Genomic DNA, 72089 nt, shown 5'->3' on the forward strand with positions numbered 1-72089 from the left:
CCAGGTAAGCTAAATACAGCGGCAGACACCAGGTCACGTAAATTTAATGACAACATCGAATGGATGTTAAACCCCAAAAAATTTGCAAAAGTTATCAAGCAATATGGCATGCCAGATATCGATTTATTTGCATCAAGGCTAAATCACCAGGTACCTATGTATGTCGCTTGGGAACCAGACCCTGAGGCAGCAGCGGTAGATGCGTTTGCGCTGGATTGGGGAAATTCTTCTTCTATGCATTTCCTCCCTTCTGCCTCATCAGTTGGGGACTACGCACAATACAAATGGACTCTGCTTCAGGTATTTTGATAGTACCCGACTGGCCTACGCAGCCATGGTTCCCAATACTCCATGACATGGTTGTTGAAACTCCAATGGTATTCCCCCGTGACCCAGAGTTATTAACACCCAGTGTCGGGCACAAGCTACCCGTGCCATGAAAAAATCAAACTCCTGGGTTGCAGATTCTGCACAAACCACTTTGGGACTGGGATTATCAGAACAAATCGTCGACACCATGTCAGCATCCCTCCGAACATCCACTAAAAAACAGCACTTGTCCAGCATCAAAAAATGGGAGAAGTACTGCTTGGATACAGGGACCACCTACTCAACCGCTACAGTTACCAACGTACTGGAATTCCTGGCGAACCTTCACCACGATGAAGGACTCAGCTACAGAGCCATCAACACAGCTAGAAGTGCCCTGCCTGTCTATTTAAAACCAGCTCCAGGACAACAGGCCATGGGGTCCCACCCGCTGGTGGTCAAACTAATGAAGGGTATTTACAACTCTAACCCCCTAGACCAAGGTACACCCATATATGGGATGTCAGTGTGGTCCTGACATACCTCAGGGGATGGCCACCAGCCAGATCCCTCAACCTGGAACAATCTATGCTCAAAACACTCATGTTGATGGCACTTGTATCTGCACAGAGGGTCCAGTCACTACACCTATTGCGACTGGACAGCATGCTCACAGCTCCAGACCAGGTCTCGGTCGTTATCCAGGGACTGATCAAACAGAGCAGACCAGGAACACCTAATCCAGTCGTGGAATTCCGGGCTTACCCGCCAGAACCACGGTTATGTGCCATGACCCACCTACTATCCTACATAGACACAACCAGAAATATTCGAGGGAGATGAAAAGCCTTGTGGGTCAGTCATAAAAAACCTTATGGTCGGGTGACGAGCCATTTCGAGATGGCTCAAGCAGGTGCTAAAAGCTGCTGGGATAAACACCAACATGTACAAATCTCATTCCACCAGGGCAGCATCCACGTCGACGGCTAAAAGAATGGACGTGCCTATAGACCACATCCTGACTACAGCAGGATGGTGGGGGGAAAGACCGTTCAGAAATTTTATAATAAGCCGTTGGCAAAACCTGTTTTATTTGCAGAATAGATTTTACAGACTGCAAATATTTAATTTAAGCCCAGGGGAGCAATTTAATTTCTTTGTTGTTATTGTTAAAAAATACCATTGTGTTTTTTCTACAAACAGATTCATTGGTTGATTACGATAACACACTTCCTCCCTCAAGGACTTCGGCAGTGCGTGAAGTAATACCTGTTACACGGTTTGAAATCACAGAGCTTTGAATCTTCACGTAGTCACTCACGTGACTCCGAAGTAAAATAGTAAGATTAAACGAGAACTTACCAGTTTGAAGTTTGATCTGTATTTTATGAGGAGTTACGATGAGGGATTACGTGCCCTCCGCTCCCACCCTCAATAATATGGGTCAAACTGATAAACTGATGTCTCCTTTTCTTTACTATGTTTACTTCAATAACTGTGTCTATCTGTGATTCCACACCGCTGCTTTGAAGTATGCCGCGCATGCGTGCTGAGCGGGCTCTTCACGTAATCCCTCATCGTAACTCCTCATAAAATACAGATCAAACTTCAAACTGGTAAGTTCTCGTTTAATCTTACTATTATACCATGCATAAGCACCTCAGGTTTGAATTCAGACCCATTGCATTTTCAAGAGAATGTTGGCATGGTTGTCCTTGTACTTTTTCTCAGCAGGTTCACCATGTCTAATATCTGAGGACATATCCAGATCATCTTGATACTAACTTGTACTCTTGCAAAATTGAGCTAAGGAAAAAAGACTCTTGAAAGAATCAACTGCCATTCCTCACTTGCCTTCTGCAATGTTTTGTACGGAGACTACGGTTAATGGCAGGATTTCCCGACTGTGATCATTGTCGCTAATTTTGTTGAATGGAAAATGTTAGTCAAGGATTTGTCTACACTAATTTTGTCTACACTATTTCAGGAGTTTCAATACAGGTTTAATGCACTAATAAATCACTGATTGATTAAGTAAAATAGTAAGATTAAACGAGAACTTACCAGTTTGAAGTTTGATCTGTATTTTATGAGGAGTTACGATGAGGGATTACGTGAAGAACCCGCTCAGTGCGCAGGCGCGGCATACTTCCAAGCAGCGGTGTGGAATCACAGATAGACACAGTTATTTGAAGTAAACATAGTAAAGATAAGGAGACATCAATTTATTAGTTTGATCCATATAATGAGGGTGGGAGCGGAGGGCATGTAATCCCTCATCGTAACTCCTCATAAAATACAGATCAAACTTCAAACTGGTAAGTTCTCGTTTAATCTTACTATTTTACTTCGGAGTCACGTGAGTGACTACGTGAAGATTTCAAAGCTCTGTGATTTCAAACCGTGTAACAGTTCATACTTCACTCACTGCCGAAGTCATTCGAGGGAGGAAGTATGTTATCGTAATCAACCATGAATCTGTTTGTAAAAACAATAATGGTGTTATTAACAACAACAAGACCAATTGCTCCCCCGGGCTTAATTATATATTTCTTGCAGATTCTTTTTCTGCAAACGATACAGGTTCTGTCAGTGGTTTGTTATAAAAGTTTGGAACGTATACTCCCTAGACCACCCTGCAGTAGCCAGGATGTGGTCCATAGGCTCGTCCATCCTCTTAGTTACTGACGTGGAAGCTGTTCTGGTGGAATAAGATTTTATACACGTTAGTATTTACTCCAGCAACTCCCAGTACCTGCTTGAGCCACTAGAGATAGTTCACCCGACCATGAGGTTTCCTGTGGCTGACCCATAAGGCTTTTTCCTCTCCCTCGGTATTCCTTATTGTGTCGATCTCTAAGTAGGTCATGACACATAAAACGTGGTTCAGGTGGGTATGTCCGGAATTTCATGACTGGACCTGATGTTACTGGTCTGTTCTGTTTGGCCAACCCTTGAATGGGCATGTGACACTGTCTGGTGTTATAACCATGTTGTCCCATCGCAGTAGATGGGAGAGCTGGCTCTTTGTGTTGATGTAAGGCCACCAGCATGTCCATCTTCAGGGTAGGCTGTTCCAGGGTGAGTGACCTGGCTGGTGATCATCCCCTAAGGTATGTCAGGATTTCACTGACATCCCAATTTGGGTGTACCTATTTCTGGGGAATGGATTGATATACCTCTCCTGTATCTGATCACCAGTGAGCGGTACCCAAGTTGAGTAGGCTAACAGAACATGTCCTTCATTGTGGTGAAGACCTGCCAGGAGCTCCAGTACAGTTTTTTGTTATAGTTGAATGTGTAATTCCTGTTTTGGAAACAGTGTACCATTTCTTGATGCTCCTCAGGTATGTTCCCTAGGATATGCGACGGAATGCTGTCATCAGGTTGATAGTGCTCCTGATCCAAGCACAGCAATGGTCTTCCCAATTCTGCAATTCTTTTAATGACCATGTCGAGGATCACTGGGAACCATGCTTGTGGACTTGGTCCACTGTAATTTGCGTAGTACCCGACTGATGAAGCCGTAGTACCTATTGAAGAGGTAGAAGGAAAGGAAAACATAGAGATTATGTTCCCCCCACCCCTCAATACGCGGGAATGTCTCCATTGCCGCTGCCTTGAGATTGGTTTCATGTGACGTAAGTTAGTACGTGGTGATTTAATTGGATATAAGGAATCGATATCTGGTGTCCATATTGCTTAGTGATTTCAGCAAATATTTTTGGTTTAAATGTATGTTTACAGTATTTAGCTCACCTGATAGGTGAGTTACTGATGGTCAAACATGTTTGACGACATACGGTTTCCAATTGTTAATAAATTGTCCCCTAATATCGATGTTCTCCGCCCAAGTGGTTTGGTATATGCCATCACTGATGTTGTTATCTTATAAACGAACATGCAAATTTGGTGGATTACTGAGCAAATGCTTCACTAGAATTAAGTAAGTTAATATATAACATGTTTAAGTCAATTCATATTGGCATTAAGTATTACAAGCTCAGTAACACATCAGGACACATAAGATGTTACTCAAAACAGGTGGAAGTGTACAACCATAATCCTTCCTGCCGATAAATTCCATGATAACACTACAGATTAATCCATTTGCCCCCATATTACAGGTATGGAGATAGTTTTGAACACTAGTATCTCAGCTCATAGGAAAGGTACAAAGTTCAGTAGCTGGCAATGCTGCTATATCCCAATTACTTTGCCACGTAGTTGATTGGTGGTTAATGCACCATGACTGATAGTCTTAATGAATACCAGATAACAACGTTGTGGATGGTCAACGTAATTATCTGGATATATATTTTGTGCACCGTTCCCAGAGGCACTGCAATACTGGGTCGATGCGTGGAGTGGACGGAGCAAGCCCCTATTCCATCTCCCTGTTCCAAAATTCAATTTAATATATGGTCCCTAGATAAGGGACGTATCAGATTATTAAACTGATAAGAACAGATACTACACTTGATCTTAGCCAAAAGGCCGAGAAGCGATGCAGCTAAAGCTGTATCCAAGGATAGTTTGTCGTTAATATATAGACATGCCATGACGGAATGTTTCTAAGTGTCAGGGCTAGTTGATTCTGGATAACTTTGACTTAAATGCCACAACGCTCATCATGGTTACTCCATCCAGGTAATTGCGGTATATCCGAAACTTATATGAGAAGGTACTGAATAGTGTGCATCTTCAAGGTCGATGTCTACCATAAAGTATCCTTGGATCCATGGCAGTAGTTACAAATCCCATGAATGGGTATACCTGGTGAAATACTCAAGTGGTTTATCAACGATGGTGCGACATTCACCATCGTGGGAGGGTAGACCACTTGGGGTGCTTGCTGAATTGGTGGCAAGATATTAATTCTATTCCCCTTGTATTTATTTTTTGGTATATAACTACCAAGAGTGATAGCTTCCTAACCAGGCGTGATTCATCCACCCCTTGTTAGTACAACCCTTAACCTTTATGTGATGGTAGGAACCATACTTATCTGTCTTCATTGTTGTTTTCTTCGGTTTCTGGTTCCTTGTTCTTGTAGGGACGATGTTTGTTGGGGGGTGGCACATTTTCCCCTGGGGCCTGCTCTGGGCCGTGGCCTAAAATGCTACAGGTTTGGCATGCAGGCCCCGAGCTTTCACCAGTACCATGGGGTAGACGCCCCTGGTGGACACGTCGAGGTACTGCTGTCTGGTTTAGTGTGGTGCTCATTCCAGACTCTGCCCTCTTGTGCCGAATAGTTTGAACACTTCGTCCAGTTTTTTAGGACTGGTTTGGTAAGTGCCAGGTAGCAGGATCTGTGCTTATGAGGTCGGCGTTCTCATAGTCCTGTTAATTTCATAGATTGAGGGCAGGTTTGTGAGTTCATTTCAGAAGTTATGAGGTATACTGTTGAACAGTAGGGTCAGGTGTTTTGCCATACTACCCTGCCCTTCTGGAATGAGCAGGTGGACATGATAGCCGACGTCAGGGTACCAAATGCATTTTTAAAATATTTAGGTTAAATGCGCTGCTCAATGTATCCCCCAATAATGGCGGGCACTTTGAGTAAATGCAATTTAGGGGAGGCGTGATAAAACCAACGCCTCATGGCTACCTGTCTTGGAGAGGTTTTTTGGAAAAGACAGGTAGTAAGCTGGCCATCAGTTGAGACTGAAAAGCCATCTCGCTAGTGGTGGAGCCACATAGCGGCCACACCCAGCAGCTCTTCCTGATCCTGTACCTCAAGCATACTCCCGATATTGTTCAGCCAGTGACCCCTCTTCATGACCAGCCCAGCCACTGGTCACCCCAAAGCTAACCACACTAAGGAGGAAGCGATGGGCAGTGCCTAGGCACTGTGGAGGGTATGCCTGAACCCTCCAGCGAGACTGCCCCTCACGTAGCGTGTCTCGCAGGAGCTCCTGCTCCAGGAGCCGCTCCAGCGGCTAAGGCGGCTGTCTCTCTCCCTGCTGGTGGAGAGACGTCCCCTCCGACAAGTCGGAAGCCACCGGCCGGATGCCTCTTCGGATGGCTGAACATCCAGCCCGCAGCTCAGGCACTAGCGGGACTGGCTTCGGCGCGGTGTGGGGATAGCGGAACGCCCGGTCAATGTTCCTACCGCCTTCTTCTGGAGCTTTTGTGCCTTGTAGTAGCGAGAGTGCCCCTCTAGCAGCGCGTCTCGCAGGCACCTGCCCCGAGAGCCGCTCCAGCGGCTCAGGCGGCTCTCTCTCCCCCCGTGCGGGTGGAGAGACGTCCCGTCCCAAATCGGGAACACCTGCCGGATGCCTCTTCGGGTGGCTATACATCCAGCCCGCTAGCGGGCTGGGCTCGGCACGGTGTCGGGGAATAGAGGAACACCGGGTCGTTCCTACCGCCTGTTGCTGCCCCCCTTCCCCCCGACGGGAAACGTTCCTCCTCGAACGGGGGACAGTTTTGTTCCAGAGCCTTTTTCTCTGCCTGTAAAACACAAGCAGAAAAAGGGGCTCCCCTGTAAAAGAAAACCGACCTCAGGATACTCACCTGACGGTCCGTTTCTCTGTTGCGGGAGTGCCTAGCTCCCGCTGCCGCTGTTGCACTGCTGGCGTAATGCCGCGCCTGCGCACTGAGCGGGTTCTTCACGTAGTCACTCACGTGACTCCGAAGTAAAATTATGAGTTTACCAACTTTTAATCAATTTCACTGGGCCCCAAGTAAAATCCAGGGTGCAGGTTAAACATAAAATTCTGTCCAACAAATTGGAACTGTGTCCAGCTACACAGTTGTGGGTATTGAATGAGGAGAGCAAGGAGGCGAGTACACAGCCTTGAAATGCCCCAGTGCTGATGGTTATTGTGGCAGAGGTTGTGTGACCAACTTGTCCCGATTGTGTTCTGTTCTTGAGGAAGTTGAGGATCCAGTTGCAAAGGAATGCATGGAGATCCAGTTCCCTGAGCATGATAGCAGGTTTGGAAGAGATAATTATGTTGAACACCGAGCTGTTGTCTTTGAACATGATGCATGTATTTTAATTTTCCAAATGGTCCAGTTTAGGTTGGAGAACCAGAAGATGATCTATTGTGGCAGTAGGCAAATTGTAGTAGGTGCAGGCTCTTACTGAGGTAAGAGTCAATAATGTCACCACGGACATTATTGCCCTCGGTGATGGGAAGAACGTCACATCACTATTGTTACAGTTTCAACACTTCAACGCGGTAGTGCAGCGGTAGAGTTGCTGTCTCACAGTGCCAGGGACCCGGCTTCGATCCAGACAATGGGTGCACTCTGTACAGTGTTTGTACAGTTGTGCGTTCTCCCGGTGACCTGCAGTGGTTTTCTCTGAGATCTTCCTCCCACACTTCTAAGACGTACAAATTTGTAGGTTAATTGGCTTGGCATAAATGTAAATTGTCACCATCGTTAGTATGATGGGATCGCTGGTCTGTGCGGATGGGCCAAAAGGCCTGTTTCAGAACTGTGTCTCTAAAGTAAACTAAACAAAATTTGCCAAAATGATTGGATATGTAAAATCGGCAAAGGTTGAATGTGAAAAATGTTTCGTCTTTATTCATGTACCTTTGAAATCGTGAAATGCATTATTTTGCAAGTGACAAACCCACAATTCATCGTCAAATATCTTGAAATAAAACCAAAAGACATGTTATGAGGAGTACATATTTCAATGAGTTGCCACTTGCTCTTTCAAAATGAGATTAAAAGTTTCGGTATCATGTATGGTGGATGTTAATTCAGCCTGAGGAGGTACTGTACCAGCACACCATGATGTACAGCATGGAACTCTTGCAGATGCTTCAAAGAACACTCAGACTTGCATCTCTGATGTTGGCTTTTAAGACGATCACACAAGAACATTTCAGTCCAGTGGGTCAGTGCTAGGTGAAAAAAAATTGAAATTAATGCTACAGTTTGAATTCCTAACGTTCAGGAAGGATCAGCATCCATCCTCCACGCTCCTTTAAAATAGTTCATACAGTATGCTTCATGTTTATTCGATTTCCTCAACATAATATCTTTTTAAGTACATTTTTTAAATATTCGTTTTGAGGGAGACGTATGAATGAATGAATGAATGAATGAATGAATGAATGAATGAATGAATGAATGAATGAATGAATGAGTTTATTGGCCAAATATTCACATACAAGGAATTTGCCTTGGTGCTCTGCCCGCAAGTGACAATATGACATACAGTGACAGTTCAGAATGATACATAAACAATTAAGCATTAATAATAAAACATTATTGATTAAACATGTGAATTATATAAAATACCAGAGCGAAAGGAGACTACAGACTGTATCTGTTTGAATGTCTTCTTTTTTTTGCAAATTCAACAACAAAAAGTTCCAAATTGGAAAACTTGCAGAATTGTCCAGCATACTAGTTAGAAAGTGCCGCAACTAATCCTATATTAACGCTAGGATCTTCAAGGGAGATTATTGCTGCTGAATTTGTTTGAAAACAATTTTATTAGATCGGTATTTTTGCTCTCTGTTTTAACCTTTTCATCCCCCTCTGCTTCTCAGAGAGACCCTGAGGTTTGACAGTGGGCTGTTTCCACTGGGCGGCACATTGGCACAGCTAATGGATCTGCTGCTGCGTAAAGGGGCTGTCCCACTTGGGCAACCTAATTGGCGAGTTTAGAAGAGTTTGAAAAAATGACATGTTGAAGACCTCCTTCGACTATGTAGAAGACCACCTTCAACTATGTTGAAGACTAGCTTCGACTAGCTACGACTAACTTCGGGAAAATTGGACACCGAATAGTGGAGAGTGAAGACGACCTCCTTCGATCTCCTCAACCTCCCTTCGATCTCCCTTTAACTATGATGAAGACTATCTCCGATTACCTTTGACTACCTTCGACTACCTTCGACTACCCTCGATTACCTACGACTAACATGCCGACCTACTACGACCTACTACGACCTACTATGACTAATACCTGTCCCACTTTCACAACCTTGTTCATGATCTTTTTTACTCTTGGACATTTTTCATCATGCTAGAAAAAACGCCCCGACCTACTTGATGCCACGAGTACCTACGGCCTACGTACGACCTAACTACGACCTCCTACGACCTCCTATGACCTTGTGACGGCCTTGTGATGGCCATGCTGCAAGTATGAGTCAAGGGCAAACTCAGCAGAGGTCATGTATTAGACCGTGAAAGTATCGATTTTTTCCATGGCGACCTTTTTTTACTCGCGGGCATTTTTTAACATATTGAAAAATACGCCGTGACCTAGCTGAGGCCTCGAGTTCGCGGAGACCACTCTCGAGCATGAAGGAGAGTTACAAAGACCTCCTACAACCTCGAGTCGACCATGCTGCGAGTATGAGTCGAGGGCAAACTCGCCAGAACTCACGGATTAGGTCGCCCAAGTGGGACAGGCCCTTAACTTTAGAGAAACGGTTTCAATCCAATCCTTGACTGCTGTCTATGTGGCGTTTGCATGTTCTCCCTGTGACTGCAGGGGGTTCTCGGGTGATCCCCATATCCCAATGATGTATAGGTTAGCAGGTTAATTAGCCACAGTAAATTGCTGCTAGTGTGAAGGTGAATGGTAGAATCTGGGGGGAATTGATAAGAATGAGAGGAAACTGAAATAGTATTAATATAGAATTAGTATGAATGGGTGACAGACAGTCGGCATGGACAAGCGACCATAAGACCTGTTTTTGTGCTGTCTCCGTAACATTGCATTTCTGTGGATCAAACGTGGGTGATCGGGCCAACACAGGATCTGCAGGTTTTGCCACACTTGGTGCTGGAGATTTTTAGGGTGGGCGGATGGCTTGTTCGGGAGGTACTGGTCTCCTGCCCTCATTTATTTGGTCTTAGTGTGATGCGTTAGAGTTGAAGTGCTTGCTGCATTCTAAAGGGCCTGTCCCACTAATGCGACTTTTCAGCGACTGTCTTCGACCTTCAAGCTCGAGGTCACTCGCCTGAAAAACCTCGAGCTGGATCAACCGTCAGCGATGAAACCGCGAGCTGGATCGACCGACTGCACACATACACACAAACACATCGCAAAGGCGGGGGCCAGGGAAAGCGGGGAGCGCTGTCTGAATTCACACCCGCGATGAACAAGAAGGTAAAAGACGGCTGGCACAGTTACAGTAAATCCTTTAGAGAGTGCGGAGGAGGGGGTGGGGGGAGAGAAGGGCAGAGAAGGCGAGAGAAGGGGGGAGAAGGGGGGGGAGAAGGAGTGGAGACACTTTTAAGAAGCCAAACAACTTTTAATAACGTTTAGCGGGCATTTTACATTACCGGTCGGTTTTCCTTGGATCTGAAAACTCCAATGAGGCAATTAAAATGCCCGGTCAGCAAAGGAGATTGCTTATGGCTACCTCGACTGCCTATAACTACATAGTAATCCCACTCCACTGCACTACGAGTTCAAAAGAACTATGCCGCCCAATTTTTACTCGACCAAAGTGAGGCGGCGAGTATATGGGAACTTACTCGAGCATGAAGGAGAGTTACAATGACCTCCTAGGACCACGTGTCGACCATGCTGCGAGTTGGAGTCGAGTGCAAACTCATCTAAACTCGCAAATTAGGTCACCGCAGTGGGACAGGCCCTTAATGCTTCCTGTTCTCCATTTTGAGCGGCAATGGGTCAGAGATTTTCATGAATCAATGAAGATATTACATTATTTTCAAGTGGCTTTTTGAGAATATCCTTGCAGCATTTTCTTTGATCTCCTTGAAATCTCTTAATATGATGCTCAGAGTTACAATGCTTCCCTTGGGAGTCAGGTGTCCGGCATACAGACAATATTGTCTGCTCATTTGGCGATAAAAGAACAGAATTCATACTCTCCCCTCTCTTCTACTCTCTCTACACCAACGACTGTACCTCCACAGACACCTCTGTCAAGCTTCTCAATTAGATAGCCTTTATTGTCATTCAGACCGAAGTCTGAACGAAATTGAAGCAGTCATACATACAATACAATACAATAAAAAAAACAACAATAAACACATATTAACATCCACCACAGTGAGTCCACCCAACATCTCCTCACTGTGATGGAGGCAAAAGTCTTAGGTCTCCAGTCTCTTCCCTCCTCTTCTCCCTCTGCGCTGAGGCGATACCCGATACAAGTTTGCGGATGACACATCCCTGATTGGGCTGATCTAGGATGGGGAGGAATCTGCCTACAGACAGGAAGTGACACAGCTGGCGTCCTGATGCCATCGCAACAACCTGGAGCTCAATGCTCTTAAGACAGTGGATTGATTGTAGACTTTAGGAGAGTTTCCCCTCCCCCCACTCACAATAACATCACAATCACATCCGTGGAGTCTTTTAAGTTCCTGACAACTATTATCAGAAGGACCTTAAATGGGGGGCCACCATCGATTCCACAGTCAAAAAGGCACAACAGAGGATGTACTTACTTCCAGCAGCAGCTGAGGAAACACAATCTGTCACAGGCAATGATGGTCCAATTCTATACGGCCATCGTAGAGTCTGTTCTCACCTTCTCCATCATGGTCTGGTTTGGCTCAGCCACCAAGCACGACACTGCAGCGAATCATCCGATCAGCTGAGAAGGTTGTTGGCTGCAACCTTCCCTCCATTGACAAGGGCCAGGAAGCAAGCGGGTAAGATCATCTCTGACCCCTCTCGCCCTGGCCACAAACTCTTTGAAGCACTTCCCTCTGGAAGGTGACTCCGGACTGTCAAAGCTGCCACAGCCAGACATAAAAACAGTTTTTATCCACAAATAGTTGCTCTACTCAATAACCAAAAATCGATAGTCTCCTTTGGCTCTGGTATTTCACATGTTTAATCGATAATGTTTTATTATTAATATTTAATGTTTATGTGTCATTCTTAATTGTCACCTGTTGTCATGTGTCATGTTGTCACTTGCGAGTGGAGCACCAAAGCAAATTCTTTGTATGTGAACATATTTGGCCAATAAACTAATTCATTCATTCATTAGAATCTGAAGAAGGGTCTCAGCCCGAAACATCACCCATTCCTTCTATCCAGAAAAGCTGCTTGTCCCAGTGAGTTACTCCAGTATTTTGTGTCTATCTTAAGAATTAAATGTTAGTTTGGTGAGGGCACTGGTTTACTAATGTTGCTCCTGATTTTGGTGAATTTGGCACAAATAGTATTGTTGGTGCCCCTCCATTGCTTTGAAGTACCTAATGTAGACATAGACCACCTAAGACAGGCACTCCAAAGTGCCCATTTGACAGTGAGAGTATTACTATGTTTGAAGTATTGATCTTTTGAACATTTCAGACGTCCAAAGGCTATATTGGGGCATTGAGGGCACGAATGACTTTCATGACTGAGATCTGTCTTTATAATAAGTAACTCCCAAGGCCCATTTGGAAAGTCATCCACATTTTCCATGGTGCAATCAAGGATCTTTATTGTCAGGGGGCAATGTCATGTTGCAGGAGCAGTTTAGATGTTTAGTGTAAAGCCCATTGTTTCGTACGGTTTGGTGAGTGACGAAACAATGACTTGGAGCTTAGTCTATGTGCAGCACAGTGGTGCAGATAGTGGAGATGTTTCAGGTTGCAACGATCTGGATTTCATTTTCACCCTGCAGTGTTGTTTCTGTGGAGTTTCAATATGCTGCCTATGACCATGTGGGTTTCTTCTGAATGCCCTGGTTTTCTTTCCACATCCCCAATATACTGGTTTGGTAGGTTGACTGGGTATTGTTAATCACCCCCAGTGTGTGGGTGTATGGTAGAATCTTGGAGGAGTGAATGGAAATGGGGGAGAAGGGCTATAGTGAACATTAGTCTGGGAATGGGACTGAAATGAACTTCTTCTATGAAATGCATACGCAAACATCTTCTGCACACTGCAGCCTTTACCAGGTCGTTGTGGACTGGGTTCTGGAGCAGAGGTGATGAAGGTGGAACGGTCTCCACCTTTTCCACACCAAATCTTTCTGTAAATTAGCTTCCTTCCAATGTGAAGCACCACATTATGCCGGGGAGTTTTGGGAAGAGCATTGGAACAAAGAAACAGGCTTGCAGATCCATTGCCTGTACTTGGATTGAATCTGCAGTATGGCAGAGTCATTGGTCAGAATCGCAGTGTGCATGCCCTCGTGCGGTGGAGTTCACATTCAGATGATGACCAGAATTTTCCACACTCCCTTCAGTTGCCATGCTTCAAGGCTTCGGTTAGGTTGAGAAAGGCCATGGGTAATGGTTGATGCTCCTTCCTGTGTTTGTCTTAGCATTGGTGTCTGATGATGACCGTGTCCATTGAACTCCTTGATCGATAGAGAGAGTCCTTGCAGTGTGATTCATAGTGAATAACTTTTATTATTCAGTCTCTTTCTTCTTTGCCTTTTCCATAAAGTTTGTAGGAGGGGAAGGGGTGTGAATGGTTTGTCATCAGATATTATGAGTGCTTGGCAAGCTGACTGGAGGCATTTGAGGGGAGACTCCTCAATGATCTCATCTGTAACAGATAGGAGGGAGTCCCTGTTGCAGCCACAACTGTCAGATGTGTTGCCTTTTCGTACAGCGGCAGAGACCCCGGTTCGATCCTAACTACGGCTGCAGAGTTTGTACGTTCTCCCCGTGACCTGCGTGGGTTTTGTCCAAGATCTTCTGTTTCCTCCCACACTCCAAAACCGAACAGATTTGTAAGTTAATCAGCTTGGTGTATGTGTAAATTGTCCCTTGTGTGTGCAGGATAGTGTTAATGTGCAGGAATTGCGGGCCAGTGCGGACTCGATGACCCGAAGGGGCTGTTTCCATGCTGTATCTCTAAACTAAACTAAACTAAACTAATGTACAGTGTCTCAAGGATACCCTGGCATAGTCTTCACACGGCTGAAGAAACAGATTGGATAGCACATTTGTGCCAGAGGTTCACTTGCAAGAACTTCAGCAGGAATCCTATCTGCTCCAGGCACCTTGTTGTCTGGAGCTTGGTATTTCAGCTTGTCAGGCTACAATAGACTATATTGAGAGAAGGAATCAAGGATATTGACATTAAGGACCAGGTTTCAGTTGAGAAACTCCTGGAATTATTCTGCCCAGTGGACACACTGTTTCTCACTGATAAGCTCTCCTCCACACCATTCTTGGCTGCCCATAGTATGGGTCTTTGGTTGTTTCTGCCTTAGATATGTTAACAATGTTGAAAATGCATTCACAGTGTGCTTATCAGCGAACTGCTGGATCACCTGCTGTTTTTCCAACTTCTGTCAGATGTTTTGTTGGACCTCAGCTTGCACTTGTCTGCTTTTATTTTCCTTGAGATGTGATGGAGTTTCCATTCCAAGAATACCTGGCGCAGCAGGTTAACTAACGCTTCATCGAAACAGTAAGGTGCAGATCATCATGGCCTTCAGGACAGTGAACACTGTGGCTTCACTTGCATAAAGTCACTGAGTCGATGGGAGAACTAGACTCGTTTGGAGACAAAGACACGCGAGGAAACAGACCTTTCGGTCCCCCGAGTCCGCGCTGACCTGCAATCCCTGCATATTAACACTATCCTATACACACTAGGGGCAATTTACATTTTATCAAGCCAAGTAACCTACATACCTGTACATCTTTGGAGTGTGGGAGGAAACTGAAGATCTCGGAGAAAACCCATGCGGTCACAGGGAGAACATACAATCTCCGAACAGACAGCATCACACCTGGCTCCATGCGCTCTTGAGGGCCTGTCCCACTTAGGCAATTTTTTTGGCGACTGCCGGCAACTGTCACAGTCATAGCAGGTCGCCGAAAAAGCGGCGACTGGATCTCCCCGCCACCCAATACAACAATGTCTACGACAAGCTATGACAACCCATCACCTAGTCAACATCAAGCTATGGCAAGCTGCCGATAACCGACGACCCATTAGGATGCCCACCTACGACCAGACCTACAACAACCTACGACCAGACAGGCGGCAACCTATGATAACCAAAGTCAACCTACGTCCACCCGTGACAAGCTACGACAATAACGACCCTGTCGGCGACAACTGAAGACAATTCAGTCGCCGGTTGACGTAGGTTGACGTAGGTAGTCACCAATGGAATTCACCGGTCAGCACCCGGCGACATCCAATGTAACCTGGCAACAACCTGCGTCATCCTGGCAACAACCTATGACATCACCTACGACAGGAGAAGACAAGCTGCATCCAGCCCTCAGTCGCCGAAATGTTTTGAACATTTCAAAATCCAGCGGCGACCAGAAAAACGTCCCGACTCTTTAGGCGATTTGAGGAGACTATTCACGACCATACAGGCGTCACCCCGCGACCATGTGGCGACAGCCTAGTCGCCGAAAAAATCGCCTAAGTGGGACAGGGGCTTAATACAATACAATACAATACAATACAATACAATACAATACCTTTTATTTGTCATTTGAACCTCACATGAGGTTCAAACGAAATTTGGTTTCTGCAGCCATACAAGAAAAGAACCAAGACACACACCAACACAATTCAATTCACACAAACATCCATCACAGTGAGTCTCCTCACTGTGATGGAAGGCAAAAACTTGTCTCTCCCCTGCTCTCCATTCCTCTCCCGAAGTCGAGGTCAAAGCCCCCGGCGGGCGCTAGCAAGTCCGCGGCCACTCAAAGCCACGCCGGGCGATGTAGGGCCCTGCCCCGGGTCTTGATGTTGGAGCCCCCGGCGGGCGCTAGCAAGTCCGCGGCAATTTACAGCCGCGCCGGGCGTTGCAAGGCCCCCCTCCAGGTCACTCTCAACCCCGCAATTTGGGCGGGAGAAGTCGCCGTTGCCGGTGCCCCGCAAAGCAGTCTCCCACCGGGGACTCGCGAGCTCCCGGTGTCACCATCCACCGGAGTCGGGTCGCAGCAGCTCGCCGCCGCAGCTCTCCACACTCCGAAGCTGGCTAGCTCCACGGAGGTAGGTCCGCAGCTCCACAGCTCCACAGCTCCACAGCTCCACAGGCTCCGTGACTTGAGCCCCCAGGTCGCTCCGGTTGGAGGCCGCTCCACGGCGCTAGGCCCCAACGGCAACGGCGACCCGACAGGGAAAAGGTCGGGTCTCCATGCAGGGAAGAGATTTAAAAGTTCCCCCCCCCACCCCCCACACATACACATTTAAAAACCCACTACAAACTAAACCCTCAACAGGACAAAAAAATAAAAAATACACAGACAGACTGCAGAGGCTGCTGCGACATCGGTCGCGCCGCCCACTCACTTAAGGCAGCAACTCTACCGCTGCACCACCGAGCCACCATAGTATAGACTGTATACAGCTGTCACAGCATCCTAGTGTGGCACAGCACAGAAACGAGACTTTCAGATCATCTTTGAGGGCTTCTTGACATTTTCACCATTGATCTTACCATCGCAGCATAACTGGTGCTGTTTTTTGTTTAGGGGCTAGGCTAATGCAGATAAATGAAGCAACAAGGTACATCTTCCCTTCCATTCATACTTTGAAACATTCTTAACAGTTATTATAAAAAGCAGTGGATGCATGGAGTGGGGAAGATGTGATTATAACACTCCCACACTGATTGTCACAGGAAGAATTTGTAAACTCCAAAAGATGGCTCATGAGGAAAGAAATTGAACTGGGGTCTGGCTATACTGCCAAAAGTATAAAAGTAACAAGATTATAAAGAGGACATTAAGATGAACTATTCATGGCTGATGAGACAATACCTGAAGTTTATAGTTTCAAGGTGAATGACAAAAGTATCAGAGGTGACAAGAGGAAATCTCTTTAAAAATTCTGTTTAGTTTAGTTAGGTTTAGTTTAGTTTAGTTTAATTTAGTTTAGATTTGTTTAGTGTAGTTTAGGCTAGTTTAGTTTTGAGATACAGTGTGGAAACAGGCCCTTCGGCCCACAGAGTCCTAGCCGACCAACGATCACCCGTACACTAGTTTTATACACACATTAGTGACAATTTACAGAAGCCAATTAACCTACAAACCAGCACATCTTCGGAATGTGGGAGGAGACTGGAGCATCCAGAGAAAACCCACATGGTCACAGGGAGAATATACAATTTCTGCACAGTCATCACCCAAGTCAGTATCGAACCCGGGTCTCTGGTGCTGTTAGGAAGCAATTCTACCGCTGTGCCACTGTGCATTAAACTCAAGATGAGCTCTCTGATCAGGTTAAAGAAACGGGTTTAACAGCAATTTGCAAAAGAAATTGAAAAAGGGATGAGAAATTGAAATCATATGATGAAAGAAAGCAGTTGTGGTGCTAAGGCCGTCAATGGTCCAAGCTACCGTGGCTTAAACACCCTGCATATAAAGAATGGGCAAGAACTGCTGAAGGACAATGAGTCCCTTAACGCCCAATGGAAGGAGCACTTCCAGGAACTCCTCAACCGTGACAGCACAACTGAACCAGACATTACCCACCGCATCCCCCCAGAGCCCCATCAAAGACATGGAAGAACCTCCCACTATGACAGAGGTTCAAGATGCCCTCAAGAGCCTTAAGGACAACAAGGCCACTGGTCCAGATGGGATCCCCGCTGAGAGCTTAAAGGAAGGTGGACCGGAGCTCCTGTTCCACATCCACACCCTAAACCTCAAGGTCTGGGAAAAAGAAGAACTTCGCTCAGAACTCAGGGATGATCTAATAGTGCCCATTTTCAAGAAGGGGGACAAGGCTGAATGTGGAAACTACAGAGGCATCTCGCTCCTGTCATCCACAGACAAAGTCCTTGCTCGTGTCCTCGCAAACCAAATTCTACCAACCACCGTCAGTCTCCACTACCCACGTTGCACCAAGGCGTGTGGATCACGGATCGGCTTCTACAGACATCTGCAGATACACAAGTAGATGACCCTATGGAGAGGAGAGGACAGTCACATTTGTTTCGAGTGACCGCCGATGACGATGATGATGATGGTACATGATCTGCATTGCTTTTTGACAGATCTGGCAGTGACCTTATTGTCTCTTTCTGTGCTGTGCTGCTCTGTTCCATGATTCCAAACCTTAAGATGATGTCTGCTACATTAGCAAGTGCCACTCTATTTGCCTGAACACCTAAATGTTCCTTCAGCACAGCTTACTCCATCCTAATTATTGCACAGAATCCTGCTTCGTTGTACTGCTCTGCTATCCAGGTAGCATGAGTCATTGTAGTAATACAGTTAATGGAATTGAAAATCAGATGGGTTTTAATGTGGTTGAATTATATTTGTTTCCATCTTACAGCCTGGACAGTAAAGATAAAAATCCAGTATGAATGTAACTTGGTCCTTGCGGTGAAGTCTTAATGATGAAACTTTAGTCTTATAAAGCACTGACAATCTATAAATACAAAGTGCATTACTCATTTTCATAACTAGTAAATAACCACAGAGGCAGGTGAAAATTTTGTAGCTAATGTAGATAAGCTTTTAAATATATTGTACCTTGAGGCAAAAAGTGGGACATTGGCAGAATATTAACAGAAGTCATAAGCTATGTGCAACTATCTCATTAACATTGGCAATTGCTTTAATTGGTTTTACAATTCAGCTTAGATAGCACTAATGTCGGCTTGCTTGTTTACATGAACAAGGCACAGTGTAACTCACATTTTAGTTTCTCCTTTTTTTTTAAGGAAAGCTATTACAAAACTATTGAATTGTAGGTGAAACACATCCCCTGCGACACATTCCCTGAAATCAACGCAAATAGAGTTATGGGCCTGTCCAACTTAGGCGATTTTTTGGGTGACTACAGGCGACTGCCGCAAAAGTTTCAACACGTTGAAAAATGGTCGGCTACAGTGGCGGCAATTTTTGCTGTCGTAGATTGTCGTAGGTGCTGTCGTAAGTTGTCGCCAGGGTGAATATTGTAGGTGGATTCCATTAAAACTGGTCCCTGGCAGTCGCCTAAAGAGTCGCCTAAAGGGCCTGTCCCACGAGCATGCGACACCATGCGGCAAGCGCGACCTAAGCGACTCCATGCGGCAAGCGCGACCTAACCAGAAGCGGGGGCCGCACGGAGGTCGAGAGAGTGACATGAAGTGCGAGCGAAGTCCGCGGGAAGTTCGCGCGTGACGTACGGTGTCGAGGCGGCTGCAAGCCGGCAGGCCGTTGCTGAGCGGAATTTTTGAACACGGTCATTTTTCGGAGCCCCAGGCGATGTCGGGACCAGCTCCGCACAACTCCATACGGCTCCGACGATCGAAGTGGGACCGGCCCCGCGAGGCCGTATGTCTCAAGCGACTACGTTAGGTAGCACTTGCCGCATGGAGTTGCATGCTCGTGGGACAGGCCCTTAAGTGGGACAGGCCCATAATGCCTATTTATTAACGATGGGCTACCTTAGTAGTCTCAAATTACAGAATAGTTCTGATGTATTCCAATAACAAATTAATTTTTATTTGAAATGAACATTGCTAATGTATGTGTATTTATATAATTCCTTCCTAAACCATGTATAGAATCAAAACTATTTTTTTTTTATTGAATACTCTAATGAAGATGACATTAAAATATAAAAGGTAGGAAAGACACACTGAAGACAGATCATTAGTTGTAATAAAAAGCTCCCATTGATCCCAAGAATGCAAACTACGTACATTCAATCCTTCTGAAACATTATTCCTCATTATATTTCACCTGAAGTATTTACATCATAAATATCAATTTTAATCTTGATTGATTAAGATAAACAGTTTTGAACGTTATGGATGCTTACTTTAAACAGATCGCAATGATTACACTTGATTTAAAATACCTGAAATATTAGGTGATTAGCTTAAAATTTATGTTTGTATATTAGTATTGGTGCCTGGTGGATTTATTGTCGTTTTAATGATAAATCCTTTGATTTTTGTGTTTACAAAGATCTCGTTTCTATCCACCTTAACTACTTATCTACAACCCTGCCCAAATCCTCACACAATTAATGGTTTCCTCACCAACCAACCTCTACCCTTCCTTTCTTCCCCTGCCTGCTGTTGAATTCCTCTATTGGGAAGTAGCGACCAGATGGGGGGGGGGGGGGGGGGGTGACCAGAACAAGCTATGAATCTTTTGGGCGACTACTCACGACCATACAGGCTTCACCCCACGACATGTCGCCAGGGTGTCACCTGTATGTTCGTGAGTCGTCTCCTCAGTCGCCCAAAGAGTCATAGCGTCTTTCTGGTCGCCGCTGAATTTTTAACATGTTGAACATTTTTACCGACCTGCAACAACCTATGACTGGTGCCGGCAGTTGCCGAAAAAGCATAAGTGGGACAGGCCCATTATTATGAGCTTTTGATAACAAAACTAGCTTTCAGCAATACATTGTAAAAGGTCAGGTCAGTTGGTTAGAAATGCATCCAATTTATATGGATGGGATGAATGTTGTAGGTAGACTCCACATAAAAATTCAATGTTGACCTAATTAATATTATAATATGTTTGGCACTCATCACAAACTCCCATTTGCCAGCCATTTATCTTCATCTCAAAATGTGACACACTGTAAATCATGTGGTGGATCTGAGTACAGGCTCCCACTGAGGTCCTACGAGCAAAATATGTTTTTAATAAATCATATCAAACACAAAGGATAAAATCTACTGTTAAAATTGCATGTATTCCTCTTATGAAATGACTGGAGGGTGTCCAAGTGCACTTTCAATTAGAAATCTATGTAATTTGTGTTGCTAATGAGGAATGTGTCTTGTTTAATTAAATAGGTAATACAATGTGTCCTTTTTCCACCTGATAATATGTTTCTTTAAACATGTTACATTTAAGCACGTCAACTTCCAGAACAGGTCTACAAATAAATGTGATCTAACCCTCATCTAAATTATATTTGCCATAAAATGTCCAGAAAATGTACTTGTGCTCAAGTTAATGGAATTCACAACATATGCACAATGAATCTGAACTCAAAATTATTACTGAATGAATTCATAATAATGCAACTCTCTTTTTAAAACAAATCACAAGCTAAATTTGATAATTTTGATAATCAAACGCCGGCTATGGGAGTCAAGATCGTCCCGTCAACGGGGGCTCGAGTCCCATGACCGAGGAAGAGCTAGGTCTTGACCTTTATTTTGCCTTCCACCACAGTGAGGAGTGTGGAGGAGTCACTGTGGTGGATGTTCAATGGTAAAATGTGTTTTGATTGTTCCGTTTCCAAGATGTCTGCCGGAAGGGAGAGTGAACGCTTGCGCAATTAGCTGCCGCGGCTCTCTCTTTGAATTGTGTGTTGTTGATATCCTCACTATTTTTTTTGTTTTGTTTCATTCCGCTTATATGTTTTGTAATCTGCTTACTAACTTTTGTAAGGCGTCCTTGAGAGTCCTTTGAAAGGCGCCCATAAGTATAATGTATAATAATAATAATAATAATAATAATAATAATTATTATTATTATTATTATTATATTAATAATAATAATAGTATGCAAATAGTCACCATGTAATGCCCCTGTCCCACTTAGGAAACCTGAACGGAAACCTCTGGAGACTTTGCGCCCCAAGGCTCCCGGAGGTTGCAGGTGGTTGCTGGAGGTTGCAAGTAGTGGAAGCAGGTAGGGAGACTGACAAAAACCTTTGGGAACCGCACAGAAACCTTGGGTGGGGTGCAAAGTCTCCAGAGGTTTCCGTTCAGGTTTCCTAAGTGGGACAGGGGCATAAAGGGTGCTGAAAAATAGTTACAAAGTGCATTGTTGCATTACAATTAATTGGATTGTCAAGGTTTAACCTAGGTAGAACTTTCTCCCTTTTGATTTTCAATAAAGGTTGAGATAATTTGCTTAAAGTTTACATGACATGAAGCTTACTTACTTTCTTCAAGGGTCAGGAGTATGGAAATTATTGGCAGCTCTCCCTAAGTGTCACTGGTATTTTAACAGAATTTTGAACACATTTGTAAGAAATGCAGAAGAATTCGTGAAATTGATAACAGCCTGCATTTCCAAACTGTTATAAGTTGTGTGCTGATACAGGTCCACCAGTAATTTTATGTCACCTTATTCAGACATCCACAGATTTTCTGGATTATTCATTTTGCCAGACCAATAGGTCGGGGGGAGATCCCCCCGTCACGGATACCATGTAATCCCGTGCTACGTGCCTCATGGTCGGATAGTTGGCAACTAAACTGTCTCCCCCACCTGGCCTGTGGACCCCCAGCAGGATCAAAAACAAGACCTGTCAAAGGGCGGATGAGCACCTAGCGAGCCAATGGCCATCCACACTTCAGTAGAAGCTGCAATCACTGTCGTACATATCATGTTTTCAACGATGATGATGATAATGATGATGAACAGAAGCAAGGTCTCCAAGAAGAGTTGAATGGTACCAGAATGGACTGCCTAGGCTGCCGGGGCGATGGGATACCGCCCTGCAAAATCGGCCTCGGAAGTTGGCTATGGTAACGGATCTGCTGGCTCCGGCCGGACCGGAGTTCCAGAGCCCCTGCCGCAGGGCGCAAAGTTGACCCATCGATCAACCGCGGAAGTACCGATGAGGTCGAGATGAACCGCCTCACCCGGCCTAGGTGCCACATTTTCAGGGGGACTTCCGGGGGAGGATTTTGTGCGCTCTCGTACTTTTGTCCGGATTATAGGAGATGCTGGACCACCAGTTGCTGGGAAATCAATGGTGGAACTGTATAGCAAACAGGAAATGCTAGATTCTAGTTTTGGGTAACTTTCAACTTCGTTAGCCTTGAAGTCTCTCTACATTATCGAATGACATACATTTGTTGTGTGGACTAACTTTTTGCATTTCCAGTTGCAAGCTAGTTGGTCTAGAATAGTAAGATTAAACGAGAACTTACCAGTTTGAAGTTTGATCTTTATTTCATGAGGAGTTACGATGAGGGATTACGTGAAGACCCCGCCAGCACGCATGCGCGACATTCTTCAAAGCAGCGGTGTGGAATCACAGTAATAGTAATTGAAATAAACATAGTAAGATAAGAAGAACTAATATACCAGTTGACCTTTATAATAGAGGGCAGGAGCGGAGGGTACGTAATCCCTCATCGTAACTCCTCATAAAATAAAGATCAAACTTCAAACTGGTAAGTTCTCGTTTAATCTTACTATTTTACTTCGGAGTCACGTGAGTGACTACATGAAGATTTTAAAGCTCTGTGATTTCAAGCCGTGGAACAGTCCATGCTTCACTCACTGCCAAAGTCATTCAAGGGAGGAAGTATGTTATTGTATTCAGACATGCATCCAATTCAGGCAATAACAATTTATTTTAACAAAATAATCCTCCCTAGGGCTAAATAAATTGCAGAATTCAAACTTGATTCTGCAATACCGCAGGTTTGGTTATTGGCTTATTATAAAGAATTGGAAGGTCTTTCTCTAGACCATCCTGCTGTTGCTAGGATATTGTCCATAGGCACTTCCTTGTCTCTAGCTGGCACTTCCTTGTCTGGCCATTAGGCTGTTTATGGCTGCCCATAGTGCTAATTTACTTCCTCTTAAGTTTTAGTAGTTTTAAGGTATAATAGAAGGTGTGTCATTACACATAGTCGGGTGTCAGTTGGGTATATCTGGAATTCCAAATTTTGTCCTGATGATCATGGTCTATCTTGTTTAACAAGCTCTAATATGCGAAGTTATCTTTTCTGGAGATGCCATCATTTATCCCAGTCTCAGTTTATGTAGAAACTGGACCCCTAGAGCTGAGACCAGTACTCTCAGCATACTGTTTTTAAATGTCAGTCCCCCCCAGGGACAGGGACATTGCTGGTGCCCCTAGCAATGTTAATACAACACTGACGTCCCAGATCTGGGAGTACCTCCCTCTAGGAGGAGTTGGTGTTAAAAATAATCCTTATAAGTTTGACAACTAGAGGGTGAGATCCCATGGAGAGTTGTCGTGGCGCCTGCCACCAGCAAGCTGACAGGGCACTCCTGCGCAATTATAGTACTGCAGCTCAGTCCTTCATCTACATGAAGGCTGGATAGGAATTCCCAGGACGTTGGTGGTTGTAGCTGTATTATACGCTACACCAGTCCTTGTTGATTCTTGATAGGCCGCCGTGATCCTGCTCATGGTCCTGCCCGCCAGCCCGGATCTAACATGGTGGACTATGGTTCAGAGACTATGTCCGAGACCACGGGGATCCATGGTTGTGTAGGCCAATCAGTTTCATTCAAGACACTTGATGTTGAGTCCATATGTGTTTTGCTTAGGATCCGACTGATGAGGCAGGAGGAAAAAACATTGTAAACAATTATTCCCCATTCAGTGAGTAACGTCCATTGCTGCTGCCCCAAGTGTGGTTCACAAGCGGCATGTGTTGGTAACTGGTGATTGGGTCTAGATGCAAATGGATCGATATCTGGTGTCCCTCTTTTGGTAATATCAGCAACTTTTTTTGTGGTCCAACAGCCATTCGGTGCTGTCATTGAATTTTCATGACCTGGTGTGTGCCTCAGTATTGAGCTTACCTGGTAGGTAAGTTTGCTGATAGCTAAATATGTATGTTAACACACCATAGCCAAATATATTGGCCAGATTGACACATGATATCGATCTTTTCTCCCATATGATTAATATATGCCACCACTGTGATATTATCAATTCGTAGGCGGACATGCAGATGGTGCATTGTTAGCAGTTGGCTTTTAGTTCATAAAACGCACCCAACACCAGTGTTTTTAGTAATTAATTTTGTTGTAGGCTTCCACCAAGTCTGCTTTACTCTTTGGCAATGTTACAGACATATGGATAACGTTAATTGTAAATCCCAGAAAGTCCAGTTGTGGATGCCGTCAACTTAGATTTATCTGGATGGAGATGACCCCAGAGTTTCACCCAATGTTTGGTAGCTAAAACTGCTGACTTAGCTAGATCCAGGGTTTTTGAATAAAAGTTTTAAAACGGTATTACTGGACTCGGCAAATCATTCAGAATGCAATGATCCAACACTAGTCCTGTTGAAGTCCTGGCCATGATGGAGTAGGCATCGGGGCATGCCATTGGCATTTTGTTACCACAGTGTGCAGCTTCGCCAATGTTAACTAGGTATCAGTCTCGAGTGGCACAGCTCAGCCTGAGATCAGCATAGCTGATTCTGGTAATCTGGTAATCCTTAAAAATCATTAATGCTGCTTCTCAACACACAAATCCTGACCAGTGTATTCTGTTTTACTTCAGGCCAACAGTGCCTGCAGCATAGTGCTTCTGGGAGGGAAATTATCAATTGAACAACCAAGTTAAGGGGCTGTCCCACTGCTGCGACCTAATCTGCGAATTTAGAAGAGTTTGCCCTCGACTCAAACTCGCAGCATGGTCGACACGTAGTCCTAGGAGGTCCTATGAGGTCACTGGAACTCTCCTTCATGCTGGAGGGAAGTTCCCACATACTCGCGGCCTCAGCTAGGTCGTGGAAATGTTTTCAGCATGTTGAAATATTTTCCGCAAGTAAAAATTGGTCGGTATGGTTCTTTTTAACTCGTAGTGCAGTGGCGTGGGGTCGCTATTAGTTACAGGCAGTCGAGCGCAGCCGTAGGCAATCTCCTTCGCTGACCGGGCATTTTAATTGGCTCATTGGCGTTTTCAGGACCAAGAAAAACCAGCCGGTAGGTTAAATGCCCGCTAAACTTTATTAAACATTGTCTGACTTCTTAAAAGTGTCTCCACTTCTTGTCCCCCCCCCCCTTCTCTCCCCCTTCACTCCCCTTCTCTCCCCTTCTCTCCCCTTTTCTCGCCTACTCTCTCTCCCCCCCCCCTATGCTCTCTAAAGGACTTAACATACATTGTGCATCCATCTTTTACCTACCTCTTCATCGCGGGTGTGAATTTCAGACAGCACTCCCCCGCTTTCCCTGGCCCCTGCCTTTGCGATGTCTTTGTGTGTGCGTGTGTGTGTGTGTGTGTGCGCGCGCACGCGAGCAGTCGATCCATCTCGTGGTTTCATCACTGACGGTCGATCCAGCTCGAGGTTTTTCAGGCGAGTGCCCTCGAGCTTGAAGGTCGATGACACTCTTCTGAACTCGCGAATTAGATCGCCCCAGTGGGACAGCCCCTTTAAGTGTTTAAGTATTTCATAAAGTCACAAGGTCATAAGTGATAGGATGAGAATCAGGCCATTCGGCCCATCAAGGATACTCCACCATTCAATCATGGCTGATCTATCTCTTCCTCCTGTTCCCATTCTCTTGCCATCTCCCCATAACCCTTCACACCTGTACTAATCAAATAATATGTATCTCTGCCTTTAAAATATCAACTGACTTGGCCTCTACTGCTTTCTGTGGCAAAGAATTCCACAGATCTCCACCTTTCAAGCTATGGTTTTTGGATTATATGTTGGCTCATTAACTCTAGTGTATATGACAGGTGTATTATGTACACCAAAAACTATCTGTACATATTTCACCGGATTAAAAGTTATCAGTGATAATTTCAGTCCCATTTACATCACCCTATTAACATTTTAAGTAATCTGCAAGAGCAAGGTCCTTTGCAGACTGAAGGGCCTGTCCCACTGTACAAGGTAATTCAAGAGTTCTCCCGAGTTCTCCCCTGATTCGAGCTCGTGTAATGTACGTAGGAGCTCGTACGAGTAAAAAGTAACAATTTTTTCATCACAAGTATTTTTTTACTCGTGGACATTTTTCACAGTGTTGAAAAAACGTCACGAGTTTACCGGATTTCCCGAGTACCTACTATTGCTCGTATGAGCCGCTACGTGACATCCACGAGCTCCTACATACCCGCTACGTACATTAGCTCGAATCAGAAAAGAACAGGCCCTTAAAGCAATTGTGTAATTTGTTAAGCTTGACCAGAGCATAATGTTAAATCTCAAGGTACACAAAAATGCTGGAGAAACTCAGTGGGTGCAGCAGCATCCATGGAGCGAAGGAAATAGGTAACGTTTCGGGCCAAAACCCTTCCTCAGACTGATGGGGGGTGGCACGGAGAAGAAAGGAAAAAGGAGGAGGAGGAGCCCGAGGGCTGAGGGATGGGAGGAGTCAGCAAGGGCTAACAAAATTGGGAGAATTCAATGTTCATGCCCGCAGGATGCAGACTCCCCAAGCGGAATATGAGGTGCTGTTCCTCCAATTTCCGGTGTTGCTCGCTCTGGCCATGGAGGAGACCCAGGACAGAGAGGTTGGATGGGCAATGGGAGGGGGAGTTGAAGTGCTGAGCCACCGGGAGGTCAGGTTGGTGATTGCGGACCGAGCGGAGGTGTTCGGCGGAACGATCACCCAACCTCCGCTTGGTCTCATCAATATAGATCATCTGACATCTAGAGCAGCGGATGCAATAGATGAGGTTGGAGGAGATGCAGGTGAACCTCTGTCGCACCTGGAACGACTGCTTGGGTCCTTGAATGGAGTCGAGGGGGGAGGTAAAGGGACAAGTGTTGTATCTCTTGCGGTTGCAACGGAAAGTGCCCGGGGAGGGGGTGGTATGGGAGGGAAGGGAAGAATTGACAAGGGAGTTACGGAGGGAGCGGTCTTTGCGGAAGGCAGACATGGGGGGAGATGGGAAGATGTGGCGAGTGGTGGGGTCACGTTGGAGGTGGCGAAACTGACGGAGGATTACTTGTTGTATGTGACGGCTGGTGGGCTGAAAGGTGTGGACTAGGGGGACTCTACCCTTGTTGCGAGTGCGGGGATGGGGAGAGAGAGCTGTGTTGCGGGGTATGGAAGAGACCCTGGTGCGAGCCTCATCTATGGTGGAGGAGGGGAAACCCCGTTCCCTGAAGAATGAGGACATTTCAGATGCCCTGGCGTGGAACGCCTCATCCTGGGAGCAGATGCGGCGTAGACGGAGGAATTGGGAGTAGCGGATCGAGTTCTTACAGGAAGCAGGGTGGGAAGAAGTATAGTCCAGATAGCCATGGGAGTCAGTAGGTTTATAGTGGATGTTGGTCAGAAGTCTATCACCTGCGATGGAGATAGTGAGGTCAAGGAATGGTAGGGAAGTGTCGGAAATGGTCCAGGTGTATTTGAGTGCCGGATGGAAGTTAGTGGTGAAGTGGATGAAGTCAGTCAGTTGTGTGTGGGTGCAGGAGGTAGCACCAAAGGTAGCTCCAATGGTAGCACCAAAGTTTGGTGCTACCCCCTGCACCCACACACAACTGACTGACTTCATCCACTTCACCACTAACTTCCATCCGGCACTCAAATACACCTGGACCATTTCCGACACTTCCCTACCATTCCTTGACCTCACTATCCCAAGCAGTTGGTCCATGTGCGACCAAGGTTCACCTGCATCTCCTCCAACCTCATCTATTGCATCTGCTGCTCTAGATGTCAGATGATCTACATCGGTGAGACCAAGTGGAGGTTGGGCGATCGTTTCGCCGAACACCTCAGCCTTCGGGCTCCTCCTCTTCCTTTTTCCTTTCTTCTCCCCGCCACCCCCCATCAGTCTGAGGAAGGGTTTCGGCCCGAAACGTTGCCTATTTCCTTCGCTCCATAGATGCTGCTGCACCCACTGAGTTTCTCCAGCATTTTTGTGTACCTTCGATTTTCCAGCATCTGCAGTTCCTTCTTAAACAACATGTTAAATCTCATGTTGTTCAAACAGCAACTGGGATGGAACAGACCTTATTCTATCGTTCTTACTCCCACTGCTCTTCTTAAACTTGGAATTCTTATTACATCATTAATTCTGATTAATACCATGGAAGGTTAATTGCATGATCACATTATAACCCTTACAGATATACCATTTAGTTTTTTGTTCCTCACTAAATGTATACCTAACAATTTAAGTTGCAATTAAATTATTTTTAATGTCATTGCTCATTTTCAGTAAAATATTGTGCTATTGTTCCTGTGAACATGTAGGACTATTAACTAAATAACAGAATGTGGTCGTTAGAATATAACATAATCACATCATGCAATGTGATCATGCGATCAACAGTCAGAATTGAAATTATTAATTGTCATCTTTGCATTCATTCGTTTCATTCTTGCTCTGCTTATGAGCGGAAAAGAAAGTAATTAGTTAAGTATGTTAAATTCACTCAGCTGCAGAAGAAAATATATATTCTCTCAAATGCAAAGTGAAAGGTGGTTTATTTATGGAAATACATTGGGAGCATGTGCCTCTTAAACACCACTATCGCAACTTCCTCCACGACCTCACTGACAGCGCATTCTAGCTACTCACCGCCCTCCGTATATTGCCAAGTTCCCTGCACAACTTCCAGCAAGCAAACAGTACTTGATAGAACTATTGGCATCATTGAGTTTAGATCAGTGGTCCGGTTTTCCTAACTCATGTTGCCCGTGTTTCTGTCCTTCAGTTACTTTGTATTATTTCCATGAACTGGCATATGATCTATGTCAAATATAGACTCAAAAAGCTTGAGTAACTCAGAAGATCAGGACGCATCTGTGGAGGAAAGCAATAGGTGACGTTTTGGGTCAAGACCCTTCTTCAGTCTGAGAGTCAGTGGAGAAGGAACCAAGAGACATAAAAAGTTAGATAGAAGAAGTTAATGAAGGATTTGCAAAGAGACAGATCAAAGCCAGCAATGATTATCAAGGAAAGGTGCAGCCCACAATGTTGGCTGTGGGGAAGGTGAATACAAGTGATACAAACAGTGAAACTCAGCGGGACGACAGTGAAACCAGTATGATGGTTAGGGTGGGTGTGGGATGAAGAGAGAGGGAATGCAAGGGTTACTTGAAGTTAGAAAAATCAAGAATCCCACCGCTGGGGTGTAAGCTGCCCAAGTGAAATATGAGGCGCTGTTCCTGCAACTTGCATTTGGCGTCACTCAGGCAGTGGAGGAGGCCCAGGACAGAAATGTCAGAATGGAAATGGGAAGTGGCCTGTCACAAGAGCCAGCAAAACTAATGATGAAGGATAATTGTCTCAATTCTATTGATACTTGGCAAGAACAAACTAACCCTTCTGAGGAACTGTGACGAAGGGTCTCGACCCAAAATGTCAACTATTCCTTTTCTCCAGAGATGCAGTCTGGCCCGCTGAGTTACTCGAGCCTTTCAACCCATCAAGTCCATGCCGATCTTTTTGTTCATCTACACTGATTTCTACTGCCACATGATCATATCCGTTTCTATATTGTGACTTTAAACTTTAATAATACAGCTTGGCAACTGGCCCTTCAGGCCACCGATTCCACACTGATCCACAACAGCAATCACCCCTTACACTAACACTATCCTACAACCTAGCGACAATTTACAGAGGTCAATTAGCTTACACACCTGTACGCCTTTGGAGTGTGGGAGAAAACCGGAGAAAACAGGGTGAATGTGCAAACTCAGTACAATCAGCACCCATAGCCAGGATTGAACCCGGGTCTCTGGCACTGTAAGGCAGCAACTCTACTGCTGCACCACTGTGCCGCCCCTTGCCTATTTGTATCTGTGTACATACCTCTTAAACGTAATAATTGTATCTGATTCCACCACCTCCTCTGGCAGTACAACCCAGATATCAAGCATTCTGTGATGCAGATAACACTATGGCTATGCAGATGTCAATCACTCTCTGTGTGACCATTGAGGCCAATGTGGGTTCTGCTACAGATAGGGCAGGAGGTAAAAAATGTTTTAGTTTAGAGATACAGCACGGAAACAGGCCCTTCGTCCCTCGAGTCCGCAACGACCAACGAACCCCTCACATTAACACTGCCCTACCCACACTCGGGACAATTTTACATGATACCAAACCAATCAACCTACAAACTTGTACGTCTTTAGAGTGTGGGAGGAAACCGTAGATCCTGGAGAAAGCCCGTGCAGGTCACGGGGAGAATGTACAAACTCCGTACGGACAAGCACCTGTAGTCAGGAACGAACCCTGATCTTTGGCGTTGTAAAGCAGTAGCTCTACCGCTGCAGCACCCTGTATCTGTAAATGCCACTGAGCCGCTGTTTGATGGGACAACAGGTCGGAAGTTTGGGAGATGGTCTGCTCTTATCATTGGTCTTATTCTGGCAAGAGTGCACCACGGCTCTCAGTGTCAGGCCAATGCACCTGCTCCTTTGTGTGCAGACATGAGCCAAAGATTCCAGAAGTCATTGGGAATGTTACAATTTTTCAAAGAACTGCAAAATAAGCCCCATGATAACAATTCAACAGGAAATGGGAAAAGCCATGCAAAATGACACAGATAGCAATTTTGTTCAATAGAAAAAAGAGATGAGTTTATTTGGTCACCTTGAAGCAATGGTCATTATCACAGAGTTTTTATTCAGGCCTGCTTTCATTTCTAAATGGCAGATTTTTGAAGCTGATTGCTTAGCTTTACAATCTTTCATAGTTTGGCATTAATATCTCCATCTTGTGTGGGTGGGAATTTGTTGTTTCTTGTTCCTCTGTATTAAAATCCATTCCTTTGCCATCTGCTTAACTGGTTTTGGATTCTTCTCAGTAGTTTTTATTTCCATTTTTATTTTCCCCTGGGCACCACGCTTGGTACTCGCAGCAAATTCTGTTTGGTAAGCACTCCTTTCCCTGTCAGGAAACACAGGAGCAGCATCTGCAGAATAAAAGAGAAGCTAATCACATTTTACTGTTCACAAAGTTAAAGAGGAATGAAAGGCAGCATTAATTTAGTGTCCATTTGTTATGTGTAAACAAGGTTGACAAAATCGAAGCCTGCAGGCAATTACACATACGTCAACCAATATAATGTCATTTGTTTCCATACTTTGCTTTGAATAGGTAAAGTTTTTAGTTGCCAGCTTTACGTGACTGGAGATGGGATGATTATTAACTGATCTGATTGACCAACTGTTGCACATTGATCTTAATTAACTGAACAGCTAATTTTATTTCAACCAAGTAATAAAATAGGATGACTAACTCTTAACCACAATTCTTGTTATTCTATAGAAATGCAAGCTTAGTTCCTTTGTTCTGGTGAAATGTGGGTAAAACGTTTTGTTTACCATAGTCCAAATGGTACCATCGGCTTTGGCTTCAGTGACAAAGTTGTATAGGTTTCATTTTGCCTAATGGCTTACACATTGATGTCAATTAACAAGAAAACCAGTGGGCAGTCGTAAGCAAGCAGGTTGGTGAATCTGCCCCCAATTCAATCCCCACGTTTTACTTTGGTCGATGCCAGATTGATGATGAAATGCTTCTTCGCACTCTAATTTCTGAATTTTAGGTGAGATTTCTCACGATAATCCAATTAAAACATTTTTATTAGGAAAATAATGTTGAATTACTACCCAAAGGGTTCCAACAATATTTTGTACTTGGAAAGTTCCACCAATGGCATTTTCTAAAGATCATTTTGTGAATTTACAGAGTCTTGTTTTGTGAAGAATGAAATGAAAGACCCAGCTTACATGGTGGAGCTCAATGCCCTGTCACTGTTGTTCTATATCATTCATATTCAGGTAATTTGAGAGAAGAAAAGAGTTAAACCACCCAGAGACAAGAAATAATTGTGAAATCTATGTCGGTGAACACTTTGACATAAGAATAGTGACATGAGATTCAAAAAATAACTTTATTGGTAAAAGAGGATTGTCCATGTGTTCGAGTTCTGGTGGATGGTATAAAAATGGATGGAAACCCTGACTAGTAAATTTTCAAAGCCCTTTTACTGGTGTTGTCAAATTAAAAAGAACAATAAAATAATAGTGTGCTGAAATTGAATAGAGATTATTAAACTGTCCTTTGTTTAAGAAGGAACTGCAGATGCTGGAAAAATCGAAGGTAGATAAAAATGTTCAAGAAACTCAGCGGGTGAGGCAGCTTCTATGGAACGAAGGAAAAGGTGACCTTTCGGGTCGAGACCCTTCTTCAGACTGATGTGGGGGTGGTGGGGACTGGAAGAAGAAAGGAAGAAGCGGAGACAGTGGGCTGTGGGAGAGCTGGGAAGGGGAGGGGAAGGAGGGAGAAAGCAAGGACTACCTGAAATTGGAGGTCAATGTTCATACCACTACCCAAGCGAAATATGAGGTGCTGCTCCTCCACTTTACGGTGGGCTCACTCTGGCCATGGAGGAGGCCCAGGACAGAAAGGTCAGATTCGGAATGGGAGGGGGTGCTGAAGTGCTGAGCCACTAGGAGATCAGGTTGGTTATTGCGAACTGAGTGAAGGTGTTGGGCGAAGCGATCGCCAAGCCTACACTTGGTCTCACCGATGTAGAGCAGCTGACACCTAGAGCAGCGGATGCGATAGATGAGGTTGGAGGAGGTGCAGGTGAACCTCTGCCGCACCTGGAAAGACTGCTTGGGTCCTTGGATGGAGTCAAGGGGGGAGATAAAGTGACAAGTGTAGCATGAAATTGTCCTTGCTCTTTTAGAAACTTGTTTCAAACTCGTTCACTCTATTGGGATGTTTCTTTTCCTTTCTCTTTACTAATGTGTGTTAATTAGGAAATTTAATATGAACAGTCACCTGCAAAATTTATACTCAAACTTGCATTCTCACAAGTTCAGTAGATTTTGATTTCAAAATCCCCAAGGGAATAATATATTATTTGATCCCAAAATGTTTAGCATAATTAGTTTCAAATAGCAACGGGTAAAATAAAAGGAAATAAGGAATTAGCTGAAATATTAAAAGAACATTTTGCATCCATCTTTATATCAGAATAATTTTCGGTGAACTATGACTCCAACGAGAGTGCTAAAATTAAAGTAATCAATATCTAGAAAGAGAAAATATTGGAAAAATGAAAGAGAAGAAAACCCAACAAATTGTCCAGATCTAATAGTCTCTATCCTGTGATTCTTAAAAAGGTGCAGAGATTGTGGTAAACTTTCAAAATCCCTTGCAATGTGGAAACATCCTCTTGGATTGGACAATAGCTAATGTCACAATGCCATTCAAGAACGAAGAGAGTGAAAATAGAAAATTACCCATCAATTGACGTAAAACCAGGTGGGGAATTGAGAAATACATTAGATGGGACCGAGAACCAATTAGAAGACAAATAACCAAAAGTAGAAATTATACAGACCTTTCTCGGCTTAGTGGCTGTAACTAGTGGGGTGCCTTAACCATCAGTGCTGAACTGGTAGTTATACAAACTATTCGATAACTGAAAGGAGTGAACTTAATACATTTAGGTTTTCCCGCTAAACAAAGCAAGATGTAAAGAGAGTTGAGAGGAGGATGCAAATGCGAAATTGTATATACCAGCTGGTGGAATTCTTGAGCCAACTCACACCATTCTAATCTTATCTCAGCAATGGAAACATTAGGACTATCTCTTACACAACCATGGACCTGTTTTCTAAGTAAAGCTAAGTAAAAATTATTTGAACTTTCCAACCATTTACTACCTAAAACGCTGCCCTTCCAATCTTCTCTCACCATTTCTTCCCACCTTAATATCAGTCGTCCATCATTCACCCACCCCTTCCATCCTCCAGTCCTGATCACTACTCTTCACCAAATCCTATATATTGTATATTGCATCTACTAGCTGGTTGATTCAAGAACCTGATGGTTGTAGGCAGGGGCGGAAAACCCGGGGGGGGGGGCCAGAGGGGACACGTCCCCCCCATGTTTTGAGAGGAGGGGGACATCCCCCCCAAGTTTTTGTGATCCTGATTTTAAAACCGGTGAAATCTACGCTTTCCGCGAAACAGTGGGGGTGGGACTGATGATCGAGGGCGCCGATTGGACGAGAGAGACGTCGGTCAACAGGCAATGGGGGCAGGACATGATGATTCAGCCCGATGATTGGTGGAGGGAGGAGTGGGGGGGGGGGTGGGACTGAGGATAGGGTGCAGTGATTGGAGGAGGGAGACGTGGCACAGAACTGCACCTCATCCGCAGCCAGGATTGATCCCGGCCGGGTCTCCGGCGCTGTCCCAAGTGCCCCCCCCCACGGGTGGCCAGAGAGGTGGGGAGTCAGACGGGCGTGGTGCCCCAGGCCCACAGCCAGTGCAGAGAAGCAGCACTGGTCAGTCCAGACAGGTCTGTAGTTAACCCGGTGAGACAGGCAGAGTTGAGCTGCATTTAGCACTGGATTGAGCCTCCGAAGCTTCGCGCAAATGTGTGTGTAAGTGTGCGCATGCGCGCGTGACCGCCAAAAAAATGTGTGCCCCGGTCCCTTCCATGTTTTGATAGCGAGTTCCGCTCTTGGTTGTAGGAATGTAGCTGTTCAGATGGTTTGAGACTTCAAGCTTCTACGCATTCTGCCAGATGGTAGCAGTGGGAAGGGGTCATGACAAAGGAAAGCACTTGAATATTGAAATATACAATGAGGAGGCGTTAACGTAAAAGTCATTGGTACATTGAGAGGTTTGGGGAAGAAAAGGAAGATATTACGCTGAGATTAGACAGGATGAGATGAAGAAGGGAAGAAAATACTCATGAATTACGGACATCGGCATTGGCCAAATGGCTAGTTTCCCTGCTGAATTTATAAATATTTTGCTATTCTCTGACTTAATTAATGTTGGTATGTTTCTGCTTATCAAGACATTGATGGATGCACCTTTCATGAATAGCTGGAATGAGCACAATACATCTGAAAGGTCAAAACAATCCAAGTGTAATGACTGCTGACACCTTTCAGCCACAGTATCACAGCTGATGGACCTCCACCTGGATGTGTCCAAGAAGCCTTTGTGTTCATTTTCTTTTCTTTGCAGGACTGTTCTGCAGAAGTGCTGCCATCTGTTGCCCAGTGATGGCCCCTTCGTCTGGATTTTCCAATTAAACCTTGTATTAATAGCTGTGAAAACCTGATGTTGAATTAATACTATAAATCGATAGGGATTTTTTTCCATTACCGTTTAGTTGTAAATGCCTGGTATGATTCACATAAGAATTGAACATGGCTTGAAAATCATTTCCTTGCTATGCCATTATCAGAATATCTCAATTGACTCTGCATATCGAGATTCTTTTCAAGGTGACCTTGTCCTCGATTTCATGTTAGTTGCTTCAGGTGGTTGCAGTTAGTGGCAAGATTGTATATTAATCTTGTGGAGCTGAAGGATTTAATTTAAAAAGCATAACCTAGCCTCTGTAGGGAGTTGACAAAAGGCAGGTGTTGCTCTATGCATTGATGGGCATTTTCATCACCACTGATGCTGGACTGCATTATTAATTTTACATATCGAAAATCTGTAGGGTGCAATTGATTGTGTTATTATAGGCGTAGACAAGAGAATAGACATGAATAAAAGCAATGCAGTATGTCTTCACAGTTTTGGAGCTCCTTGAGACTCAATTACTTTCAGAGGCTCACCACAACATAGGCAATAAACTCAGAAAATGGAAGGCTAAATTCCTGTGTTAGTGAACTAGTGAAACTTCATCCTTTATAGAGTGATAGTCATACAGCACGGAAACAGGTCGCGCAGCCCACCCTGCCCATGCCAACCAAGATGCCCCACCTACACTAGTCATTACACTTGTGTTAGGCCCATATCCCTCTACACTTTTCCAACACCTGAACATGTCCAAATGCCTTTTAAAAGTTGTTATAGTACCTGCCTCAACTACCTCCTCCGACAGTTTATTTCATATACCCATCGCCACTGTGTGAAGAAGTTATGGGGCTGTCCCACTTTGGCGACCAAATTGGCTAGTTTAGGAGAGTTTGAAAAAATGTCATGTTGAAGACCTCCTTCGACTATGTAGAAAACCTCTTTCGACTATGTTGAAGACTAGCTTTGACTAGCTTTGACTAGCTACGACAAACTTCGTGAAAATTGGACACCGAATAGTGGAGAGTGAAGACGACCTCCTGCGATCTCCTTCGACCTCCCTTCCACCTCCCTTCGACTATGATGAAGACTACATTCGACTACCTTCGACTAACTTCGACTCCCCTCGATTACGTACGACTAACACGCCGACCTACTACGACCTACTACGACTAAACCTATGAATAAAAAAAGTATCAATTTTTTCCATGGCGACCTTTTTTCACTCGTGGGCATTTTTCAACATGTTGAAAAATACGCCGCGACCTAGCTGAGGCCTCGAGTACACGGGGACTCTCTCGAGCATGAAGGAGAGTTACAAAGACCTCCTACGACCTTGTGTCAACCATGCTGCCAGTATGAGTCGAGGGCAAACTCTCCAGAACTCGCGGATTAGGTCGCCCAAGTGGGACTTTACCCCTCAGCTTACTATTAAACCTTTTTCCTCTCAGCTTAAACCTATGTTCCCTGGTTCTCGATTTCCATACTCTGTGTATAAGACAGTACATTTACTCTCTCTATTTCCCTCATGATCTTATACATCTCTAAAAGATCACCCCCTCACCCTCCTGCCTACCAAACCTCTCCCAACAACTTAGGACCTTGTCCTGGATAAATCCTCGTAAATCGTATCTGCACTTTCCAGCTTAACAATACCCTTCCTATAACAGGGTGACCAAAACTGAAAACGATACTCCAAATGTGGCCTCACTAATGTCTGGTACAACTGGAACATAACATCTCAATTACAACACGCAAGAACCTGACTGATGAAGGCCAATGTATAAAGGCCTTATTGACCACCCTATCCACATGTGACACCACTTTCAAAGAACTATGTACCTGCATTCCTAGATCCCTCTGCTCAACAACACTTCTCAGGGCCCAACCATTCACTGTGAAGGTGCTGCCCTAGTTTGACTTCCCAAAATACAACACCAAGCAGTTATCTGCTTTCAATTCCATTAATCATTCATCTGACAACTTGCCCAATCGATCAAGATTCTGCTTTAATTTTATACCACTCACTTGAGTACCATATTGTGAGAGTTTTGGGCCCCATATCTGTGGAAGGTTGTGTTGGCTTTGGAGAGGGTCTAGATGTGGTTTACTAAATGGGATTTAGTTTAGTTTAGAGATAAAGCGCGGGAACAGGCCTTTCAGCCCACTGGGTCCATGCCGACCAGCAATCCCCGCATATTAACATAATCCTACACACACTAGGGACAATTTTTACATTTACCAAACCAATTTACCTACATAACTGTTCGTGTTTGGAGTGTGGGAGGAAACAGAAGATCTCGGAGGAAACCCACGCAAGTCACGGGGAGAACGTACAAACTCCGTACAGACAACATCCTGGTCTCTGGTGCTGCAAGAGCTGTCAAGCAGCAACTCTACCGCTGCACCACCATGGCACCCTGATTAACGGGATGATTTGGTTAATGTATGAGGAGCATTTGAAGGCTCTGGGCCTGGCCTCACTGCAGTTCAGAGGGATGAGGGGGAATCTAATTGAAACCAAGGTTAATAGAAACATAGAAACATAGAAAATAGATGCAGGAGTAGGCCATTCGGCCCTTCGAGCCTGCACCGCCATTCAATATGATCATGGCTGATCATCCAACTCAGTATCCTGTACCTTCCTTCTCTCCATACCCCCTGATCCCTTTAGCCACAAGGGCCACATCTAACTCCCTCTTAAATATAGCCAATGAACTGGCCTCAACTACATTCTGTGGCAGAGAATTCCAGAGATTCACCACTCTCTGTGTGAAAAATGTTTTCCTCATCTCGGTCCTAAAAGATTTCCCCCTTATCCTTAAACTGTGACACCTTGTTCTGGACTACCCCAACATCGGGAACAATCTTCCTCCATCTAGCCTGTCCAACCCCTTAAGAATTTTGAAAGTTTCTATAAGATCCCCCCTCAATCTTCTAAATTCTAGCGAGTACAAGACGAGTCTATCCAGTCTTTCTTCATATGAAAGTCCTGACATCCCAGGAATCAGTCTGGTGAACCTTCTCTGTACTCCCTCTATAGGAAGAATGTCTTTCCTCAGATTAGGAGACCAAAACTGTACGCAATACTCCAGGTGTGGTCTCACCAAGACCCTGTACAACTGCAGTAGAACCTCCCTGCTCCTATACTCAAATCCTTTTGCTATGAATGCTGACATACCATTCGCTTTCTTCACTGCCTGCTGTACCTGCATGCCTACTTTTAATGACTGCTGTACCATGACACCCGGGTCTCGTTGCATCTCCCCTTTTCCTGATCGGCCACCATTCAGATAATAGTCTACTTTCCTGTTTTTGCCACCAAAGTGGATAACCTCACATTTATCCACATTATATTGCATCTGCCATGCATTTGCCCACTCACCCAGCCTATCCAAGTCACCTTGCAGTCTCCTAGCATCCTCCTCACAGCTAACATTGCCCCCCAGCCGTGTCATCCGCATACCTGGAGATGTTGCATTCAATTCCCTCGTCCAAATCATTAATATATATTGTAAATAGCTGGGGTCCCAGCACTGACCCTTGCGGTACCCCACTAGTCACTGCCTGCCATTGTGAAAAGGACCCGTTTACTCCTACTCTTTGCTTCCTGTCTGACAGCCAGTTCTCTATCCACATCAATACTGAACCCCCAATACCATGTGCTTTAAGTTTGTATACTAATCTCTTATGTGGGACCTTGTCAAAAGCCTTCTGAAAGTCCAGATATAACACATCCACTGGTTCTCCCTTATCCACTCTACTAGTTACATCCTCGAAAAATTCTATAAGATTCGTCAGACATGATTTACCTTTCATAAATCCATTCTGACTTTGTCCAATGATTTCACCACTTTCCAAATGTGCTGCTATCCCATCTTTAATAACTGATTCTCGCAGTTTCCCCACTACCGATGTTAGACTAACTGGTCTGTAATTCCCTGTTTTCCCTCTCCCTCCCTTTTTAAAAAGTGGGGTTACATTAGCTACCCTCCAGGCCAAATGAAAGGCCTGGATAGAGTGGACATGGAAAGGATGTTTCCAGTAATGGGAGAGTCTAGACGCAGGGGGCTAGCCTCAGAATAAATGTACGCATCTTTAGAATGGAAATGATGAGGATTTTATTTAGCCAGAGGGTGGTGAATCAGTGGAATTATTTGCCACAGATGCTTGTGGAGGCCAAGGCATTAGGCATTTTTAAAGCAGATTCTTGATTAGGAAAGGTGCCAAATGTTACAGAAAGAAGTCAGGAGTTGAGAGGGACAAGAACAGTCATGATTGAATGGCAGAGTAGAATCAATGGGCTGAATGGATTAATTCTGCTTCTGGTTTTATGTTCTTATGTGCAAGTTTACTAATCATGCCTTTACATTTTCATCCAATTTGTTGATATTCCCTATTGTGAAATTATTGAAATATCTTAGAAGGTTAACTACTCTATATTTTTAAGACTTGGCCAAAGTAATAGAAAGCCTCTTGAATAACTACCAATAAATCCTATCTATTTGGTGCAAAACAAACCTGAGTAACTGAAAAACTCTATAAATTAAAAATAATTAGAGATGTCACTTTTAATGGTTCCAAATGCTTTACATTTGTTAAGGATATGCTTCCAGAAATAATTGAGCACTGCTCAATTATTGCTCAAATAAATGTTACTGCTACAAAACGGAACTGGCGTGTGCACTAAGGGACTAGTCAAGTGGGGGATTAAAGGTAATGGAGGATTTCATCAAGTTATAGAGTCATAGAGTGATACAGCGTGGAAACAGGTCCATCAGCCCAACTTGCCCATGCTGGCCGACATGCCTAATGTACACTATCCCCACCCGCCTGCATTTGGCCCATATCCTTCTCAACCTATCCTATCCATGTACCTGTTCAAATGATTTTTTTTTAAACCATACAAAACCATGCTGACTATCCATAATCACCTCTTGTCCATCCAAACGCATATTACCCCAGAATACTCTCTATGTTATTAAAAATTAGGAAGGAATTTGATAGAAAATAAGTTGGTTCCAGGGTTAAGATCAGTAAGCAGATTGAACAGACTTAACGTGTAGGCAGAAGAACTGGTAAGATTTTGGATGTTTCCTTTATATACTGCATGCTTTGATCGAGAAAGTACTACTTAAAAGGACAGAAATAGAAGATTCTAAAGGGAATTGTCTAAATATACAGTATGGAAAGAAATTTGCAAGAATAAAAGAGCATTGTTATTGGTTTATTATTGTTATGTTTACTGAGACACAGTGAAAACCTTTGTTGTCTAGTTCTATGGGGTCACATCATACGATACATAAGTACATCAAGGTTGTGTAAAGGGCCGGTCCCACGAGGTGATTCTTTAGCGAACTGCCGGCGACTGTCATAGTCGTAGCAGGTTGCGGAAAAACCAGCGACTGGACTAATGGGCCGGTCCCACTTAAGCAATTTTTTAGGCGACTGCTGGCAACTATGACAATGGAATACACCAAAGTCAGCATTGGCGACAACCTACGTCACCTGGCGACAACCTGCATCATCCTGGCAATAATCTACGCCACCCTGGTGACAACCTAGGACAACCTACGACAGCATCTTCATCAGGAGAAGACAAGTCACCACTGTCGCTGACTGTCACCATAAAGTTTTGAACATTTCAAAATCCAGTGGCGACCAGAAAAACGCTACGAGTTTTTGGGCGACTGAGGAGACTACTCACGACCATACAGGCGACACCCTGGCGACTGTGTCGCGACAGCCTTGTCGCCGGCAGTCACCTTAAAAATCGCCTAAGTGGGACAGGCCCTTAGGAGAGAAAGGCAAATGGAATACAGGAGATACTGTTATCGCTACAAAGAAAACGCAGATATAAAAAAGTGCAAGGGCTAAATGAGGTAGATTGGGGGATCAGGAATTCAGCCTTAGTATAAGGAGGATGATAATAGTAGGAAATAAACTGTTCTTTCTTTCTAAGCTTTTGTATTTTCTGCTTGATGGGAGAATGGAGAAGAGAGAATGACCGGGGTGTGAGTGGTCGATTATGTTGACTGCTTTCCCGATGCTGCATGAAGTATGGAACGAGACTATGATGGGAGCCTTGTTTACGTTGTGGACTGGGCTGCTCTCACAACTCTCTGCAGTTCCCAGCAGTCTTGGGCAAAATAGTTATTGGGCAGAACTATTTGTATACCTTAAGTATGCAAGCAAAGAATGTCACTATGCCTTGTCACATGTGACAATAAAGTATTCCATTCTATTCCGACAAGTTGTAATACCAATAGTATACTTTCTATGGTGCATCTGAAGAAATTAGTGAGAATCATTGGAAAGATGGTGCATTTCCTCAGCCTTCTGAGACAGTATTGTTTGCTTTCTTGGCTACTGTGTCAATGCATTGATGCAGGATAAATAGTTGGTGATATTTACACCTAGGATTTGAAGCCTCAGCACTGTTGATCCGGCAGGGATGTGTATCCACATCGCCACTTGCCATCAATGACCAAATCTTTGGTTTTGCTGATGTTGAGGGGGAGATTGGTTAGGAGGCCAATTGCAGATTAATCCGAATATGGATACAAAAAAACTGGAGTAACTCAGCAGGTCAGACAGCATCTCTGGAGAAAAGGAATCGGTGGTGTTTCGGGTCTGAACGGGTTCACGACCTAAAACGTCACCTATTCCTTTACTTATTCCTTTATATTTCGGGCCGAGACCCTTCGTCAGACCCGAAACATCACCTATTCCTTTTCTCCAGAGATGCTGAATGACTCCAGCTTTTTTGTGTCTATCTTGAGGGAGAGATTGGTTTCTTGACACCAGGCTGTTATGCTGTCTATCTCCTTTCAGTAGTACTTCATTTCGCCATTGATTGAGATACGGCCCAATGTGATGGTGTCATCTGCAAACTTGTAACGGGAGTTAGAACAGAATTTAGCTGCAGAGTAAAGAGCATCTAAGGAATGCAACGGGAATGAGCACACAGGTCTTGCAGGGTATCATTGTTGAGAATTATCAAGGTGAAGTTGCAGAGGTGGATGCTGACTTCTAGGTCCAGGAGTTTGAAGTTGTGTTTAGGTTGGAATTATAGTGTTGAAGGCAGAGCTAGAGTCAATAAATGGGAGGTACACAAAAATGCTGGAGAAACTCAGCGGGTGCAGCAGAATCTATGGAGCGAAGGAAATAGGCAACGTTTCGGCCCGAAACGTTGCCTATTTCCTTCGCTCCATAGATTCTGCTGCACCCGCTGAGTTTCTCCAGCATTTTTGTGTACCTTCGATTTTCCAGCATCTGCAGTTCTTTCTTAAACACGTCAATAAATGGGAGTCAGACATAGGTGTTCTTGTTGTTTGGGTGTGACAGGGATGAGTGTAGGGTCTGGAAGATGGCATTTGCTGTGGACCCATTGCTGTGAAAGGCAAATTGCAGTTGATCAAGGCTGTCGGGCAGGGTGGAGTTGATGTGCGCCATGACCAGTCTTTCAAAGCACTTCAAGGGGATGGGTCAGAAGCAATGGATGGCAGTCATCAAGACACTCTATCGTGTTTGTCTAAGGCTCCGGGATGATAGTGGTGTTCTTAAAGTAGGTGGTATCTATCTCAATTTGGAGGAGGGAGAGGAGAAAGATGTCAATGAATATATCTGGTCTGTTCAGATGATGAGGATACAGCCGACTAGGCCAGTCTCTATCTGTGTGTTCACTCACATAAGGCCAACCTGGTGTTTATGATGATGACTCGGGAACAGTGCACCCAGGCTGTAGGGGTGGGTGATGTAATACTACTGACTTTCAGGTCAGAATTAGCATAGAATGCAGTGAGCTCATCAGGAGGAGTCCGTTGTTGCCAGTGATCCACTTTGTAGCCTGTTAAAGCATGCAAGTCTTACCACAATTGATGGGTATCTCTGTGGTTAGCCTGGGATTCTAACTTTGTGTGGACATGTTTTCTGGCATCCCTAATAGCTCTGTATAGTTCATACCTAGATTTCCTGTACGGATTTTGGGCGGTATGGCATTGTAAAGCGGCAGAGCTGCTCCCTTACAGCACCAGAGACCCGGGTTCAATCCTGATTACGGGTGCGTGTCTGTACAACGTTTGTACATTATACCCGTGACTTGTGTGGGTTTTCTCCGAGATCTTCGGTTTCCACCCACACTCCAAAGACGTACAGGTTTGTAGGTTAATTGGCTTGGTATAGATGTAAAATTGCCCCTAGTGTGTGTAGAGTAGTGTTAATGTGCAGGGATCACTGGTCAGTGCGGACTCGGTGGGCCAAAGGGCCTGTTTCCATTCTGTATCTCTAAACTAAACTAAACTAAAGATTGGGATTATCCAACTTGAGTGCCTCAGACCTGGACTTCAATAGAAATGGTTCATCCTGATTCATCCATGGTTATTTGGAGGAGAACACACGGATTAACTGGTTTGTTATGCAGTCCTATACACACTTAAGGGCCAGTCCCTTCACACTGCTGGATTTTCAACATGTTGAAAATTTTCGGCAACCTTGCGCGACTATGACATGTGCCGGCAAGTCACCAAAACAATCGCGTACGTGGGACAGGCCCTTTACATAGGAATGTGAAAGCATTGGCATCCTTAAAGTTGTTCTCAGTCAGTCTGCTCCTTGTGCTCATCTCCCATCCCTGAGTCCCACATTTCCCTTTTATCTTCCCACTTCCACCCTATCCCTTTCCACCCATATCCTTCACTGTGACTGCAATGGTTTTCTCCAGGTGCTCCGGTTTCAATCCAACATCCCAAAGTCGTGCAGGTTTGTAGGTTAATTGGCCCGTGTAAATTGTCCCTAGTGTGTGGGATAGAACTAGTGTATGGGTGATCACTGGTCGGCATGGACTCTGCCAGCCGAAGGGCCTTTTTCCACGATGTATCACTAAACTAAACTAAAATCAGTCCAGTCAGCCTCATTTTTATGGACCTCTTTATAACTTTATAATATGTTGTAACAGAGGCGCCTGCACGTATAGGACAGATCAGGCCTGGGACTGTGTCTTGGACTGTGCGATTTTTACAGCATCTTTCGGAAAACTCAGGCATTTTATAAGGTTACGAAAACTCAAGCATTGAAAATAGTTAAACAACCTCATAAAATGGAGATTTATTCTGTGTCATGGTGGCCTCTCTCACCTGGAGCAGGTAGTGACAGAGAAATGCTGTTAATTCTGGGATCTTGGTCTTGATGAGTCAGGGGATTCGCCCATTCGTGGGGGCGACACAGCGGGGCAGCGGGTAGAGCCGCATCAGAGACCCGGATGCGATCCTGACCTCGGCTGATGTCTGTGTGCTGCTGTCACTGCTGTGGTTTCGTCCCACATCCCAAAGATGCACCGCTATGTAAATTAATTGCCCTCCATGTGTCGGGAGACTATTAATCTTGTGCGTCAGGACTGCACGCGAATGGGGGATAACATAGAACTAGTGAGAACGGGTGATCGATGGTCATTATGGACTCCATGGGCCGGAGGGCCTGTTTCGGTACTATATCTCTAAACTACGCTTAATCTGAGAACACAACCTTTTCTGCCACAAGTTCCAGCTTTGACGATCTTAACGGACCTTCCAAAACCATCCCTTAGATTACTTGGTTATAGCGGACAATCAGCAATAACAGACACCATTCCCCTCTCTTCCCCACCCCCAAATGGTCCGTTATAACTAGGGTTGACTGTATTTTGCCACACATGCTGTACATAGGTAGCAACTCGTTGAGCAATTTAGAAAACACCTTTATGATGAAGCTGTACCTGCTGCTCAGATTCAATGAGTGAAAATCGCTTCTTTCCTGGGTAGCTCATGGGGACACAGGGGCTTAGAGTTTCTTTGCCTTCTTGCCAAATTGACTTGACTCATTAGTGTTGACACTCCTAGCTGAAATGCAGATACTTCATCATTAGCTCACAGGTCTCATGCTCTTCGGCGTATGCCGATGATATCTACATTGTGAAGGATTTGCTGTAGTTTATGAAGCATTGTGAGGGGCAAATGTATGAAGGCATTGCAAATACCAATAAAATAGCTGCTAAGTTATAGCTCATATAATCCACACCACAATGTCCCACGCCCCTACTTATCATGTTTACAATATGCCACCAGAGTGTGACAACTTATTTTATTTTATTTTTATTTTTTATTTAACCTTTATTTAACCAGGAGAAGTCTCATTGAGATTAAAAATCTCTTTTACAAGAGAGTCCTGGCCAAGACAGGCAGCAGCACAGTTCCACAGTTACAGACAATAATTTAAAAACAACAGAGAACATATAAATAGAGTCACAGTCAGAACATCATCAAACAAAGCATGTACAGACAGAAGAGCCCGCTTCAACATCATTAAGAAGGGATTTAAATCTGTTTATAGAAACCAGCTCCTTAAGTTTCAGTTCATTCTGCAGCTGGTTCAATGCGAAGGGAGCAGCATAACTAAATGCCCTTTTCCCTAGTTCAGTACGGACTTTAGGTACAGTTAGTAAGAACAAGTCCTCAGAGCGGAGCTGATAAGTTCCTGTGCTTTTTCGAATTACATACTTCTGCAGGTATGAAGGAAGAACACCGAGGATAGTCTTATAAATAAGGATATGCCAATGATGTAGTCTGCGGGTGGACAGGGCAAACCATCCAACTTGAGCATACAAAGTGCAGTGGTGCGTGAGGGTTTTAAAATTAGTAACAAATCTCAGTACTCCGTGGTAGACCGTGTCCAAAGACTGTAGGCATTTTGAAGATGGATTCATATATAAAACATCACCATAGTCCAACACAGACATAAACGTTGCAGCAACAAGTCTTTTTTTGGCTTCAAAAGAAAAACAAGATTTGTTTCTAAAGTAAAAACCTAATTTTATCTTTAGTTTTTTCACAAGTTGCTGGATATGAGGTTTAAAAGAGAGAGAATCATCAATTATAATTCCCAGATATTTATATTGAGACACAGATTCAACCACAGAGCCCTGCAAAGTGGTGATAAGAGGGAGGTCCGAGGGCTTTGATTTAGCTTTAGTGAACAGCATGAGCTTTGTCTTGTCAGCATTTAAAACAAGTTTTAAATCACACAGGTTACGTTGCACAGTGTTAAACGCAGTTTGGAGTTGACAGAGAGCCTGATTTGGGGTAGACGCAGAGCAATATATCACTGTGTCGTCAGCATAAAAGTGAAAAATTGCGTTCGGAGCTTTATGATCTAGACTATTAATATAAATAGTAAATAATAAAGGTCCTAGAACTGATCCCTGTGGCACACCCTTGGATACATTAAGAGAGCTAGAAGTAATACCTTCTGCTCGCACACACTGGGATCTGCCTGATAGATAGTTTTTAAACCAACAGACAGCTTGATCAGACAAACCGATGCTGCATAGTCTTTGTAACAATAAGGCATGATCCACAGTATCGAAAGCCTTTGATAGGTCAACGAAAAGGGCTGCACAGTGTTGCTTATTGTCTAAATATTCAATAAAATCATTTACTACTTTTAAAGCAGCTGTTGACGTACTATATTTTTCCTAAAACCAGATTGAAATTCAGATAAAATACTGTTAGTTGATAAAAAGTCCTTCAGTTGTTGGTTTACAATGGATTCCAGCACCTTAATTAAAACAGACAGTTTGGAGATGGGCCTATAGTTGTTTAGCACGGTGGGGTCCCCTCCTTTTAACAGTGGGAGAACAAAGGCAGATTTCCAAATAAGGGGAATTTTGTTTGTCTCCAGGGATAGATTAAAAAGATAAGTCAGAGGCAATGCAATAAAATCAGCGGCTAACTTTAGGAAGTAAGGCTCAAGGTTGTCTGGACCTGCCGATTTTTTTGCCTTTATTGTTTTGCTGTTCCCAATAGATCCTCTATTTACATGTATTACAATCATTCTACTATTTTGAATCTCAATTCTGATACTATCAGAATCACTAACAATATTTTCGTAAATCTACTGACCTGGCTTCCAGATCTGGTCCGAGTCGACCAGTGAGGCCTGTGACCAGGCTTACCCATGACCGACAAGACCTGTGGCCTACTGACCTCCTGAAGTGCCCAACACAATGACCCAATGTAACAATCACTGACCTGAAAGAGCTGACCACACACCAGGGCCACCGAACCCGCCCATCAGAGGCTCCTTCTTCCTCAGGTGCCTGTTCATGATCGGACTTGAATGCCGATGCTGCACCTGTGGCTTACAATAAAAGAAAGAAGCAACAACCAAGCGGCCCCTCAAAGGCCCAACCCAGACAAGCGCGTTGGTCAGTGGAAATGGCTGACTTCATGACCCAACATCGAGGCCTGATTCTGGCAATGAAGGAGGCCAAGGACAGACAGGTTGGTGTGGCAATGGGAAGGAGGGTTAAAATGGTTATCAATTGGGAGCTTCAAGTAACCCTGGTGGACAGAGCGCAAATGCAAACATTTACTCCTCTTTCCTCTTCACCCTTCCACCCTGACACCTCCAAAAAGTTTAAAAGACAAACTTACTTCAAGTAGCCCTTTCCCTCACTCTATCCCCTCCCCTTCCCAGTTCTCCGACCAGTCTTAGTCTCCGACTACATTGAATCTCTGTAAGCCCACTCCCGACATCAGTCTGAAGACGGGTCTCGACCCGAAATGCTACCAATTCCTTCTCTCCAGAGATGCTACCTGTCCCGCTGAGTTACTCCAGCATTTTGTGTCTATCTTCTAAATAGTTAAACATCGTTAATTTATTTTCTGCCAGCGTGGCGCCTATGTTTATTCATCATGCTGAGCAAATGGATAATGTAAGTGAGTGAACTAGAACATTTATGTCTTTAAACTCAGAGTCACGTGTTAAAGTGTCGCCAGCATTGGGTGTATTGATGGAGAAGAGCCATTGATAAATGTAGCTTAATTTTTAATTAATTTGCGTACCAACACCAATTTGTCTCCAAGGAAAGCTCTACACTAAGAGAAAATATCAGCTGTGATCTTGATAAATGAAGGTGCTTGATGTTCTGAAAGACAAAGCAGTTTTGATGTATGGCCTTTTCAAGTGGGTGTTTCTTAACTAATTCTGTGACTGTACCAAATGATAATCTATACATAACTAAAACTTTCATCTTGTTATCTTCCAGTTTGGGTTGTTTTTACATTTGCGTAAAAACGGTACAAGATAGCGCTACGATTTTTCACCACCTTACTCACCATTCTCCTGTGCTGCAAATGCACCATTTTGTTCCAATCGGTGGTATATTTTAAAAGTGATTAAGGTTTAAAAATCTTAAAAACCACACATGCGCAGATTGGTCTCATCTCCTGTCAGTCACTGCCTGGACGGCGACACCCCTTCTAGAACCATCGCTGCACTGATTGGCCGCATCCACTGTTAGTCACCAACACCCGCCTGCCTCTGCTGGCGCGGCTGGCTCTAAGAGCGCCGACGGCTGATACTCCTCCGGGGACCACAAGAAGGGAGAGGAGCGGCAACCTTGAGATCCTGGGGAGGTGAGGAGGGAGATGGGGGGGATGGAGGAAGAGGAGAGAGAGGGGTGAAAGTGGGGAGGTGAGGAGGGAGACCGGGGGGATTGAGGAAGAGTAAGGGGTAGGGAGGGAGAGGGAAGGGAAAGTGTGGGAGTTGAGGAGGGAGAATGTGGGAGGAGGGGGGATAGAGGGAGAGGCGGGAAGGTAGGTAGGGAAGAGGAGTTATGGAGGGAGGAAAGGATGGAGGGAGGGAGTGACTGGTGAGGGAGGGACTGGGGGAGGATAGGAGAGGGAAAAGATGAGGGAGGAGTTGAGGAGGGAGAGTGGGGGAGGAGGGGGAATAGAGGGAGAGGAGGGGGGAGCTAGGGAGTGGGGAATAGAGGGAGACGAGGGCCTTGGGGGAGGTGATGAGGGATAGTGGGGAGATAGGGGGAGGTGAGGAGTGGGGAGGTGGGGGATAGAGGGATAGGAGGCGAGAAGAGTTATGGAGGGAGACAGTGACTGAGGGTAGGGGAAAGGAGAGGTGAGGGAGGGATTGGAGAGGGGAGGAGGAGAGGGAAAAGAAGAGGGAGGATGAAGAGGAAGGGGAGAGACTGCTGGGGATGAGGATATATGATCCGCGCCTGCGCAGTTGGGGGCTATGGGTGAGTGGTGGAATATTGCGTTGGCGGAACGGGTTGCATTGGGGGACCAGGCCTCCTGTGTGACAGGGACCCATTTAATCTAGTTCTGTCTAAAATACTCTGTACAAGTGGTGTCTCCTCTCGCTATGTCGCACAGACATCAAATTTATTTCCGGTTGTGTCCATAAATATAACTTGCTTGACAGACACAAAAAGCTGGAATAACTCAGCAGGTCAGACAGTATCTCTGGAGAAAATTAATAGGTGACATTTTGGGTCAAGAAACTTCTCCTGAAGGAGGGTCCTGACCCGAAACTTCACCTCTTCCTTTTCTCCAAAGGTCCTGCCTGTCCTGCTGAATTGCTCCAGCTTGTTGTGTTTATATTCAGTTTAAACCAGCGTCTGCAGTTTCTTCCTACACAATATAACTTGCTTGGTTGGCCAGATATTTTCTTATCCAATAGACTGCCAAGTGCTGGAGTACCTCAACAGGTCGGGCTGTACCTATGGAGCGAATGGTTAGGTGATATTTTGGGGTTGGGAACCATTTGAGACTTTAGTCAAACTTGGACAAACGTTTTGGGCTCTGAGAACGCGCACACACACAAAAAAGTGATCATAATTTTTTTAGTAAGAACATGGCCTGCGCTTGTAATCAAATGAATTCTCGGTTCATTTATTTCACTGCAGCACATTTCTCCTTTATCCTTCCTGTCCTTGATTAGGTTTCCTATTGATTCCTTCACATCTACCCAACCCTGCAGCGTCCTCCCAGTGTGATACTGGTTGATAATAAAGATAGCTCAATAATAGCTAGCTGAACAATTACGGCATATCTGCGAGAGCTAACTATTTAAATAAAAATTATTCTTTAAATCTTTGCATCTTTTATGTCTTTGGAACTTTCGCAGTCAATTTAGCAGAAAAAAAACAAGTACTTTTCGGACTCACTACAGTACTCTTCAACTTTTGCATGTCGTTGAAATGGGTCCCTAAAATAAAGACAACCTCTCATCTTATTAGTCAAGTAAGAATGACATCCACCCTTCCTGAAAGAAATTTGCAAATTACCACCAAGAGAGAATTTGGTGACCAGTAGAAAGGAGGTCATGAGTTCCTAAGTCATGGGAGCAGAATTAGGCCATTCGGCCCATTGAGTCTATTCCACCATTCAATTATGGCAGATCTATCTCTTAATCCCATTCTCCTGCCTTCTCCCCATAAGCTTTCACACCCGTACTGATCAAGAATCTGGTAATCTCCCAATGGCTTGGCCTCAACAGCCATCTGTGGCAATGAATTCCACAGATTCAGCAGCTTTTGACGAAAGAAATTCCTCCTCATTTCCTTTCTAAAGGTACGTCCTTTTATTCTGAGGCTGTGCCCTCTGGTCCTGGACTCACCCGCTATTCGAAACATCCTCTCCACATCCACGTTATCCAGGCCTTTCACTATTCAGTTAGTTTCAATGAGGTCCCTTCTCCTTCCCCACCATTCTTCTAAACTCCAGTGAGTACAGGCCCAGAGCTGTCGAAAGCTCATGATACTGATCCCAATCATCCCGGGGTTATTGTCATAAACTTCCTCTGGACCCTCTCCAATGCCAGCAAATCCCTCCTGAGATATGGAGTGCAGAACTGCTCACAATACTCCAACTGTGCATTATAAAGCCTCAGCATTACATGCTTGATTTTATATTCTAGTCCTCTCTAAATAAATTCAAACATTGCATTAGCCTTCCTTACTACCGATTTAACTTGCAAATGAATAGTTTGGGAGTCCTGCACCGTCCCTTTGCACCTCCGATTTCTGAATCCTCTCTCCATTTAAAAAATAGTCCATGCCTTTATTCCTACAACCATGATTGCACATTTTACTGCACAGTATTCGATCTGCCACTTCTTTGCCCACTCCCCCAATCTGCCCTAGTCCTTCTGTGGGTCTTCCTGCTTCCTTTACACTTCCTGCCCCTCCACCTATCTTTGTATCTTCTGCAAACTTGGCCAAAAAGCCATCAATTCCATCATCTAAATCATTGTTATATAATGTGAAGAGTAGCGGCCCCGACACCAACCCCTGAGGAACACCACCAGTCACTGGCAGCCAACCAAAAAAACAGTCAACCAATTGTAAATTATTATTTTAGTGAAGGTTCATCCAAAGCCACTTTTTCATTAAAAATTCTCTCTTAGGATTATTGCATGATTCAAAACAATTCACCTCACATTGGTCAGGGTTCCTCGTATATATATTGAACTTATGCCTTCTTATTAGATCCCACATAAAAAGAACTACCCAGAACCTTCCATGAACTAGCAAACTGCGTTAAGTCCAAAAATATTTTCAGTTGTTTTAGAAATAAATTACTTAAATAATCAAAGCCTCAATGCACTTTCTGATAACTTTAGTCATTATTTTATGGCTAGTTTGAGTGCAATACTTTTAAATGATGATAATGGATAATCTTCCATTTTTAATCTTTATTTATGAACGACAACATCTCAGATGTGATGTCCAAAGAGTTTGGTGCATGAATCATAAATACAAACCATCAACATTTTAAGCTAATCATCAGCGTGATATGTTTATTCTTTTACATCCCCTCGTGTCACTGGAAATGATAAATTATTTTATTTTCATTGGGCCAAAAGCCAATGAGAACTAATCAAATATTTATTTTCTTCTACTTTTATTGCCAAACTTAGGGTAGAATAGCTTTGGATGTATTACATATAGGTTTGGAGGATACCCGTTCCCAACAAAATCTCACATTGAACATTTATTTTCCCCGATAGAGTTTTCTGGGCATAACCCATTGGACTTGTTGTAGACATATGCTGCAAAAAGCTTGTTTACTAATTAACATTTTGTGATACATTAGAGATCAGTTCTGCTCTTAAACATAAAAGGCTCTGTGAATTGGTACTATTGTGGTATGTTTAAAATGTCTCCCTTAAGAGTTCAATACTGTCTATTATGCCGTACAGGGAGAAATACACATCTTGATTAATGTGTTAATAATGTTAATTGAATGTTTTTTCTACGCCGCTGTTGCTACATAGAAGCATTTTGTAGATATTACACATGGCACTTGTTTAAGCCTCATCACACACCTTCTACAATTCTATTTAAGTGATCTCACTTCATCTGCATATCTTTCTCCATTTTATGCGTTCTCATGCGTGTGCCTGGTGAAATTTCTCAAATAAATGTAACACAATTTGGCTCTTACACTTCATGTCATGGTAACTACCTTACTACCATTATTTTGAACCAAGGAGCTTCACCTGGATTTCTTGTTGAACTTATTGGAAAGTTATTGCACGGCAAGGCACTATCTAGTTTCTTGTGCATGTACTGTTATATTTATTCCCTCAACCATGATTCTCGAATTTTAGCCCACACCTCTGTAAATTGGGAGTTCCTTAACTGGAACTTCCTATTAAAATTAGTGATGAAATTCATTTCTACGATCATTTCACCTCGGTCAGGTAATTTTCTCATGTTATATTCCTAAAAATTATATAGATCTGAGAAAAATATATATCATCTGCACATTACTGTACACAGTGCAAGATAGGGTGGGGTGAGTACCAGAGCTCCATAACCTTCAGACAGCAGCATAATTTTGGCCACTAATGGGGCGCACGCTATTTCTTAAGGAATGAAAACCTTGTCTTAGTTAAGTAAAGGAGAAGATGTTTTCAGAAAGTGAGAAATCCCTGGCTGAAGGAAGGAGATGTATGGGGGAAATGTGTCAGTCTCAGACAAGCAATATCAAAAGTGCAGTATGACAGAGAACTCCCACTTATCTTAGAACTGGATAAAAGTTATTTTAGCCTGTTTGGCCTTTTTCAGATTCAGCTTCTTGTCACTTGCCGCCAAAGCCCACTCTTAAAATAATTCTTAGTGCCCAATTAATTACCATTATATTTCAAAGAGGATGCTGTCTGATGGGCATGTTTGCTCCTTTTTCAAGTTTTGGTGAAAATTGACAAAGGGACGCAATTATGTCTTGGTGGACAAGTCTCAGAGTTATTTTAACTGTCTGCAGAACAATCATCTGCAGGACAAATGCAATTAAAACAATCCCCAACAGTGATTGAGTTTCCTGAAAGACTGGGAACTCTAAAATAAATAAAAACCAACCAAAGCAACTTGCACTGAAATTACCAGTGGTTTGCGTTGGCTGCCTAGCTTCACATAATGTAGAAAAAACGTGGACGCACGTAAGCTCTTCAATAATTTCTTCCCAATTACTACCTCAATCCAATCTCCAGATATGGAGATTGCTGGACAATTAGTGCAGTGCATCAGTAAGATGAAAGATGCATTGAGTTAAAGCTTTGAAAACACTTGTCTAGAAATCATTTTTTTCTATTGGAGCGCTTCTGCCAATTGCTAGTGAGCTCTGGGGTAAGGTAATGTTTAAAACATGGAAAAAATATCTTGTTATGAATCAGGCCTTTACAGAGCAATGAGAAGGAGAACAAGGAAGTGAACAGCTCAGATCAGAGGAAAGCAACGTGAGGAATTTTAGATGATGTGAAACATACCTGTAGGGGTTCCTTGAAATGGAAAGGGATACAGCCCATTTTAATCAGGACGGCAGCATTAATCACTGAATCTTCACTGTTAAAAACAGTCAGACAGTGGCTCAGTTATAGGAAGGCGAACATTGATTGTCCATTCAAGTGAGCCTTTGGTGATTACCCACTCCTTTAGAAGCTATGCAGAAGGAAAGGGCATCCAGTTCAGTTCTGCAGACTCTGTGTGAATGGTGCAATTGGTTGCAGTCAACTGCTACTGAAATCCCTTGGTTAGAACTCTCTCAGTTAATGAACAAGGTTTCATCCCATTTGTGTGCAGCTCGTGTACAGTGCCACTCTTCTTATTTTGTGGATTAATCCCATTATTTGAAGTTTCCATGACACTTTCATTATATGGCAATCCACCATGTGAACTGATGTTTGGCAGCCAGGTATCAGGAGGTTTGATTGGGGATCAAGAATATCCTCTGCCGTCATGGTTTAACATAACATTCTCGCTGCCACAGACAGCAAGGAAGAATAAATATAACGAGGCCCGTGGGACAATGTAAACTTGGATGAAGCTGATTGGCATCTGAATTCTCATTTGAGATGTATGGATGATGGTATTGGAAGTGTGCATTGTAGCTCAGCACAAGTCTCCCAAAATATTGTGGCCAGCTGCCGATGTAAAATTGTTATGTAAAATATAAGCAGAACCTGTTAGAAATACAGACAGCTCTGCTATAACACAGTTGTTGTGTTCCTAAGAAACCTCGTATTATAGAAAACCAATATTCAAAACCCAAATGTATCAATGAGGGATAGAGGGTTAGGTGCTAGAGAGTTTCTGACCCACAATAACAAAGTTATTTTTCCAACAGGGTTTTCAATATAACAGTCATTTACACAGCAGTAAGTTCATTTTTGTTACGGCAAGCTAAAAAAATGGAAAATAGAGTATTGATTTACAAATGGCAATAGAATGATTGTTTATTAATTTTAATGGCCATCCACAATTAAAGTAGCGGCTGTGTTCTTAAGAGACAATGGTGCCTGATTACTGCAGAGAGGTTACATTGAAACAGAATTTTGTCCCCAATATCGTTTAATTTTTTACTGCTTGTCAATTTCCGAAGTGACTTTTAATCCATTCTTTATATCTAAATCGTTTCATAGCTAATTCAGCCTGCGTAATGCGAATAACGTTCCCTAATTCATCACTCACGTTCAATTTGTTTTGTGGATACGCACATTTTTACAGAACTTCCTGAACTCATAATGTCAGACAGCATTTTTTGAGCGCAAAACATAGTTAATTTTTCAGATCAATGACCATTAATCTTTTTTTTTTCCTGCTACTTCCTGGAAATGTTGAAGATGATTATGGGGATGCTGAAGATCTCTCTACATTCACATCAGGACCCGGGCTGGAAAAGCTTTAAAAACAGAGAACAAAAGACTAACCAGAGACAGGAAAATTAAAAAAAACTAATGTGTCAATGTTGGAAAATTAGTTTCGCTTCTGCCTATTCCTATCACTTTTTCTCTGCATAGTCACTTCCACCAACCACCCCAAGCAACCATCAACCTGGTTGGCTGCATCCCCTGCAGATATTCTATTGTAGACTCATGGAGTCATCTATTTCTATATTTCTATTATATAATTAAAAGTTTCATCTTGACCACTTCCTGTTTACAGTGTGCTTTGATTTTAGAAAAAACGCTACCACATATAGCTGTGATTTTTTGGCCATCTTACTCAGAGTCCACCTCCACTGCGCAGGCCCCAAGGATTTTTCCCATCTATGAAAAATAAAAGACTTATTAGTGTTTAAAAAATCTTGAGATTCTCTCTCCTGTCAATCACCGCCATGAAGGCCAAGCCCCTTCCGGTGGGAGGGGGGGGACTATAAAACCCGGAAGTGTGGGCTTGGCTCAGTCTGTCTGCAAGATGGCAAGGGAGAGGTCATGACTCTCTGTCTGAGCTGGGAAACTACAGAACACTGTGAGTATGCAATGTACTTGAATAATGATTGTTAGCCCTTAATGAAAATGAAATGAGTTGTTTGGACTGCCATGAGCTTGAAACTGCAATGGCAATGGAAATGTAGTGAAAATGCAATCAGCTGTTTGGCTTGAGCCTGCCCTGTGCTTGAAAGTGCAGTGGCAATGGAAATGAAGTGAAAATGCAAACAGCTGTTTGGCTTGGCCTGCCCTGTGCTTGAAACTGCAATGCAATTGGAAATTAAATGAAATTAGTTGTTTGGCCTGCGTGAAACCACTAATTTCGGCCCTAACCAGTCCCTTTTGCCCAAAATGCCCGTATTGGCCCAGGAGGAGCATTTTGGCCCAAAAGGCCCATGCCAGGTGAGGAAAATTTCACTCCAATTTTTTTTTAAAGAGCCCCTTCGGCTCATCAGGCATGTACTAGCCCAGGAGTCCCTTCGGCCCATCCCCCTGCATGTATTAAACCTCGCCCCAGTATTTTTCTTCCTCCCTTCATTTGCTCCATGTGAGATCCTGGCCAGGATAGACTTTTCGCCTTCATTGCTGTGATCTGTAGAAAAATATGAAAAATGTCCAAAATTGATTCTCCACCCTCTCCCCCCTTCTCTCTCACAGAGTCTCTCACCTGTTTTGGGTAGAATTTCTGGCAGTTTCTGAGCTGCCAGCCCAGCATGCCTGAGTGACTGAGCTGCCAGCCCAAAAAACCCACAATGCCCATACTAGCCCTCTGGAAACCAGCCCCTTCAGCCCACAACACCCATACTAGCACTCCAGAAAGCCCCCCCCCCCCCCCCCCCCCCCCCCCCCCCACTGGCCAGCAATATTGGAATTGGTGGAGGTGGAATATTGCATTAGGGGATCAGCCCTACCCAATGGGTCCCACTTAGTCTAGTTACAATATAAAACTCTGATCTTGGATGTTTATTTGTGAGGATGATTGTTTGCTTGAACTATTTCTTTGATTCACATCTCCTCGAAAACCCGTCGTGGTAACGGTGAAATTTTTATATATTCCGGTAGAGATTTACCTCATGATTTCAAAAATCCCCTTATCTGTAAATTTGATTCATTATATCCCAAGTTTTTTACGAAAATTGTTCACCAATCTGATATATTTTTAAAATGTAACGTGCGTAAACGAGGTGGATGACGTCACAATGCCTTTGCTCCTCGCGGCAAGCTGCGCAGAGTTTTCAACACGCAGCCATGAGCTGCGAGTTATGTGGCCCAGCCGGCCTCCCCCCTCCAGCTTTTTGTGTCTATTTTCAGAAGAAACTGCAGATGCGGTTTACAATAAAAGACACAAAGTGCTGGAATATTCATAGCCATGGCTTCACAATTCTATCATCATCTTTCATCTTCTTATCTCACAAGTTTTGTATTTTCCTCTCTGGGCTTTATCCAACCATCTGCCAGCCAAAAAAAAACTTTCACCTCTACCCACCTCTCATTTTCCAGGCTTTGTCCTTCCTCCACCTTTCTTCCAGCTTTCTCCCGACTCACACCCTCACCTCAATCAGCCTGAAGAAGGGTCTTGACCATGTTCTCCAGAGAAGCTGCCTGCCACACTGAGATACTCCAGCACTTTGTGTCTTTGCAGGTGGGCATTGCATTGCAGTGACTGATCCATTAGCATGGATTCTACCCTGCTGCCAACACATGATCGATGATCATGAATCTTTTTGTTTGAAGCACGGAACCCAAAGTAGTAGTTATTTCCCTCAGCTCTGTAGAATTTACTTTTCCCTTCCGTTTCCAGATCGTCCTCTCACTACTGCTCATTGATTCATATAATAAAACTTTGTCAGCGGTAGTTCAATATCTGAGTCGGAGATTGTGGATTCATTCCTTTTCTAAAGATGAGGCCACAATTCAAAGGATACTCAAATACAACACTGATGAAGGACATCATTGTTGAATATGCTGCCTTTTAGATGACTCAGTTTTAGATTCAGATAATTTAATTATCATATACACTAGTAATAACATTTCTTGTTCACATGGTGCTCATAGACTAAACAGCATGGTAATGATATATACAATAATAAATACAAGTGCAATATAGCAGAATGGTGCAAAGAGTGTGGTGTCATCTGAAATAGTCTAAAAAAATACTGGTGCAATAATTTAAGAATCGGAGTACATTACAGGATCTTTGGGAAGGAGGTGTGAAAGAGGTTTAGGTATCTGATAACGTGGTGAAGAAGCTGTTCTCATGTTTGGATGTACAGGGCTTCCAAGTTTCTGTATCTTCTCACAGAAGGTAGAAGAGAGAAAAGGATATCCAGTGTGGCACGCATCCTTGACGTTAGTCACAGCCTTCCTGATGCGACACACCCTGAAGATTGACTGGAAAAAAGGAACTAATGAACCTGTGATGGTCTGGGCTATATTCACCACTCTCTGCAGGTTCAAGCGGCCAGGAGCAGAGCAGTTGTGACAACAGGCTGAGATGCATCCCGTCAGAATACCTTCTACAGCGTAATTATAGAGGTTTGAGAGAATCCTCATGGAGTTACTAAATCTCAGAAGCCTCAGAAACTGACTAACTGACTTGATATATTGTGACCACAGCTGCCTTCTAAATTGGATACAAAAACCTCCCATGTCACTGTTAATTTACTAATCCAGATCCCAAAACAATCAGAATAATCACATAAGAATTGGAGTATTCCATCTATTGATGTAGATTTGATCATTATTAAAGGCAAATATTGTAACTGGTAGTTAAGGTGCGATTAAATTGAGTTGTTACAGGTGCTCCTCAACTTACAATGGGGTTACGTTCCAATAAACCCATCGTAAATCGAAAATATCGTAAGTCGAAAATGCATTTAAAACACCTAACCTACCAAACATTCTCTCTCTTTTAAGTCTAGACTTTAAACTTATTTCTACTCTCAAGCCTTTCATGAGGTCCTCTGAGGGAGCGCAGTATATATGTATCTATGTATGTATTGTTGATCTAGGTACCACCGTTTGTAGCACGTTAGTACCTGCACCAATGTAAAGCACTTTGGTCAACAAGAGTTGTTTTTAAATGTGCTATAGAAATAAAATTGACTTGACTTGACTTCTTTTTTTTGTATTTTTTTTTGTTTATTTTATTAGAAGTTAATACAGTACAAAGCAATACAGTGGGACCTAATTTTAGGTGTCAACTATGTCATAACGTAATACATTCTATATACAACCTCTGGTTTTATGTTTTTGAAAAGGAAGTAAAAAAAACCAGAAAAAATAGAGAGAAGAAAAAGAGGAAAAATAGATAGTAGAAAATAGAAAAACGTGAAGAGTGTATATAAGAAAAGAAAAAACAGAGAGTAGAAATAGGAGAAAAAGACCCTTAAAAAAGAAATTTTCAAGTCTTTGTTCGGAGATGTAGATCTATCCACAACCTGACCTGGAATCAGTAATCTTTACGGTACTGCTGCATCACATGATTCCAAAAAGTTGATGAAAGGGAACCAACTCCTTAAGAATTGGTCATATTTATCTATTAGTCGGAGTCTCATTTCTTCAAGGCGTGCTATGTCCGTCATATTCCTAATCCACATTTTAACAGTTGGTATGGTTGTATTTTTCCAAAATTTAAGTATCAATTTCTTTACAATTATTAACCCATAATTAAAAAAAACATTTTGGTCTTTATTTAAATTGGTATCTTCTCCTATTATTCCAAATATTGTTTACTTATGTTTGGGTACTTCAGATATGAAGTTTGTATGTACATAATAGTTGTATGTATATATATGTCTGTAGGTATTATGGGAAATTGCCTAGGGTAATATTATTATTAGTAATGAATTGATTTTTAAATATGGTAGAAGTGTTGGGGAAAAGGGGTGAGATTTAATAAGTTATTCTTCTTCTCACTCCTTTTCGAGCTTGTACAGACACAGAGTTGGACATTGGAACTTTGATTTTGTTCTTCTCATTGCTTTGTAAATATTGATTGTAATGTCCAATTGTTTGATAATTTCGATTTTGTTAATATTAATGTCTTTAATGTCTTTACTGGTTCGGAATAAATAAATAAATAAATAAATAAATAAATAAATATAATCCATTCCATTTTGGGTTCTATTCTTGACTTGAAGAGCTTTGTAAATATATCAAATATATCACTCCAAAATTTATTCAACTTTGTACATCCTACAAATGAATGTGTTATATTAGCGTTTTGAAACAAACATTTATCGCATCTGGGAGAGACGTTTGGATCTCTCATAATTGACGTCCATTTCTTCCAACATCTGTACGCCACTGCTGACAGCAGCAAACACCTCCTCCAGTTTCCATGTCGTGAATGTTTTCGGTGCCTCAGTTATAACTTCTTCTTCCTCTGCTTCTTCTTTACTTTCTTCCTCCAGTTCGATCAGCTCCTCATTGGAAAGTTCTTCAGCCTCAATGCCAACAAGCTCATGAATATCTTGTTCATCAATTCCAATTCTAGCTGTTTCCCATGCATAAATATCTTGTACTTACTATGTCATCAACAGCAGAATCTTTGTTAAAGCCTTTGAATGTGTTCACATATGTCTTCATAACTTTCTTCCGAACTCCGTTCATGTATTGCTGTGTGACTTCTTCCCAGGCTGCAGCGATGTTCCAGATAGCATTTAGAAAGTTAAAACCTTTCCAAAACTCTCAGTGTTCGGCCAGATTCAGTCGCTTCAGCAGCCTGCGCAAATGTTTGGCGTAAATAGTAGGCTTTGAACGCAGCTATTGTGCCTTGGTCCATTGGTTGAATAAGTGCGGTTGTATTCGGCGGCAAATACACAACCTATACATCGGGATGCATGTCGCCGATATGCTGTGGATGGCCTGGAACATTATCCAAAATCAGAAGAATTTTTAATGGGATGTTGTTTTGCCTGCAATATTCTCTTGCCTGCGGAATAAAACAGTTTAGTCTTCAAACAATGCTAATGTCATCCAGACAATTATTTTATGCAGCTCATCCTTAAAAGCTTTGACACCTTCAGTATCGGCACTTGCTGCCTCGCCGCTGGCCTTCACATTATGAAAATTATGACGCCTTTTGAAGCATTGGAACCATCCATGACTTGCTGTAAACACGCGTTTACGTAGGATCATCGGCATGCTCTTTTAGCGTATCGAAAATACTTCTTGCCTTAGCCTGGATCATCATTAGACTAAGCGCTATGCGCTTCTGTATCTGATCTTCCATCCACGTGATAAGTAATCTCTCCATATCATCAATCGGCCCAGCTCTTTTCTTTGTGATGACCGTGGATTTAACCGATACTGACAATTTCACCCAATCACTGATTCGCTTCTTATCCTTTAAGATGGTTGAGATCGTCGATTGCGAAAGTCCTAACTCATGCGTGACGGCCATTACTGGCTTGCCGCCTTCATGCTGGGCAATTATCTTGCGTTTTACCTCAAGATTAATTGCCTTCCTCTTCTTCTTCTCACCAGAAGCAGGAGACGTAGATGGGCGTTTTGTAGACATGATGGGATGCAAAAACACAAAACACAATACATTGCATCCAAAAACGCTGGCAACACAGCACACTGTAGAGTATCGGTTATTTGATGGCGTGGCTGACTGGGAGCTGCAGCTCGCTGCCGTTGCCCAGCATCACGAGAGAGTATTTTACTGCATATCACTAGCCCGGGAAAAGATCAAAATTCAAAATCCGAAGAACGTTTTTTACTGAATGTGTATCGCTTTTGCACCATCGTAAATCGAAATATCGTAAGTCGAGGAGTATCTGTATTGCCAAATTGATTGTTAGCATAGCTGAATGACACATCATGACAGATTTACAAACTAGGTAATGGTTACACAAAATATTAGTTCTCATTGCAGTCCTAATATCTAACAAATTACAATTGTGAAAAAATATGTGAAACCCTTCAAAATTCACACGTCAGCTGACCAATAGTGTCCACAAGTTTGATAGTTATTGGGAAGCTTTTACTGGACCCGGAGGTCATGGTTTTCACATTCCTATACCATTTTCCCGATGGCAGGAGTGAATGAGAGCGTGGCCAGAGTGGTGTGGGTCCTTGATGATGCTGGCTGCCATTTTGACGCAGCGTCTCCTGTAGATCGCTTTGATGGTGGGGAAGTCAGTACTCATGATAGAATGGGCAATGTCAACCACTTTTGTAATCTTATTCTTTTCTGGGGATTTAAGTTGCCAATTCAGACCATGATGCTACGTCAATATGCTCTCTATTATACACCTGTGGAAGTTCAAGAGAATATTTGTTGACAAACCTAATCTCCTCAATCTTCTCAGGACATAGTGGCAATGAAGGGGTTTCGTTGTGATTGCAATAATAGGCTGAGGCCAAATCCTTAGAGATCTTAAAGGGCAGCATGGTGGCACAGCGGTATAGTTGCTGCCTTACAGCACTTGCAGCGCCAGAGACTTGGGTTTGATCCCAACTATGGGAGTTTGTACGTTCTCCCCGTTACCTGCGTGGGTTTTCTCCAAGATCTTCAGTTTCCTCCCACACTACAAAGACGTACGGGTTTGTAGGTAAATTGGCTTGGTAAATGTAAAAATTGTTCCTAGTGTGTGTAGGATAGTGTTAATGTGTGGGGGTTGCTGGTCAGCATGGACATGGTGGGCCGAAGGGCCTGTTTCCTTGCTGTATCTCTAAACTAAACTAAACTAAACTATATGCACGTCCAGGAACTTGAAGTTGTTGATTCCCTCCGCCACTGACCCATTGATGAAGACACTTTCATGGATCCTCTGCCTATCTCTTCTACAGTTCACAATCAGCTCCTTGGTGATACTGTTGTTGAGAACAAGGTTGTTGTTCTGGCACAATTTAAGCAGATTCCTTCCAATACTCTGACTCATCATTGCCCATAATTCATCCCACAATGCGGTGTCATTGGTAAATTTATAGAGGGAGTTGGAACTGTCTCTGGCTACACAGTCATAGGTATAGAGTGAGCAGAGAAGGGGGCTGAGCATACAGTCTTGATGTGCTGCTGCGCTGATGGTTATCGAGGAGGAATAATATTGTCAAATTGTACCAATTGTGATCTGTTGATGAGAAAGTCGAAGGTCACATCCAGTTGATATTTTTAAATCATAGTATGTCCTCAATTAATCTACTCTATGTTCATTGGTAAAGGGCCTGTCCTACTTTCATGAATTAATTCACAACCGTTTTTACTTGTGGACATTTTTAATCAGGCTAGAAAAAATGCCCCGACCTACTTGATGCCACGACTACCTATGACTACATCACGGCCTGCTACGACTTACCTACGACCTCCTACGACCTTGTGACGACCATGCGGCGAGTATGAGTCAAAGGCAAACTCGGCAGAGGTCGTGAATTAGGTTGTGAAAGTGGGACAGGCCCTTAAGTCTAAACTGTTCTGAGATTTTATAAATGAGCAGAAATGAGATTGGGTGGGCAATTCACAATTTGCTGTTGACATGAAAATAAATTAAAGTTCTACATTAGATAAACAGTCTGCATGAGACAAAGATGTGTTGTGACTCCAGTGGCAGATTGCTTTATTTGCAGACAAGTAAATGTCATCGGTTCCACGAAAGATATGGCCAGACAATTATACACTATTTGCAATTATCCACTCACGGTTGTATGGTAAAAAATAATGAAACTTGATGGTCTGCCTCAGGGTCACACCATATTGTGAAAGTAAATAAAATGTTAGAGGAATGGGTAAAATAATTGAAAATGAAAGCTGAGGTATAACATAGAAACATAGAAACATAGAAATTAGGTGCAGGAGTAGGCCATTCGGCCGTTCGACCTGCACCGCCATTCAATATGATCATGGCTGATCATCCAACTCAGTATCCCGTACCTGCCTTCTCTCCATACCCTCTGATCCCCTTAGCCACAAGGGCCACATCTAACTCCCTCTTAAATATAACAATGCCAAGTTTTAATTTGGAAAGGAGTGGGAATTCTGGAAAAAGTTCAGAGGTGGCCAACAATTTACTGCTGAGTTTGAAGCACTTACATTTTATTTGGCATTGAGAAACCAGATTTTTCACTCAATTATCCATGAATAAATTGAAAATAAAATTCTAATAATGTAAATAACGAAAACATTGTTTGCTAACAATGAATTTTACTGGATCAATGATGCCCAAAGAAAAATGAATATCAAGCTATTCCCATCTGTAAATGTTGTTAATCTAATGAATGTATTGATCAGGCAATGCAAGCAATTTGTTATCACTCGGATGCAGTAGCATGTTCACAAGTCTGGGACTCTGCAATGTTACAATACAAACTAGATTAACATTATGGATTTTAAGCACTAACAAATCATTATATGTTTTCATGATTCCATGCAAAACAAAAATTATATACTGAAAGAGACATGACTTCAGAATATAAAATTGAATTGGATTAGCTGTAGACATGCATAGTTAGTTATCATTCATATCTTGGGCATGTTAAACTTGATCTGACCTGTGAAAGGCACAGGGAATTGCAGATGCTGGTTCACAAAGAAAGACACAATATGCTGGAGTAACTCAGCGGATTGGGTAGCAAGAGAGGGTTGGGGTGGGATGGGGGGGGGGGGGGAGTAGCTTAAAACCTAACAGTATGAACATTCAATTTTCCAATTCCAGGTAAATAACCAACTAACCACACCCCCCCCCCACCTTTCCCCTGTGCCCTTCATAGATTTGCATCCATTTCCTTCCTTCCCTCTCTCCCTGTCCCCTTCCACCTATAATGCTTCTTCTGACTTCACAATTCGCCCTTCTTCTGTCCTTATCTTACACTTTTTGTCTCATCTCTGACCTTTGTCTAACCATTTATCTATCACCCCCACCTCCCCTCACCTAGCCACCTATCACTCCCCCCCCCCCCCCCCCCCCCCACTTTCCACCATAACCAGTCTGAAGAAGGATCTTGACCTGAAACGTCACATCCCAGTTTCCAAGTTCTCTAGAATGACTGCTTGGTCCAATGAGTTACTCAAGCACTTTGCATCTTGGTCTGATTGATGGCCTTCACGGAGAGTTGGTTTAAGTGGGTGGCGAGTCAAGAACTGCAGGATGCTGATCTGGCAATGTCCACTCCCTGAGAATGCTATTCTTTTCGGGTAGTATCCATCTGAAACATTCTGCCCTGCAAGAAGCCACAAATTCAGGGCTTTAGCTCATTCTAGTTTATTTTCTCTGCGCATGCCTTTCTTCAGAGAAAAACATCAAGTCCTGACTGGAAAATCTTGATGCCAGCAATACAAATAAAATAATTAATATTGTGGCAGTGAGATCGGTGTGAAATGTGTGGGGTGTATTAATATGCTGGGGCATTTTGAGATCACAAGGAGATGATGTTGCATATCTTGAAAGCATTGAAGTGGATAAGCCCTCAGGGCCTGATTGTGTCTATTCCATGTTATTGAGAGACACAAGGGACTTTGACAAAGATGTTTGTATCCTCTCTTGCCACTGGCAAAATCCCAGTCTGGAGAGAGGTTAATGTTGTTCCGTTGTTTAAAAAGGGAAATAGAAATAATCCAGGAAATTATAGCCTATGCGTCTCACACCAATGGTAGGGATGCGAGTGGAGAGGAATCTTAGAGACACAATTTCATTGCATTTGGAAGATAATGCACTAAGTAGAGACAGCATAGCTTTTTGCTGTAGTCTATGTCTCACAAAGTTGATTGAATTGTTTGAGGAAGTGACTAAGGTGATCGATGAGGGAACAACAGTGGATGTTGTGTACATGGACTTTGGTAAAGCATTTGACAAAGTTCCTCATGGTAGACAGATCCAGAAGATGAAGATACATGGGATCCATGATGACTTGTCAGTCAGATGCCAGTGGGAAGAAGGGTCTCGATCCAAAATGTCACCCATTCCTTCTTCCCAGAGATGTTGCCTGGCCCACTCAGTAAGTCCAACATTTTGTGTCTATCTTCAGTATAAACCAGCATCTGCAGTCCCTTCCTACACATCCATGATAACTTGGTAGTTTGTATTCAAGCCTGGCTTCTCCATAGATGGCAGATGGTAGTGATGGAAGAGTTGGCCGGAGGTCTGTGACCAGTCGTGTCCCATCTGTGCTGGGACCTCTGCTGTTTGTGACGAATGAAAATGTGGGTGGATTGGTTAGTAAGTTTGCAGATGACTCAAAAGTGGTGGAGTTGCTGACAGTAAACTATGCTCTCAAAGGATACAGCAGGAGATAGATCAGTTACAGATATGGGCAGAGAAACGGTAGATGGAGTGTAATCCACACAAGTGTGGTAATACAGACAATAATAATTATTATTATATTTATGGGCGTCTTTCAAGGACTCTCAAGGACACCTTACAAAATTTAGTAAGCAGATTACAAAACATGTAAGCGGAATGAAACAAAACAAAAAAAAATATTAAAAAAAAAAAAAAAAAAATAGTAAGGACATCAACAATACCCAGTTCAGAGAGAGAACAGTGGCAGCTAATCGCGCCAGCGTTCACTCTCCCTTCTGGCAGCCATCTTGGAAATGGAACAATCAAAACACATTTTAACATTGAACATCCACCATAGTGACTCCTACACACTCCTCACAGTGGTGGAAGGCAAAATAAAGTTCAAGTCCTTCCCCTAGCTCTTTCTCGGTCGTGGGCCTCGAGCCCCCGTTGACGGGACGATCTTGACTCCCGTAGCCGGCGTTCAGGCCCTCCGCGTCGAGACGCTCCACTCCCGCATCGGGGGGATGTCAGCTCCTCCGTGCCGGGCGGTCGTATCTCACGTCGGGGCTGGTCGAGCCCTCCGCGGCGTTGGAGCACCCGACTCGGCCCCACCCGAGACTGCGAGCCCTTGATGTTAAAGCCTGCGGTGGTCACGGTGGTAGCGATCCCAGGCAAGCGACCCGCTCGGATGTTAAATCCGCGCCCTGGGGTGGGGCTCACGACAGTCCGAGGAGGCTTCCAACTCCAGCGATTGTAGGCCGCAGCACCCGGAGAATGTGATCCGAAAATTGATCACATCTCCGGGAAGGTAAGAACATGAAAAAAGTTTCCCCCACTCCCCTTCCCCCACATAAAACACACCAAAGAACAATAAAACAAACTTAGAACAAACTAAAAAATAAAAAATAAAAAAATAAAAATAAATAGCAAAAAGAATGAAAAGACAACAGACTGCCGGTAGGGCTGCCATCTCCCCCTGTGGCCACATCCCAAAATGACAAGTGGGGGAAGTATACATATAATAGCTTTATCTTGCACTAAATGTTATTCTCTTAAACATGCATCTGTACACTGTGGATGGCACTATTGTAATCATGTATAGTATTTCTGCTGACTGGTGGTAGCACACAACAATAGCTTTTCACTGTATCTCAGTACATGTGACAATAAACTAAACTAAACTAAACGGATTGTTTTCTCTGGAGCATTGGAGTCCAAGCGGAGACCTTAGAAGTTTATTAAATTATGAGAGGCATGAATAGTGTAGACAGTCAGAACCATTTTCCATTGTTGGAAATACTAGAGGGCGTAGTTTTAAGCTCTGAGGGGGAAAGTTTAAAGGAGATGTATGGGGCAATAATTTTTACACAAAGTAGTAGGTGGCTGGCAGACGCTGCTGAGGTAGTTGTGGAAGCAAATATGTAAGTGCCGAATAAAAGGTTTTTAGAATATGCAAGGAATGAATACACATGGCTCATTAATAAGTCCATCAAGTCTACTGCGCTATTCAATCATGGCTGATCTATCTCTCCCTCCTAACCCCATTCTCCTGCCTTCTACCCATAACCCCTGACACCCTTACTCATCAAAAATCTGTGAAAATCTTTATTACTAATAGTCTCATCTTGACCACTTCCTGTCTGCTCTGTATATTGATATTAGAAAAAACACTACCATATATTGCTATGATTTATGACCATCTAACTCGTGGTCCTACTTTGCTGAGGCTGCCCCAAGGATTTTTCCGATCGATGAAAAATAATAAAGTTATGAATGTTTAAAAAATCTTGAGATCAGCTAATTGGTCCTGTCGCCTGTCAAACACCATGATGAAGGTAACGCTCCTTCCGGGGGGCCATGAATATAAAGCCCAAATGGTATGAAATTGCATTTGAATTTGGTGGCCTGCACTCTGCTTGAAATGGTATGAAATTGCATTTGAATTTGGTGGCCTGCACTCTGCTTGAAATTGTATGAAATTGAATGTGGTGGCCTGCACTCTGTTTGAAATGGAATTTCAAGGAATAGCCATGAGTCAACTGCCAGCCCAACAGCCGTGTCAGTCAACTGCCAGCCCACCAGCAATGAGTGAATGAACTACCAGCCAACCAGCCGTTAGTGAGTGAGTGAACTGCCAGTCCACCAGCCGTGAGTGAGTGAGTGAGTGAGTGAGTGAGTGAGTGAGTGAGTGAGTGAGTGAGTGAGTGAGTGAGTGAGTGAGTGAGTGAGTGAGTGAGTGAGTGAGTGAGTGAGTGAGTGAACTGCCAGCCCACCTTTGACCTGCCTGAAACCACTAATTTCGGCCCTCAAGGCCACTATTAGCCGAGAAGCCAGTCCCTTTTGCCCAAAATGCCCGTATTAGCCCAGGAGGAGCATTTTGGCCCAAAAGGCCCGTGTCAGGCCAGGAACATTAAACAAAAAGTGCCTTTCTCTGAGAGTTCACTCAGATTTTTTTTACGTCCCCTCGGCCCATCAGGCATGTACTAGCCCTGGAGGAGTCCCTTCGGCCCATCAGTAAGTATTCCCTCTGTAAGTATTAAACCCCAGTATTTTTCTCCCTCCCTTCATTGGCTCCCTGTGAGATCCAGGCCAGGATAAAATGTCTAAAATTGATTCTCCACCCTCTCCCCCTTTTCTCTCACAGTCTCTCACTTGTTTTGGGCAGAATTTCTGGCAGTTTCTGATCTGCCAGCCCACCAGCCCTGAGTGACTGAGCTGCCAGCCCACCAGCCCTGAGTGACTGAGCTGCCAGCCCACCAGCCCATAGTATCTGAGCTGCCAGCCCACCAGGCTTGAGTGACTGAGCTGCCAATCTACCAGGCCTGAGTGACTGAGCTGGCAGCTCACCAGGCCTGAGTGACTGAGCTGCCAGCCCAAGAATCCATTCAACTCACAATGTCCATCCTAGCCCTCTTGAAACCAGTCCCTTTGGCCCACAACACCCATACTAGCACTCCAGAAAGCCCCCCCCCCCCCCCACTGGCCACCAATATTGGAATTAGTGGAGAGGTGGAATATTGCATTGGAATACCAGCCTTCCCGTGTGAACATGGGACCCAACAGAATATACCTGAAAGTGGAGAATTCAATGTTCATCCCATTGAATTGCTGTGAAATATGAGATGCTATTCTTCCAGATTGTGAGTGGCCTCAGTCTGGCAACGGAGGAGGCCAAGGACTGGCAAGTCACAAAAGGAATGGGATGGGAAATTGAAATGGCTGGCAGCCTAGAGCTGCAGTTGGCCCTGGTGGACAGGGTTACGTGTTCAACACAGCAGTTGTCGATGCTTGGGCTTAGTGATGAAGAAGAGACCATATTGAGAGCACCGAATGCAATGGAGGTTGGAGGAGATGCATGTAAACATCTTTCTCTGGAAGGATGGGGATTGTGAGAAAACATGATGGAAGGTATATATAATTATGAGAGGCATAGATTTGGTAGACAATTAGAACATTTTTCCCAGTTTCGAAAAGATCAAATACTAGAGGGCATAGGTTTAAGGTGAAAAATTAGTGTAAAGCGTAAAGGAGATGTGTGGGGCAAGTTTTTTCACACAGAGGGTGGTGAGTACCTGGAATGCACTGCTCTGTGGTGATTGAGGCAGATATAATAGTAGCATTTAAGAGATGTTTGAATAGGCATATGGACAGGCAGGGAATGGAGGGATATGAATTATGTGCAGACAGATACGAAATGGTCCTGACATTATGTTTGGCATAGACTTTGTGGGCTAAAGGACCTGTTCTTGTGCTGTACTGTTCTATGGTCTACTGTATGTTTACCTGGAAGGGTTGTTGGAGTCCCTGAACAGAGATGGCGAAGAAGGCTTGAGGACAAGAGTGCACCTCCTACGGTTGCAGGAGAAGGTGCTTGGGGAGAGGGAGGAGTGGGTGGGCGGGTTGAGTGAACCAAGGAGTGGTGGAGAGAGTGGTCTCTGTGGAAAGCAGAAAAGAGTGAGAAGATTTGACTGCTGGATTATATTTTCCTCTCAGATAACCAAAACATTCAGAACTGTTTCTATGAGCTGGCACATACAATTGAAATATGTTATTCCATCTGTAAAACATTATTTCAGCAGGATCAGACCTAAGCTTTGAGCCTGACTAATCTACTTACATTTTCGCAAGTCAATGATTGAAATGTGATGACATTCCACTAAGAACTCTTCCTTGTGCTGGCTGGTTGTGCTAAAGCATCTCTCCAGCAACACAGCAGCCTGATCAACAATAAAGTCTACAGGTCCTAAACATGTGACCAAATCACATGTTAAAGTGCCCAGGGATACCTAGAGAGTCATTAAGAAGTACACCTTGAAAATTAATGCTTCATCCTATTAAACAATGGGCGTCCATAAGTACCTAAAGATAAATTGTTCACTTAATTAACACTCCAAACAAAAAAAAAAATCATGCATTTAGAAATTTGATATAACAAAACTTATTTTATGGGTGTTGTACGGATACTTCAAGATGCAATAAATCTCATCTCTCCCTGGGAGAGGGGGTTCTGTTTCATGATCAGGTTAACTGCACAAACTAGTTACTGATGAATCATTTATTTTAGCACCTTCATCCTTCTTACTGCTTACAAACATGCCAGCTCTTTAGTGTTAAAATTGTCCACTAAATCATTAAAATTGCATATAAGAAAAAGTACTTGGCCAGGATGAGACAACATGAAGAGGATAAAGAGGAACCACTCCCTCAGCAGTCGAGGTACTCCCCAAGATAAGGTTACACCGAGCGGCCCTTTATTGGCATCAATAATCAACCGCATCAGACCTAAAAACTGAAGATAGACACAAAAAGCTGGAGTAAATCAGCGGGATAGGCAGCATCTCTGAAGAGAAGGAATGGGTGATGTTTCGGGTCGAGACGCTTCTTCAGACTAAGGGGAACAAGAGATATAGACAATGATGTAGAGGCATAAAGAACAATGAATAAAAGATTTGCAAAAAAGACCTAAGAGCTGGATTGAGGAGCATATGTTTCCATGTATGCAAATCATGCGTAAACCCAGTTAACCCAGAGGAGATTGTGCCAGCGATTGTTTCCACATGATGGCCTGACCAATTGCCCAGGGCACTACATAATGCAATTCACAGCAGTGTGTTGGATGCTTTCTGGCATCTAGTTTGTACTTAATGCATCTAGTTTGTACTTAATGTTATACACAGCCAGGATGTTTAGGCACTAAAAAACACTGAAGTAGGCAGGCAAAAAGGCACAATAAAATTACAAAAACAGCATGAAAAAGGCATATATTGACTAAAAAATACATAAAAAGGCATATATTTCCACCACTAAAATATGGTTAAAAATGATCACATAAAGGTATACTACATTAAATGACCAAGTTGCCTGGTTGCACATAATTACTAGCATTTTTTTCAAATGATCTGGTGTTAAACTATGCCATCTGTCAAACAGAAT

General features: G+C 43.5%; 1 long non-coding RNA gene and 1 other non-coding gene across 2 annotated transcripts; both read right to left on the minus strand.

Moving 5' to 3' along the window:
• Positions 1 to 4626: 4626 nt before the first annotated feature.
• Positions 4627 to 4818, minus strand: LOC116981691. Its single transcript, XR_004414285.1, has one exon. It is a non-coding gene; the product is annotated as a U2 spliceosomal RNA (small nuclear RNA).
• Positions 4819 to 19409: 14591 nt separating this feature from the next.
• Positions 19410 to 36905, minus strand: LOC116981605. The gene is made up of 3 exons (XR_004414246.1): positions 36895 to 36905; positions 34176 to 34179; positions 19410 to 19536 (listed from the first exon to the last, which is right to left on the minus strand). It is a non-coding gene; the product is annotated as an uncharacterized LOC116981605 (long non-coding RNA).
• Between the last annotated feature and the right edge of the window lie 35184 nt (positions 36906 to 72089).

The sequence above is a fragment of the Amblyraja radiata genome, chromosome 15 (assembly GCF_010909765.2).
Source record: "Amblyraja radiata isolate CabotCenter1 chromosome 15, sAmbRad1.1.pri, whole genome shotgun sequence".
Taxonomy (NCBI): domain Eukaryota; kingdom Metazoa; phylum Chordata; class Chondrichthyes; order Rajiformes; family Rajidae; genus Amblyraja; species Amblyraja radiata.